This window comes from Arachis ipaensis, chromosome B2, assembly GCF_059453495.1.
Source record: "Arachis ipaensis isolate K30076 ecotype BB chromosome B2, ASM5945349v1, whole genome shotgun sequence".
Lineage (NCBI taxonomy): Eukaryota > Viridiplantae > Streptophyta > Magnoliopsida > Fabales > Fabaceae > Arachis > Arachis ipaensis.
In genome coordinates this window covers 91,218,082-91,290,170 of record NC_142437.1, presented here as the reverse complement: position 1 = coordinate 91,290,170, position 72,089 = coordinate 91,218,082, and the positions used below count along the sequence as shown (strand labels likewise).

The 72,089-nt window shown below is 35.7% G+C and overlaps 3 protein-coding genes and 1 non-coding gene across 5 annotated transcripts; 2 read left to right on the top strand and 2 right to left on the bottom strand.

Moving 5' to 3' along the window:
* Positions 1-6,980: 6,980 nt before the first annotated feature.
* Positions 6,981-14,669, bottom strand: LOC107625461 (1-acyl-sn-glycerol-3-phosphate acyltransferase 2-like). 2 transcript variants are annotated; one of them, XM_016328103.3, is made up of 12 exons: positions 14,271-14,669; positions 13,398-13,520; positions 11,957-11,996; positions 11,711-11,784; positions 11,416-11,475; positions 10,324-10,401; positions 10,046-10,204; positions 9,593-9,718; positions 9,287-9,379; positions 8,932-9,018; positions 8,068-8,296; positions 6,981-7,336 (listed from the first exon to the last, which is right to left on the bottom strand). In XM_016328103.3, the coding sequence occupies exons 1-12, from the start codon at positions 14,349-14,351 to the stop codon at positions 7,323-7,325; spliced, it is 1,164 nt and encodes a 387-aa protein (XP_016183589.1). In that variant the 5' UTR covers positions 14,352-14,669; the 3' UTR covers positions 6,981-7,322. The 2 variants fall into 2 exon arrangements, with proteins under 2 accessions (XP_016183589.1, XP_016183588.1); XM_016328102.3 differs by lacking the exon at positions 6,981-7,336 and having other exon boundaries at positions 7,756-8,296.
* A 10,265-nt stretch (positions 14,670-24,934) lies between these two features.
* LOC107625462 (germin-like protein subfamily 1 member 13) lies at positions 24,935-26,244 on the bottom strand. The gene is made up of 2 exons (XM_016328105.2): positions 26,042-26,244; positions 24,935-25,667 (listed from the first exon to the last, which is right to left on the bottom strand). Exons 1-2 carry the CDS (start codon positions 26,160-26,162, stop codon positions 25,114-25,116), a joined length of 675 nt encoding a protein of 224 aa, XP_016183591.1. The 5' UTR covers positions 26,163-26,244; the 3' UTR covers positions 24,935-25,113.
* A 7,495-nt stretch (positions 26,245-33,739) lies between these two features.
* On the top strand, positions 33,740-62,663 carry LOC148574829 (uncharacterized). Its single transcript, XM_088505965.1, has 8 exons — positions 33,740-33,826; positions 33,913-34,798; positions 35,030-35,193; positions 58,437-58,615; positions 58,933-59,151; positions 60,548-61,278; positions 62,315-62,386; positions 62,512-62,663. Exons 1-8 carry the CDS (start codon positions 33,740-33,742, stop codon positions 62,661-62,663), a joined length of 2,490 nt encoding a protein of 829 aa, XP_088362091.1.
* Positions 52,226-52,333, top strand: LOC148574830 (small nucleolar RNA R71). Its single transcript, XR_015905587.1, has one exon. It is a non-coding gene; the product is annotated as a small nucleolar RNA R71 (small nucleolar RNA).
* Positions 62,664-72,089: the final 9,426 nt, after the last annotated feature.

The window sequence follows — 72,089 nt, the reverse complement described above, 5'->3', positions numbered from 1 at the left end:
AAATTTAAACACACACTTTTACTCGTTTTTAATTATAGAACTCTAAAACTCCATTGAGGTTTGGAGCACAACATCAGGTCCCTCATAGGAGTTAAAGGTGCATATTATTTCAATTAAAACAAATGTTAGAAATAAAAGACTAAACTGGAGAAAGGATTTGTGTATTATTGAGTATATTCAAGTTGTCTATTCAAGTTGTCTCGAATGATACAATATGAAAGGGTATTTATAGGTACTAAGAGAATCGTAATAATAAAGACATAATCTCCTATAATAAATATTCAGATATACTAAATAATACTAATTGATCCTAATTATATTCTGACATCCCCCCTCAAACTCAAGTGACAACTTGAGTTTGAAACTTATTTAAAACAACGAAATAAAGAGAAAAAACATAAACTGATAAAATGGATGCAGACGAAACTACCGGAAGGAAGCGCAGATGGAACTGCCGCTAGTCTGAAGGAAGCGCAGACGGAACTGCCGCTTGTCTGAAGGAAGCGCAGATGGAACTGCCGCTATCTGAAGGAAGTGCAGATGGAACTGCTGGAAAGAAACGCAGCCACAAGGAAACACAGACGAAATGCAGACGGAACTGTCACGAGAAAACGCAGACGGAACTGCCACGAGAGAATACAAACAGAACTGCCACAAGAGAACGCAGATGGAACTGCCACGAGAGAACGCAGATGGAACTGCCACGAGGGAACGCAGACGGAACTGCCACAAGTGAACGCAGACGGAACTGCCGAAAGAGAGCGAAAACTATATGATTTCTTCATGAGAATAAGTAAGCAGCGGATGACAATGGTGTTTGATCATTCGACTCGAAAAAATACAAGACAGAGAAAATAGGCTAGTCGGTGAGGTGAAAAAGCATCAAAGGAGTGACAAAAGGAAAAGATGAATGGCATAGAAAAAAAATGCAAAAACTACGGTGATTTCACCTCAAGGAAAACAACCTATCCTCTTCAAGGAGGATACCATGGCTCTGATACCATGTTAGAAACAAGAGACTAAACTGGAGAAATGATTTGTGTATTATTGAGTATATTCAAGTTGTCTATTCAAGTTGTCTCGAATGATACAATATGAAAGGGTATTTATAGGTACTAAGAGAATCGTAATAATAAAGACGTAATCTCCTATAATAAATATTCAGATATACTAAATAATACTAATTGATCCGAATTGATCCTAATTATATTCTGACAACAAATTTGAACAATCTAGCAATTATTTATCAAAGAACATGATCATTAAGGAATAACTAATCATATTAATACAATCATACTAATAACAATAACTAATCATTGAACAATCAAAAGCTATAGAATAGTTCAGTTATTTCACTTAAAAGGAAAAGTGGTAGTTCTTTTACATATCAACTTTTCATTTAAGAGACTTGCTATACATACAAGTTTTTTGGCATACAAATCTATACAAATCAGCTCAAGCCTAACAAAAACAACTCTCAATTTAAAGAGCGTGTAAACACGCGCTTCCTCAACTTTGAATAGCGCAAAATGAGAAACAGTTCTTTTTCAACGTTTGTATTCAACGTTCATCCTCATGCTCCTTCTCCTCCTTCTTCTTTGCATTCCTTTTCATTTTTCTTTGCATTCATTCTTCTTCTTTTTCACATTTTCATCCTCATCGTGGTTCTTTTTATTGTTGTTATTGTTGCTGCATTTTTTTCCTCCTCCTCTTTCTGTTGATTTTGTAACATTATGTATTTTTTTTCTTTGTTTGATTTTTTCTCCCAAGAAGAATTATAAGAAAATGAAATAAGAAGATGAAGAAGAAGAAGCAGTAGAAGATGAGAAGGAGGAAGAGGAAGAGTTTTGAATTATGCAGAACTTATCAGAATAAAAATACACCCAAATATCTTCGTGTTACATCCAAATTTGTTGTAAATACAGAAAAATATTTCCTCTAATGCTGCATTTTTTTTTCTTCTTCTTTTTTCCTTATTTCTTTCTTTCTTTTAGTTAAATGAATGTAAGTTCATCCTCTTCCAAGTAATTTTGCAGCATTATATGTTTCTTCTTCTTATTTGTTTGATTTTTTTGTTTTCATTCTTGTTAAGAGAGTAAAACAAGAAGAAACTTGAAAAGGTAAAACAAAAAAGAAAAGATGAATAAGAAAAAAGAAAAAAAAGATGGTGATGACGATAAAAAAAAAAGAAGAAGCAATAGAAGATGAGGAGGAGGAAGAGGAAGAGTTTTGAATTATGCAGAACTTGTCAGAATAAAAATACATCCAAATATCTTTGTGTTACACCCAAATATCTTCGTGTTACACCCAAATTTTGCCGCAAATACAGAAAAATATTTCCTCTAATGCTGCATTTTTTCTTCTTCTTTTTTTCTTATTTCTTTTTTTTCTTTTAGTTAAATGAATGTAAGTTCATCCTCTTCCAAGTAATTTTACAGCATTATGTGTTTCTTCTTCTTCTTTGTTTGATTTTTTTGTTTTTATTCTTGTTAAGAGAGTAAAACAAGAAGAAACTTGAGAAGGTAAAACAAAAAAAGAAAAGATGAATAAGAAAAAAAAGAAGAAGATGGTGATGATAAAAAAAGAAGCAGTAGAAGATGAGGAGGAAGAAGAGGAGGAGGAAGAGTTTTGAATTATGCAGAACTTATCATAATAAAAATACACCCAAATATCTCCGTGTTACACCCAAATTTGCTGCAAATACAGAAAAATATTTCCTCTAATGCTACATTTTTTTCTTCTGAATTGAACCACACCCGAGCAACTTGATTGGATTCAAAACAATAAAAGGAAGAGAAGAAATTCCAATGAAAAAAGAAGGAGGAAGAGGAAGAGGTAGTGTTGATGACGACGATAACTGTAAGAACCAAGACTAATTAATCTTCTAATTAAATAATTAAAATTGCCCAAAAATAGGATCCAAAAATTTAGGATGAGAATTAGAGGGTTTAAATATGATTTTTGGACTCAGTAGATTTTACTGAGAAAAACCGCGAATCGGCAGCCGAACCGGTCGAACCGATTTAAGTCTGTCCGATACTGTGTGAGAAAAATTAAAAACAGTAGAAAACCTTAGGAAAATATTTAAATTCGAAAACTGGGCGTTAATTTTAAAGGTTTGACCCAAAGTTGAGCCAAACGGGCTAAAAACGCCAACGGGTTGGACCGGACCCAAGTTGAGCCCAAGTCCAACATATATAAGTTCATTAAATGAACCCATCAGCACTTAGCAAACTTAAACACAACACCCACACCAGCTGAAAGCAAAAGAGGGAGAAGAGAGAAGAAACACTATTCATCATCATCTTCTCAAGCTCATAACTTGAGCTACGGAGCTCCGATCGTCGCACCGTTTGCGGCCATACGATCCTTGCGAAGAGCTCTACAAAACCCAGCCAAGAAACTGGTAAGAAAATCACGAAATCCCTCTCAGTTATTCCTTCCAAAATTTTGAAAATTTGGGACTTTGTGTTGAGTGAAATTTTGTGATTTTGGGTATTTAGGTACACTCTAGCACTTGGTTACTAGTGGGTTTTGCCCCAATCATCATTTATTAAGGTGAGCATACTTGATCTCTTGTGGTTTTGTGTATATATGAAACCCTAGGTTTGATTTATGGAATTTATGTAATTTCTAGCTTGAATTGGTGTTGTGTGGAGTATATTGGTGACTTAAATTGCTTGAAAGTGGACTTGGTGGCTGGACTTGTTGATCTTGGTTGAGAATTTGGTGAATTGAAGCTTGTTGGAGTTCAATTTTGGGATTTTGGTACATATTGAGAATCGGCCAAGGTATGGTTTCGGTTTCTTCTATGTAATATATAATATTTCTAGACACTTAGACTAGTGACTCATAGGATAGGATTGAATTAAATTGGTGGTTGGAATTGTTGTATTATGATGTATGATGAATTGATGATTTGGGTTGTTGATGAATTGCAATGTTGGTGTTGATAGCATGATATTGGAGATTGAGATTGAAATTGATTATAATGATTGTTGGTAAGGGTAAAATGATATTTGATTAATGTGTTGGTTGAGACATGAATGTATTATTATGTATTTGATAATGGGAATTGGTGATTGTATAAGGTGGAGTGGTGAATTGAGGTATGAAAAATGTGAAATTGATGTGTTTTGGGAGTTTGATGAGATTGTGGTTTAGTTTTGGTTGTGAAATTGGAAAATTTAGAATTTGTGAACTTTTGGTAAAACTGAAATTTTGATGAACTTCAATGAATCATATCTTGAGCTATTGTGCTTGAAATTCAATGTATTTTATATCAAATGAAAGATAATTGAACAAGCTTTAAAATAGTTTAAATTTTGTGGAAATCTGAAATTGGTAAAAGAAGATATGATTATTGAAAGTTTGGTGTCAAAATCTGAAATTCTGCAATGGTGCAGAATTTTGTGATTTCTGGTTTGTGTGCGCACGCACACCCCTGTGAGTTTTTAAACCTGTGCGCACGCACAGCCTTGTGCGTATGCATACACAGGGGAAGGCTTACTGATGGGAGAACTAGCACGCTCTGTGCTTACATATAACCAACGAAGTTCTGCAAGTTGTGCGCACGTACAACCCTGTGCGCACACACACGTTGGAAGGTGCATTCTGTTGAGGGAGTTCGCACGCCTTGTGCGAGCGAACAGAATTGAAAAATTTAACACCTGTGCATACACACACCTCTATACGTACACACACTTTTGAAAATCCTCCTGGGCGTGCGCACGCACACCCCTGTGCGAACGCACATGCCCTGTTTTTCAACTAAATTCTTGTTTTTAACTGTTTCACCTTCCCAACAAGCTTGTAACCTTCTCTGACACCATTTTAAGACTCTTTGGCTTATTTTCGGGTATCAAAACATGGGAAAGATCCTAGGAGATTTAATTTGGTATTACATTGAAAAGTTAGAGAATGGAGGCTTATGTTTCTAGTGTATTGAGGATGGCTTTGGTGGAGTGAGAAGGAAGAATGGCATATGAATTGAGAAACCGATGAGCTAATGAGTTCGGAATGGAAATATTGAATTGGCAGTGGTTGAGATGAGTCGAGGACTCGGAATAGAATGATGGATCCATGATATACTGAAAAATATTTTCTGAAAACTATTGAATTATTGTTTTATACTGAGATTATTGAGACGCTATGCGCCCGGCAGGGACGGTAGTTGGATCCCGCCTGTCGAGGTAGCGGCGGCGGCGTAAGGGCGGTGGTTCGTTCCGCTTGCATTGAGATGTGAGGTCCGTGGCAATAGTATCCCGCTCGAATCCCTTCGGATCACTAGAGTGTGCAAGCACAAAATCCTAGACGGTGTTCCGAGCACCATATCTTGGGGGTTCCCAATTATGATTCCGAAGGGCGACATCTCCATGGAGATGTGTCGGGTTGGTAGTTGAACCGACAATGTGATATCATAGCCAGTAGGACATACATTCATCATGTGCATCTTCTATCTGTTTGTATGCTTTGCCGACTTGAAATTGCTTGCCTAATTGTATAACATGCTTACTTGCCTATTTGAATTACTTGATATATATGTCTATACTTGTGTTTTACTTGCATTGATATTAATTATGTTTTCTACTGGGATTAAGGAGGCTCAGAAGGCGGTGGTGATGGGATCGCATGGAGGATAGGTTGGTGAAGGCTGTGGGACAGCGGAGAACTGTTAGATTAGAAAATTCTTTAAGTTAGATTACCCCTTTTTAAATATGTTAAGGTTGTTATGCTTTATTGTTCAAGTTATGTTTTAAGATGAATCTTGTGATGGATATGAAGTTATAGGATTGCCTCTGGCGTCCCGGAGTCTTATATCTTACATCACTGGGCACTGTTACTATATTGAGAACCTCCGGTTCTCATACCATATTCTGTTGTTGTTTTTCAGATGCAGGACGCAACTCACCTCGGTGAGTTGTTTCGATGGAGATAGAGCGGAGGATCCTGGATATATTTTGGAATCTTTTTGCTTATTTTGTTCATATCTCTCATATTTTGTTTTTACTTTTGCCTAGAGGCTTACGTTAAGAGAAAAATTTGTATAAGCTATTTTTAATTGTCAGGATTCTGTATTGTCTGTATATAGCTAGCCGGCTTAAACTTCGCGAGCCGTGGTTAGATCTTCATACTATTATACTCTTATATTTTCTAGAATATCTTACTTCTTCTATATATATATATTATGTGTATGAGATTAGAACTGTCATAACCTTTGATTAACATTTGCTTTACGACGCGAGATAAGGTTTAGGGTAATTAGGGTGTTACAATAACAAAACAGAAAAATAACGAAGAAGAAGAACGCACAGTAACAACAAGAAGAAGAAGAATGTGCAGTAACGGCATGAAGCGCGTGAATATAAATGACTTGTATGGAAAAAACGCTTATATGTGGAGAATAATTCTTCATTTAGTTATGCATGGGACTATTAAGATCCAATAGTTAGAAAAAAGGCTAATAATAGGATGTTCTACTCCACAACACAAAATTGCTCCAAACACCACAAAAAGTTACTGGAATAGCGACTGATTTAGCGACAGATGTATGTGATTGTTAAAACCTTAGTCGCTAAATTTAAAAATATTGATCAATTTCAGCCACTAACTGTTGACGACCGATTTTGTTGACCAATTTTCAACCAAAGCTACCAAACTAATATCAAACGATTTTTTAGTAACTTAAAAAATAAGTCGCAAAATGACGACCAACTCTTTAGTTGCAAAATGACGTCTAACGTTTCAATCGCGAAATTAGTCGCTAATTGGAAATCGATTTTTCAAATGTTAAATTTGTCTTTAACGGTAAAAGAAAACTCCTATTTTCGTTCTTAATAGCGACTACCTTTATGATGGCTAAATTGGTCGCAATGATTTCGATCACTAACAATAATTTCCTAAATTATTAATTTTTACTAAATTTCACATATACTATTCTTAAAGCGTAATTTACATATATAATTAAAATTCAACAAAATATAAAAACGATTAAATAGATTAATTAATTCACATAAATTCTAAAACATTCACAATGTCTACATATATAGTAAGCAAAAGTAATATTTATATAACTATTCACATCATTTAAATGTCTTAATTACTAACTAGTATTATGCTACAATAAATACAATCACTCTTCAGACGATTGTTTACCATCATCATCCTCTCCTGCATTTGTTTCTTCTCACTCTAATTGAGAAATTGAAATTTCAAAATTCAACTTTTTCCTCATCTGTTCCAGCAATCGGTTATTGAAATCAAATTCTTTTGCTGTCTTCTCCAACCTAGTTGTCAAGGCATTGAAATGCTTTGTGGTTGCATCAACTAAGAAGACCTGTAGACAGTATCATCATTTTGCATTAGTAGTGCTGTGCTGCTACTTAGATAAAGGCTAGTAATTGTTTGAATGATTGGAAATAGTGCAAAACAGAAGCTACAGTGAGATAGTAAATGATTTGAGTCAAACACAGTCACTGATATGGTAATACATAGCTACATATTTGTGTAATTTTTTTTTTTTAAAGGAAGGGATTGAGAGTATATATCTGATGGAGTCACAGAGAAGAAGATTTCGAGACTAGGAGTTTGTGAGGGCGTGTTACAAAATTACTTTTGAATTTTGGGTCTCAAATTGGACAAGTATTGCTAATAGATATATCTTTGAGCAACTAATATAAATTCAAGATCTTTACAACTATAGCTGTTCAAGAAATGGTTATTCATGTAGTGTTAGTAAAAATTAATAATATTTAAGATTTGAAAATGTACAACTACCTGATATTAAAAAGGTGATACAAAGTGTATAATTTATCTACTCCACCCTATTGTTTGTACATATTTAACCCGATTAATAATAAAATAAGTAATCCATATGCATACATCATACAACAAAGAAGAATTGAATACATACCCTAGGTGGATTTTGGTAGCACAAAAGATAAAAAGGAACGAAGAATCTAAATACACGAAAATGCAAATAAAGTTCATCAAAATGGTACTCAAAAGAATTCCAGTGTAATGAATTAATTTAGCAAACAAGTAACTTCATCTAGTCTTGTTTGTTACCCCTAGTCTCTGCTTGTAACTGTTCTCCTCTATTTGTTTTTATAGGGACAACTTTTGCTGGTGTTGAATGCTCAGATTGTGAGAACCGAATCAAAATTTGCATTAGGATAGTAACAACTCCCAAAGCAGCCATTGAAATTGTGAGACCTTTCCATGACATTAGTAGTGGAAAAAAGAGAACGAACTTCACAAATCCCACAAAAAGCAAAATATACCATGATATAACAACCTACACCAAAAGTTAAACTTGATTAGCAAAAAAACTCATTAGAAAACATGGTTCTGAGAAGCGGACCTAACCGGCCAGATCAACCGGATAAATTGGGAACTAGTTACCAAACTGGTTTGGTTAAGACAAAAATCGATTGGCAACGAACCAAAAAAATCGATCAAAAAACCAGTTAACTCGTCAAACTGACTTATTTTAGCAGTTAACCAATTTAAAATAATAAACTACAAAAAAAATCAATTTTTTCTAAAAGACATATATTTTATGCAATATATTATTTTATTTTATTCGATTCAACTCCGATTGAACCTCGTTGAACTTTTAAACCTTTGAATCTTTAATTCTACCGGTTTAATGACCAGTTCGGTTTTTAGAACATTGTTAGAGAACATAGAAGCCATGGAGGGGAAGGAAAAATTGGGAAGAGCTTGAAAAATAAATTGGATCACAAACAAACACTTACGGGGCAGAATTGAGTTTTTTGCTTTTGAGAATTTTGAAGAAAAATCTGCCAACTTATACTTTTCAAGATGCATTGTAGTTTTGCTCTAAAATTATTTTACTCCATACAATGAGATACAAGAAAAAGAAGATAAAAAAATGCAAAAGTCATACATATTGAGAGAGTATCTCACCAATAGAGACTTGATCGGTTTACCAGCATCATGAGATTCTTTGTCACTAAATTTATCTTCATATTTATGTTTGTCTAACAATGCATCCTGGTGTGCGCAATGGAGAAAAGACGGTGAGGGAAAAAGAATATAAAATAATTAAAAAAAGTCATAAAATGAAAATCTATAGACACAAAGCAAAACAATATATCAAAAAACTTTTGCAAAGGGTGTGTATGCACAAACTTCAGAAAAAATAAACTATTTACTCCTAATTGAATAAGAAAATCATGAAATACAAGGAACTTTTTGAAAGTATGCCTAGCAGATTCTTTATAATATACATAGAAATTATAAGATATCAAATTGAACCCACCTTAGCCACAAATACATCTCGACACCATTGAGCAACACCTTCATCATCCTTGGGTAATTCATTCATCAAATGTCGTTTAATATGAACATGCACCTAAAAAGGTAACAAGACTAGGCTTTTAATTGAGCAGGGCATTGGATACAAAAGATATTATTGAGTTATTGGCAATTCAAACAAAGGATCAGGATTTAGTTCCCTAACTTATAATTGGATGAGAGAAGCTTTTTCATTTGAGTAAAAGCCAGAAAAAGAAGGGATCAAGTCAATGGTGCAGTTGTTTCTAAATCTTGATTTTGATTGGCTTACCACTGAAGGTTCTCCCTTGAAGATTCTTAGCAATGTCGGAGGAGGTGAATTCTTAGGAATAGCTAGAGTTACATCATAAATGGCAGGAACAAAAGAACGCATATTGCTCACTGCTGAAACAAATCCCTGTAAAACAACATTGAATGTGTTATAATATAACATCCGAAGAAAAAAAGGGAAGCACCTCCAGCACAAAAATGCCTGATTGGCGCTTTCTTCACAGAATGTGTGTTTCGCTTAGGCGCCTTCCAGTCAGCATGCGAAAAAAAAAAAATACGAGGTGCCACTTGGCAAAACGATGGCACCTCAGTAAATAATTTGAAAAGGGAGACATTTTGGCAAAAAGTTTTAAAAATGGTGATATATTAGAACAAAATAACCCCTAAAAATCATGAAAAGAAAAAAAAAAAAAATACAAGATGCAAAAGAAAAAGGGAAAACAAGTGATTTCACCTTAGTTCTTGGAATCAAAACGTTTCTAGGAACAGGCAATCCAGTTGTGGTTGCATATTCCTGAGCAGCTAAAAGTTTGGCCTGTGTAAATCTTGTTCCTTCTACAAAGAGAGCCAACCAAAAGGGAAGAGGGTAATCCTGAAGTCGTTGTATGCCTGACTGAATTACAATATAACAAGCTCAACATAAGATGATCATAAAAAGAGAACAAGAAAACATTGAAAGACAAGAATATCTAATTTTGTGAGCATAAAGCATATATTTTAAGTAATTCATACCTTCAATGTGTTTTCATCTTTGGCCCAACTTCTCTCTAGAAAAAGATATTCAGCAAACCACATTGACCAACCAATCACCTTCATATATTTAATTTTCCGGTAGATTAACCATGGTAACAAATAGGGAAAATCATAACATGATATTATTCTAAAACGCTAACAATTGACAACAAGGAAAACATACATAAAATGTTGATGGTGTGCTACAATGAATTATATCTCACAAAAGGTTAAGTCGTTAAATAATGGTATATGGATGACTGTAATATCTACATGCACATTCTCATACATGAGTTACCATTTTCAAATTATGTTGAAATTTGATTTTAAATGGATGAGTGAGGAAACGAGGGGTTGAACTCTAAAACTAATTGGTCATATTGGGATTTGACATTATGTCACATCAAGCTAGACATTATGCAAATGTAGTTCATGCATGATAACAAAAATATAGAGTTAGTACTCATATTGGTCTCTAAAGTTATATTCGCACTTCAATCTGGTTTCCAAAGTTTCGGTTAACTCAATTTAGCCCCTCAACATAGAATTCGTGACTCACATTGGTCCCTAACCTTATTTTCGTCACAGAACAATTAATGATGTGCTGAGATGAACTTAAAACTGACACACTAAACTTCTTAATAGGTATTTAATGTGGTAATTGAAATTTCTTTTACCTCACTTTTCTCCCTCGAAACCTTTAAAACCTTAACCCTAATTTCACATAAGGGTTTTAAAGACTTAAACAGAAAATTGAAGTAACAATTTTAATTGCTACATCAGATAGCCATTAGGAAGTCTACCATGGCAGCCATCAATCTATCTCAATACGTCGTTAATAGTTCTATGAAGAAATCAGCCACAGGGACTAACGTAAGTCACGGATACCAAGTTAGGGACCAAATTGAGTAAATTAAACTTTGGGGACTAGATTGAGGTGCAAGTGTAACTTTAGAAACCAATTTGAGTATTAACTCAAAAAATATACCTGATCAGGTAAAAATAGATCATTTCATGAATTATCAATCCTTATAGTAGCTTGCCTCTTTTTTTAATTATTATTTCAAAGTCACAAGTCTAAATGAATCATACCGGAAGAAACTTTGATGACTTCTTCATCACAGCAAGGGCACTGCCAAGGCATCCAGATCGCTGTTGTATGTTCAATAATAAATAGTGATTCAAGCACAAATAAAATGTCAGTCATAAAATATATAAAGGATATGATATTTCACTATAAAGTATCACAAATGTAAAAATTGGGTTTAGATGTGCCTCTTTTTGTCCTAAGCAAGTCATGCTTAAACGTGTGAACATGTTAATGTGCTTGCAATGCTTGCATTGAAGATGTGAAAAACCCAAAAGTCATACTAAATAAGAAAATCACCTGAGCTAATATCCATCCAACAAGCCAATCAATATCACTTCTGTGATTGCATATGACAAGTGCATGCTCTTTACCTTGAAAATCATGACAAAAACAGAGGATGAGATTTTACTCCAGGAAATTTTGGCCCTTCAAAACAACCTTCTTTTACTTTCTAAAACAAACTCAACCATGCACACTAGAAGAAGAAAGAGGAAGAAAAGTTGAAATGGATTACACACCAAATGCATGGTACAAGAAACTTACCCATCTTGTTTATGATTTCTTGATCTGTGAATATTTGGAGCTGAAATAAGAAAGATCCAAATGAAAAAATTGATCATGCTAAATGCAAAATAGGAAATTTTAAACTGTGGTGAAATTCATGATGTTCAATATAAGATAACATCATATTTTTATCATTGTTGAAGGATGTGAAAAGTAAAATAGAGAGAGGCATTATGGTGATTTGGTGAATAAAAACCAACATAAACAATTATCTATTGAAAGGAGCAAGCAACAAAAGGAGCACTTTCAAGAATAGACTAATTCCTAGTCTTTTAGGTGCTCGATGCAGCAAATGATTTGAGAAAAGAACCATTAGCTTCAATTATGACTAAAAGTTTACCTAAGCATAAAATGTTTTCCTTTGACAAGGATAAGTCCCATTACATAATAAAGCAAACTCTCTCAATATTTTCGTATATGTGAAAACAAGTCTATCAAAGAGAGAAAGAACAATGAAAATCTCCGTGCTCTATTATTTGGCAGAATAAAGTAGAAACATTTAGTCTCTCACCAAATTTTTTTACTCCCTTCAAATCTTTTGTTATTGGTTAGACAACGTAGATTGAAGGAGAATAAAATCTGTCTAAAGTGAAGCAGAAAAGTAACTACAAAATGATAAAAATAGTGAAAAATAAAATAATTCATCTTCACTTTCTCTAACTACATGGATCACTGTTCTATAGTAGTAGTGTATGACATTAGAGTATTTTTTTTATATATAGACAAAAGAACATGTAATGTCTTTTTCTGAAATACCTACATTAATAGGAACCCAACATCTTTTGCAACAATTTCAAATCCATAACGGCATTGACAGTATAGAAACAGGCTACTGTAATTAAACAAATGATCATAATTTTTATTTCTGACCATTATTGTTACTGTAATCATGTAAAGAAACTGGCAAAATTGGATATTTTACATGATAAATTAAACACATCCTACAACATCCTCAACCTATGACACTCAGTTTTAATCAAACCTTATTTTCACAATTCTATTTAGCATCTTTTTAGTAGTAGGAAAAACCATAAGACCAGCTTTATATCTTAAGTAAGCAATTTCTAATGAAAATGTATGGTATAATTTTACATCATAACATAAAGGACTAGAATCTCAGAAATTTTGTAAAAAAAGATGTTCGTTGTAAGTCACAAATGCACAATATATCTAAATCTAATCTTACTAACTCTCATTCTTGGAAAAATGTATAGTTGACTATCAAGTTCAAAGGTTCTTAACTTCTTATAAGCTTACAAAAGCGAAGTAACATATTTCAATAAAAACTTAAAAATCCAATTTTACCTCATACAATCAAGATACTCCTGGCAAAATGTAAAAGAAAACTTTGAACTAGCAAATAATAATACCAAAAAAAAAAAAAAAACCATATCGGAGGAAAGGGAAGTTGATTTAATACCTTAACTCCTGCCCACCAATCAAATAGCCATACAAGTTCTAGCCACAACAATTCTAGTGCTACCCTACTGATTCTTCTGTACAAACTCTTGGATATTGGTCGTACAAGGCAATAACATATTGTCTGAGGCCAAATAAACAAAATCAAGAGGCTATATAATTAATTAATTAATTAAAGTAATCCAAGACATCTCATACAATTCTTGCTGCACAATTTAATCAGTTGCATTAAACCAAAAGTGATTCTCTCTTATCAAAGAAAGTTGAAAATAGTAGTTATCAACTTATTATTAACTTTCTTCGTTACGCAATGATTTATGCAATTGCTAGAAACAATCAAGCAGTTTCTTTCTCAGATTTTCAAAACTAATAAGCTTAAGTTATAATAATAATAATAATAATAATAATAATAATAATTTGTTCTATCAACAATTAAAAATCAATTAAAGTATACCAAATTTTCAGGCATAAGCATACGTTAAAAATGAAAAAACGCAACAACTTGATCGAGTGTATATGACAACAACATATCAAATCAAATAAGCAGTCTAATTTTCTCCTTTATCACAAACAACATTAAAAAATGGAATAGTTATATTTTTTTCCCCTTTTATTTTAAACTCAACGAAATGTGGATGAATAATTAACAAAAAGATCCTCCCAATTGAAAACCCTATTATTTAGATTATCAAAGAAGAAACACACACAAAAAGAAAGTATCTTTTTCCCTCTACATCGTTATTGTTTTTCCAGCAACAACAAATTGAAAAAAAAAAAGAAATATATATCAAACAATATCAAAATTTACAATTTTATTATTATTGTTTTGGGAAAAGAAAATTAAGGAGGAATAAGAATCAAAGAAAAGAGTTACCTGAATGAGATTAACGATGAGACCGGTGGTGAAGAATAATATTCCCACAGGAACAATAGCAACTACGGCTGGGACAGGCATAATAACCACAAAACATAGAACACAAAAATGCTGATTGAATTTGATTTAATGAATTTAATTTCAGAGAAATCCTATTTGGTATTGTGTATTCCTCATGAGTGTATTCTTGTTTCTATTCTTCCTCCTCTTTGTTTTTTCTAGCTTCTGTGTGCATGCAAAATTTTAATACATTAAATAAAATAAAATAATTTTTAATTTTATTTTTTAACCTCAACCTTAGCCAACCTCAAAACGTGGTTTGCCAAAATTTAAAGGAGACATCAAATACACGCCCCATGATCATACCAGTGGCTAGAAAAAATAGTCACTGTTTTGAGTGTTTTCACAATAATAAACTAAGGTTACAAGATTAGGAGCATGTCTGGGAAATTGAAAGTATTTTTTTTATTCAAGTTATTTTTCAAAGATTACCTATTTTTATTAGTCTCTAAAAATTTTAAACATGGATATTTTAGTCTTTAAAAAAAATTAATATACAGATCAATTCTTAAATTTTACTTCGATAGATAAATCAGTCTTCAAATTATTATTTTCAAAAATTCTAAGTGTCCAAGTGTTTTTATTGGAAAAAGTATAAAGAGACAATGAGTTTAGTCTTTGGCATACAATATGTACAATAGAAATAAAAAGGAAATTAAAATCAGATGATAATTAATTTAATTAATTTTTAATAATTTTTTATTTTAAATTCAAACAAAAATAAATATTTCAAACAGGAGCAGTTACGTATCTCCCTCTCTCCGCATGTGAGGTTAGTGCTTCGGACATTCTTCTCCCCCATTCTCTTCCCATCTCGCCAGGCCGTCGCTGCTAAGAACACCATCCGCCACTCAGAGCATCAGCCGAGGCCACCCTGCCCACCGCGAACGTCCAAGCACCACCTTCGCGCATGTTGCGTCATTCACCAGCTCTCTTACGCGCCGGCCGTGCAGTCCCCCAGCCCTCTCCGTTGGCGTATCGGATCCCTCCTGTCCTTTCTTTCTTCCCCGTCGCTGCGGCCATGTCCGGTTACCACGCAACCAGCAACCGTTCAACGTTGCACTTCCTGGATCTCGCCGCAGTCGCAACCGATCACCGCTGAACCCCTGTTGGCACACCGTGGTAGCAAATCTGAGAATAGGAAGTCCCTCTCTTCTCCTCACGCAAGCACGATGGGTGATGAAAAGTTTGCTACACTATCGTCAATAATCTTTGATGATTATATTCCTTCAAATGACAATTGTGCTTTACAACTCCCACAAGAGACCAACTAGATAAAAAGTAAAAGTCTTTTTTTATACATATGTTCATTACAGTAAGTCGGCGGATAGTTATTTTTATGCCTAATGCAGATGGTTATTTATGTAAGTACAATTAAAATAATCTAAATGTTCAATATAGTAGATATGCATATGGTTGTTTTAATGAGCATTTAGATGATTATTTTATTAGATTTGGTTAAAGCATAAAGACTAAACATTTTGAGGGGTGATCAGTTTTATATGTAATCAGGTTATTTTAATTGGGGGTAAGGGATTCATGGTATTGTTAGGGCTGGAGGAGGTCACGACACTGTTGGGACTGTGGGACTGTGGGGGTCATATTGTTAAAATTTGAAATTTGAAATTGGGGAATTTAAAATTTGATGTAAAATAACTGAATGAGAGTTTTTGAATTTAGGATAATTTGTAGAATGATTTTCACTATTTATTTTTATTGGGCTAAATAATCAGCCTATTGTACATATTATCAAGATTCTCCATTGTCCCCCTAGTAGAGTTCCATTCATTAACCAAGTTAACCAAGTTATTAAAATTTAAATTTCAGTCCTCCTCCTCCTCCTCCTCCTCCTCCTCCTCCTCCTCCTCCTCCTCCTCCTCCTCCTCCTCCTCCTCCTCGTTGGCACAATAAATCTGCCGCCACTACTACTACCATTGTCGTCGTTGCTGCCGCTGCCACTATTGTCTTCTTCTTCCTTCTTTAACGTCTTGTTGTTGTTGTTCTTCTTCTTCTGCTTCGTCATCTTGTCTTTTTGTTATTGTTGTTGTTTAATTTCTTTTTCTTTGTGAATTAGATGTATCTTTTTTACTGAGTGAAATTTAAAAGGTATGAATACTTTTTATATTGTTTTTCTATAATCAATATTTGTGTGCTATATGTGTAAACTTGTGTGCTATGTTGAACAAAAATGTGTTATGATTAAATATTTGTGTGCTGTAATAAACTAAAATTTGTTTAATAATTTTTGACAAATTTGTGTGAATTATCAGGCTATTAGTTTCGATTACTTGTGTTGTTTTTCTATACTCGATATTTATGTGCTATTGTATGTATTTTTGTTTTTTTTCTTGATTATGATTATTTATGATGATCTTAATTTTTTTTAGTTGAGTTGTTTAAAAAATGGCAGATGAAAAATGGCAGGGCAGTAGGACCTGATAATATCCCGATTGAGGTTTGGAAGGGTCTTGGAGGAAAAGGCATCAACTGGTTAACCAAGCTTTTTAATGAGATTTTAAGGTCAAAGAAGATGCCTGATGAGTGGAGAAAGAGTACCTTGGTACCTATCTACAAGAATAAGGGGGATATACAAAGTTGCGGAAACTATAGAGGGATTAAGCTTATGAGTCATACTATGAAGTTATGGGAAAGGGTGATAGAACGGAGGTTGAGAAAAGAGACACAAGTAACAGAGAACCAATTTGGATTTATGCCAGGTAGATCTACCACTGAAGCAATATACCTATTAAGAAGGATGATGGAGAGGTATCGTAGTAATAAAAGGGATCTACACATGGTGTTTATTGATTTGGAAAAAGCGTATGATAGGGTACCAAGGGAGGTCTTATGGAAGGTTTTAGAAAAGAGGAGAGTAAGGATCGCATATATTCGGGCAATTAAAGACATGTATGATGGGGCCACAACTAGTGTGAAGACTCAAGGTGGTGTGACAGAGGAATTCCCTATTGGTATAGGATTACACCAGGGATCATCCTTAAGTCCATACCTTTTCACATTAGTCTTGGAAGTACTCACAGAGCACATCCAAGAGCCTGTGCCATGGTGCATGCTTTTTGCCGATGATATCGTCCTTATGGGAGAGTCAAGAGAAGACCTAAATAAGAAGTTGGAGTTATGGAGAGAAGCTCTAAAAGTGTATGGTCTGCACATAAGCCGTAGCAAGACGGAATATATGGAATGTAAGTTCAGTTTGAGAAGGGAAAACTCCAATATAGAGGTGAAGATTGGAGAAAACATCCTGAGAAAAGTTAAAAGTTTTAAGTATCTTGGGTGCATCATACAGGATAATGGAGAGATTGAACAGGATGTAAATCATAGGATCCAAGCAGGTTGGTCAAAATGGCGGAGTGCATCTAGTTTTATATGCGACAAAAAAGTGCCTTTAAAACTTAAAGGTAAATTCTATCGCACCGCTATAAGACCAGCTATGCTGTATGGTACGGAGTGTTGGGCGGCTAAAGGGGAGCACGAACATAAGTTGAGTGTGGCAGAGATGAAGATGTTGAGATGGATGAGTGGTCATACGCGATTGGATAAAATAAGGAATGAAGATATAAGGGAGAGAGTTGGAGTAGCACCCATTGTGGAAAAGATGGTTGAATCGCGTCTCAGGTGGTTTGGACATGTGGGAAGAAGACCGATAGAACATCCAGTCAGGAGGGTGGATGAGATGGAAGATGGACAAAGGGCGAAAGGCAGAGGAAGACCTAAGAAGACCATCCATGAGGTGGTCAAACGAGATCTACATGTAAACGGTCTCTCTGTAGACATGATACATGACAGAGCACAATGGCGTCGTTTGATTCATGTAGCCGACCCCACTTAGTGGGACAAGGCTTTGTTGTTGTTTGTTTGTTTGTTTAGTTGTTTAAAAAATTAGTGTTATTGTATGATTCTGATTTTTATGCTATATATGTTAATTTGTGTGCTATGCTAAACAAAAATGTGTGCTGTGCTTAAATATTTGTGTGTTATGATAAACCAAAATTTATTTAATGATATCTGTCAAATTAGTATGAGCTACCAAGCTGCTTCAATTACTTGTGTGCTACGAAAATGAAGGAGTGTGTGTTGTTTCACTTTATTTAATTTACACATGTGATGTGGTATGGTGTAATAGAACTCAATAAAAGAATATACACATAAATTTTGGTGGAGCAAAATTTGTATACTGTGCTTCAAAAATTTGTGTGTTATGATTAAAAAATTTGTGTATTATGTGCAAAAATTTGTGTGCTATATCAATAAGTTTGTGTTACATTCTAATTTTCATGTGCGATACTTAAAAAATTTGTGTGTTATGCTTCGAAATTTGTGTACTCTCCAACAAAAATTTGTGTGCTACAAAAGGTGTAAAAAAGCTTGTACATGTAGTGCAAACTCTTTGAATTATGCGCTAATGGAGCACTGGAGCGCGTATCATGTAAGACCCATAAATTTTGGAAAATTTGTTATTATGAGCCAATTTCAAATTTATTTATTTATTAGAGATTTTATTTTCAGAAATTATTTCATTGAAAATAATTAAAGCAGATTTTGATAATTAAAATATAAATTTTACTTAATTTCATTATTATTGAATAATTTTCTATACTTAAATTATAAAATTTAGCAGTTGTAAAAGAATAAGAATTTTATATGATTTAGTTTAAATAATTGAGATTTTAGAATTTAATATTTTAATTTCATAAAAATAAATTATATCATCTCTAATTTTAAATTAAGATACTTGATTAAAATCTAATTAACAAATTGATAATTAAGTAATATTTTTTTAAAGTAATTTCAAGGGATTAAATTAGATTTTGAAGTAATAAAATATACCCTAATTTGATTAAAATTACCAAATCCTAATTAACTCAAATATTCCCAAATTGAACCCTAACCTTCCTAATACTAACAGCACTGCCACCAACCCCCCGCCCCCCCCCCCCCCAAAAACCCTCGGCTGCTCACCCCTTTCACCAAAACAAAACAAAAAGATAAAAGAAAAAAAAAAGAAGAGGGAGAACGGAGAAGGGACAGAGAGGAGAGGGGGAAACTGAGAAGAAAAAGTGGGAAGAGAAGAAGAATGCGCTGGCGCGCGGAGGGTCTTGCTGTTGCCGTCACCGCTAGTCTAGCCGTGTGCGAGAGAGAGAAGGTTCGCAGATGAAAGGTGCAGCGGAACGAAAGAGGACCCAGGCCCTGTCGTCACCGTTCACAGGGGCCACAAGCCGCGTCGTTGTCGCTGAGGAAGGAAGGAGCAGGTGCTTCCGCCACCATCGTCGCCGGCGATGTCGCAAATAGGAGAGAGATCGGGCAGAGGGAGAACGATTCGCACCGCCAGCTGCGTCCGTGGGAGGAATCGCCGCCGTTCGTGTCTCCTGTCGCTGTCAGCTTCGCGCCAAGCTCCCATGGCTGTTGCCGCCGAAGCCTTCACCGTCCTTGCCGCTGAAGCTGGTCACCGGAAGAGAGGAGATGACGGTGGTGGGAGTTACCATTACTATTCTATCTCTTCTCATTGAAGGATGCTGGAAAATGCAGTTGCAGTTGCAGGAGGACGCTCTTACCATTCCAAACCCCATCTGGTTCTAGTTTTGGTACTGGCCCGATTTGTTTAGGCTGGTTTCGGTTCTTCTGAGTGCTGGAATTGCCGCCGCCGCTCCATTTCCATGGGTCCCCTAATTACAGTAAGCTATTCCTCGTTCCGAACATCCATAATCGTCATTCTGTTATAAGTTGCTGAGGAATTTATGGTGGTATTTGTTATATAACTGAGTTTCGGTTATTATATGTGCGATTAGAGTTGCTGTGCTTGCCGGGAGTTGTCACTGAAGCTGTTGGGCCCGCCGTGGTTGCACCCAGGTTGCTGCTGCGTCGCCGGAGACCACAGCTAAAGCCTCTGTCTTCTTGGGTTTCTATTGCCGTGAGTTACTTAGTTATACGTCGTCGTCGAAACCAGGCCAGATTTACTGTGATGTTACTGCCGCTAGGACGGATGCTCGGGTTTGATTTCTATTTTTTTTCTGTCGTTGGGAGCAGACACCAGAGCTGTTCTTAATGATTCGGTTCCAGCTACTGTAATTGCAATTTGTAATAATGCGATTACTATAAGAGGCATCAGAGTTGTTGCTGTCCTCGGGGTTAACGTTATTGCTATTGGCATGAATTAAAAGGAAAGGGAATTATCACGATAAGTTACGCGGACTCAGCTAACTGAGGTAGGTGTTTTTATTAAAATCTATTTTTACATTACAGAGTTGTGATAAATAGATATTGATGCAAAAAGATATACTTCTGTGATTATATTTGTCTTGTGGACGTGATGGTTTGTTGGATTGGATTATTGGGTGCTTGATTGCGTGAGTGGTGTATAGTTGTTGATAAAAACCGGTTTGAAATGTTATTTACTTGATTATTATGAAAGATGGATTTTCTTGATTTTGGAGTTTACTTGGTAATATAAATGAATCGATTTTGGAAATAATTTGAGATATGAAAATAAATTGATTCTGGAAACGGTTTGATTTTGAGTTGGTCTGATTTTTATAAATGATTTAATATTTGAGCTGATTTGATTTTAAAAAGAGTTTTATTGTTGGAACTGGTTTGATTTGAAAATAATTTGATATTGGAACTAGTTCAACTCGGGAAAAATGATTGAGATTTGGAATTGGTTGATTTGAGAAATGATTGGATGGGATCCGAAAAGGGTGGCAGTGTCTGAGTTTTAGAGGAGATGTTGCCGAAATTTTATAAAATTAGAAGTTTTATTTGAAGTAGTTATTTTAAAAAGGTTTAATTTTAAGCATTATATGGTTTAAGATTACTTTATTTATCAAAGGAAGAGTTATGTTTTGGATTGGAAATTGTTAGCGAATGGAATGGAAAGAAGGATGATGAGGATTTTTTGTGAAATATGATTTTGAATGAAATTGAAAATTTGAAATGAAATATGGATTGATGAATGATGATGATGTTGAGAATGACTTAGACATTGATGAATGTTGAATGAATTATTTATATGGCTTATGAAATTGAATTATCTGAGACACGAGTTTTCCTGAAAAAAGTGTCGTGACTTGCCACTACGTGTACCAGGTAGAGAACTCGATACTCTGTTGACCCTACGACGTAAGTGTAACCGGGCACTATATAAATTTCCGGGAATGTTACCCCCATTGAGCAATATTGATTATTTGAGAAAAAGCTATGCATAGACTCTTGGGGATGCACGTCGGGGGACAGTCTAAGGACAATTCAAACTTGTCGGGCTGGCTGGATAACCGACAGATGAGCCTCATCAGCCATAGGACAGGCATGCATCATATGCATTTGTATGCTTTGCTTGGGTTTGAACTTGTTTTTGTTTGCCTAATTGCTAAACTGTTCTTAACTGCTACTTGAACTATTTGCTGTAACTGCTACCTAAACCTGTGCTTTCCTTGTCTGTCTTGCCTGTGTTTGTCCTGGCATGCTACACTTGAGAATGAACTTTGGTGCTGAATTAATGATTATGTTGTTTGATTGCGTGGTTGGTTTTTGATTGAGATTTTCTTATAAGAAAGGAAATGTTTCGGATTTCTGAAAGAATAAATATTATTTCTCTGAAAAGGTTTTGAACGATTATCTATTGGTTTTTAAAAAAGATTCATAAGATAATGATAATTACTAAGCTTGAAAACAATTTTCTTATTAAATATCTTCTTATGACTACTTTGAAACTCCGAGGTGAGACCGTGTGGTTAGGTTTTCACCCCCTACAGCTTTACCTTTTCAGGAACCGAATGAAGAAGCATTAAGAAGAGTTATACTGCGTTTGGTTTATATGTTGTTGTATTAATTAGATTATTTTCTTCCCTCGTCTTTGTTATTACAATTTTGTAAGAGGGATATGAGTTGTATGTTATATATATATTATATTATATTATAAGATATTATGTAAGAAGTCTTGTATATGAATCTATGCCTGCTTATTTTTTTTTAAAATAAAGTATTTACTTCCGGTTTTCAAAGAAATCAACGATATGGTGTTGAGTCATAGACTCCTATTTTAATATTAAGTATATAAAGTAGTCGTAATATTTCTTACTATCAGAGTGGCGCAGCAGGAAGCGTGACATTCTGGTAGTGAGGATGTTACATATCACGCGTTTCATTTTGAGAGTGATTTTTATTGTAGTTGGGCCAATTTGGTTGGATTAGGTTGCCAAAAAAACTTGAATATGTAGCATTACTCTTTATTTTTTGGCAGAGTAATTACTCAAATCAGTCCTTAAGGTAGCGTTTGGTGGAGAGATAGAGACGGAAAGACTGAGACTGAGAGACAGAGACTAAGAGACAGAGATTGAAATAAATTTCAGTATTCTGTTTGGTGCAAAATGGGAGACAGGAATTGAAACAAAAATGGAACTCTAATTTAATTTGCACAAAGGGTAAAATTGGAAATAATTAATTGAAATAAAAGTATTTTAGGTATAAAATGTTATTAAAGTTTTAGTCTCCATCTCTAAAAATTTCAGTCCCCTCTGTCCCTACTTTTTGGAGGTACTAAAATACTGAAATTTTAGAGACAGAGACAGAAATTTTAGTACCAGTCTCTGAACTAACAAACACGATACTGAGTCTCAGTCTCTCAGTCTCTGTCTCAGTACCTCAAAACAAACGCTACCTAAAGGTTTTAAAAGTTGACATTTTAGTCTCCAAAAAAAATTAATACACAGATCAATTCTCAACGTTTTTCTCTATCAAACATAACAGTTCCCCATCCATTTTATTTTTACTATATGTCAACCTTTATTATTATTAATTTAACTTTATGCATGTGGACGAAGACACTAACATATTAATATACTCTTTTCGTTAGAAACAAGTAAGATGAATAATGATATTTTGAAATACAAATTAAAATATTTTCTTTTAATACAAATATATTTTTTAAAATAAGATATTTTTTATTATATTAAATACAAAAATATCAAATTATTTTAACTTTAAATTTTTTGTAAAATAATTTTTAATAATTTTATTATTATTATTATTATTATTATTATTATTGATTGACTGACTGACTGAATATATATATATATATATATAAAATAAATTTATCATTTCTGATATTTAATTTTATTTTTTTTATATGTATAGAACATTGGTGTCAAACACTAAAGTTGTATTTAGAATGAAAATTGAGGCGGAGAGATAGAAATTGGAAGACTGAGATTAAATTAAGCTTTTATATTATGTTTAGTGTAAAATATATAGGATTGGGCTATGTCTTAGTATCCTATTTGATTCAAAATAAATATGAAGATGAAATAAGAATATTTATTAAAATATCTGTAGTTATTAAAGAAAATATTGAAGTTTTAGTCTCCGTTCTTACAAAATTTTAGTCCTTTATGTTCTCACTTTCTACAGGTACTAAAGAGACTGAAATTTCGTATCTGAGATTAAAATTTGAGTGCATTTCCATCCCGGCGCATGATAATTTTTTCAAAGGACTACGAGGCCCCGATAAAAAATATTATTTTCGGTACTTATTGATATTTAATTTTGTGAGACTGGGTAACTCATCTGTCAATGATCTCTCTTTAGAATATATTCTCCATTTAATTTTTATAAGTAAAAATAATTTAAAAATCATTAATATTTTTTAGTTTTATATAATAAATTTAGCTAATGTATTTAAAAAAGGTAATAAAAAAGAACTAAACAACTTTGATAATTATTCTTAAAAGACAATAAAATTCCCAATAAAAAAATTTATCAATCCTAATTAGTTTTTAATTGATAAATTAACAGTTTAACATTCCATGTAGGCTTATTTCGTTAATACAGAAAAAAATAAAATATTAACAGGACTAATCATCAGTCTCATAAAACTAAAGATTAGAAATAAAAAATGATATATTTTTTTGTTGAGAATTTCATTATCTTTCAAAATAATTGTCCCGACAGAAACAGTTTAAAACTTTTCTCTAAAAATTTTAGTTTCAATTTTTAACTATCAAATATAATATTAAGTCTTTGACCCAATTTCAATCTCTAAAAAACAAACACAACTTATTTTCTTAAGAATTACCTAGACGAATATGTTGAAGGTGACCGAAATAGAAGAGTCCAGGAAGGTGAGGCGGTTAAATGTGGCTGATCCAACGGTGGGTGATACCAGCATAGGAGAATTTCGACGCTCAATGTCTTTAATGAGGTAGCAAATTTTATGTGTATGCGTAATGAGGTAGCAAATTTCTTTGGGTTGATACCAGGACTCAGTTAGGTAAAGGTTAAAGTTCGAATTAGGAATGATAACACAATCCATACTCACAGATATTCAATACATCTTTATCCAATCATGAGAAGTAATTATCCAATTCGACGTGGGTACTTGAACAAATGGACAGGATTGGATTTTGAATGTGTCTGTCTAATATTGTATATTCATTTTTAACATTATGTGACTTTTTATTTTTTAATTTAATATATGTTTGGATAGTATTTATACTTTAAAATTTAATTTTGTATACTCCAAAATATTACTAACAATATCTAAAAAAAATTAAAATAAAAGTATAAGTGTTTCTTGTTGCCAAAAACACCCAATATTATATCAAACCAAGCAATATTATTAATACCCCCATTCTAATACAACAAATAACGTGGTACATATAAATTAACCGTCATGCATTTTATTTATTATTATGGATGAATAATTGCATGAGGTGCAAGTAATAAATTAATCATGGTATAAACTGAAGATCTGCATCTTCTTTCTCCGTCCCAACTAGTTGTTATCATACCAGAATTGCTTTTGAAGATAATCGATTGTGTTTTTGTCTATTTGAAAGGCTTTGGCTAAAACTTCATCAGATATTGGTGGAGTAGATCCAAAAACAGCATTGGCAATAGTGATAACTCCTGCATTTTGACTGCTTAGAGCAGCAATAGCAACAGCATTGCCATAACCAACATTCAATTGGAAGTGAGGAAGCCCGATTGGAAACACAAACACGTCACCCTTATTTAGCACTTTGGTGAAAAGACGGTTCTGTCCATTGTTTTGGTTAGAGGTGACAAATCCAACATGAAGAGTGCCTTCAATAACAATAAGAATCTCTGTGCCTCTCGGGTGAATGTGAGGAGGGTTTAATCCTCTGGGTGCAAAGTCTATACGAGCTAAGGATATGCCTAGTGTGTTGAGTCCGAATAATTCATTAACGCTAACTGGAGTAACTTTTGAACCAAGTTTATTGCTAGTGTTTCCAGCATCAACGTGTTTAAAGAAATCTTCAGCTACCACAAGCATAGGATCTTTGCAAAATTTTCCATTTACAAAAACTGCAATTCAAAAAAAAAATGTTTTAGTAAAAAATAAGGCAACTAAATGATATTTGATGTGAATGAAACTTGATATTCAAGTAACAAAATCTAGAGTAAATACTCTTTTCAGTCATTGATCATTTACTCGAATTGTTCTTTTACAATTCGAAAATTTTTAATCAACTCCAAATCGTCTAAGTAATTGGTCTAAGTGTCCCCTATGTTAGAAGTCACTTAGTCTAATAACAAAAGTTGCTTAGACCAATTATTTTGATGTTTGAATATCAGTTAGAAACTTCAAATTATGGAAGAATGCTTTGTCTTTGGAACAAATAATGAGGCAAGAACATTTATTTTGAAATTTATATAAGGAGTGTGCTTTTTATACATACCAGCAGATTTGGTATCATTAACTGCCACACAAAAGTCTTGGAGAGGGCTGGGATCATAGGCAGAGGCAAAAGATGATGCCAAAGCCAGAAAGGCAACAATGAAGTGTGCAATTATTGTCATCTTGTCTCTCGTAATTAAAATCAAGTCTTCTCTCTTAATTGTTGTGTTGTATATATATATATATATATGATGCTTGTATGTGAATGTTGAAATTTATTACATGGGACGCATTGTATTTATAGGGAGGATCCGTTGACATGGTTTTTCCCTTTAATTAATTAATTAATCTTTTCAGGGATTAGTTCTCTAATTAATGTATGAACCATTCTTCAACAACTATATGCATGCTAGTTCAAATGAATTAGTAATGTATTACCTCGTCTAATCACAGTGTTGCCTGAAATATTAGTTTTATAATGGGAACAATACGCCTTATGATTAAATGTTCAGAGTTGGTAGCCTTAAGAGTTATGACTCAGTACACGGTGGTTAAAATTTAATCCATACTCTTACGTCTAATACCATATATGAAATATTCTTAAATTATTTTATTGATTTTTATAATTTTATTAAATTTATAATTAAATTTTATATTTTTTTAAGTTTTTAAATCATTTTAGATTTTTTAATTAGATTTCTGCTGTAAAAAAAATATTTGTATTAATAGAATATTTTATTAATTTAAATATTTTTATCACGATAAAATTTAATTAAAAAATTTAAAAATTTAATTTATAACAAAATATAATAAATTAATTATAAATTTAATAAAATTATAAATACAGTAATTAAACCTAAAATATTTCTCCTTTTTCAACCTTATGTTTTTGAAGTTGCGTGTGGACAAGTTGATAATTTTTTCATCTTTGACCATGTCTAAACCTGAAATATTCTCTTATAAATCCATAATAGTGTTGAGTTTTGTGCCTAATCATTAAACTTCTTTTTTGGGATAACCGGTACTTAGATTAATATATTCCAATGTTTGACACAGTGTTCTTTTTCTCATATACACATAGGGTGAGTTTTAGCCTGGGCGGCCTGGCTGAATATAGTCTGACATAAATTTCTGATTCGTGTCCTGTTTTATCCGTATTTTTGTTTTAATCTATTGAAGTTATTGATATTGCAAAATTGCCTTAAATTTGAAGATAATTTCTTAAATATAACCACGGAGTTAATATGGACCGAAAATCAGTTAATGAGTGTGGACAGTTTGATAATAAACACTTAAACAGTGATGACATTGTGATAGGGTATGATTAAAAAACATCTATTAATTCCTTTGATCTTGTTTTTGGCTATGGCTTCCGCGAACATGAACGGTGTGGCGCCATTTCTGAGCAAGACGTACGACATGGTGGATGACTCGTCCACTGACTCGGTTGTTTCGTGGAGCAATAACAACAACAATTTTGTCGTCTGGAACGTTCCCAAATTCGCAAGCTGAATCTTGCCCAAATACTTCAAGATTAAAAAAAAGAAGGTAGGACAAAAAAGAAAAGAGAACAATTAAGGAACAAAAGCATATCAGCTAAAAATCAGCAAAAATGTGTTTGGGTTCCATGAAAAATCGGGTTTTGGTTTGTCTCCGTGATCTCAGGAGCAGTTTTCAAACATATTATTTAAAAAGTGATTTTAATTAAACGGTTTTGTTTACTTTTTGGCTGGTTACATTTTGATTCTATATACTTTTCTAAAAGAAAAAGGGTTAACCACAAAAAATGTACCCAAATTTTACTATTGACAAAAATGTCTTTAAATAATTTAAAAACACAGCAAAAATACCTAACAATAAATATATATTTTTAAAAAATACTTTAGAGATTGAATTTTGATGCAATTTTTTGCAAGCATGATTATAAAATTGAGATATTATTATCCTTAAAATTTGGTAATTTTTCGTTAAGTATATATTTTTCTTATAATTTTTTTGTTAACAACCAATAATACTTTTAAAAAATTATAAAAAAACATATATACTTAACAAAAAATCACCAAATTTTAAGAACAATAATATCTCATTTGTTTAATCATTCTTACAAAAAATCGCATCAAAGTTCAATCTCTAATGTATTTTTGGAGAAATACATATTTAATGTTAGTTTTTTTGCAAGATTATCTAACATTAAATATGTATTTCTCAAAAAATACATTAGAGATTGAATTTTGATACGATTTTTATGAAGCATGATTAAAAAAATGAGATATTATTATCCTTAAAATTTGGTGATTTTTTGTTAAGTATATAATTTTTTTGTAATTTTTTATTAACAACCAATAATACTTTTAAAAAATCACAAAAAATACATACTCGGCAAAAAATTACCAAATTTTAAGAATAATAATATCTCATTTTTCTAATCATTCTTACAAAAAATTGCATCAAAATTCAATCTCTAAGATAATTTTTGAAAATACATACTTACTGTTGGGTATTTTTGTTGCATTTTTAAATTATTTAAAGGTATTTTTGTCGATAGTAAAATTCGGGTGTATTTTTGTCAGCGTTTGAATAATTCAGGAGCATTTTTGGTAGTTAACCCAAAGAAAAAATAAAAAAAAAAAGAAGTAAAGGCCACTCATTATTCATCAATGGCCTCTTGATTCGGCGCTGCCATGCTAATTTCTTTCTCCGGAAGAGCCGCGGTCATCCCCCAGCAAGTCTTCCGTCTTCACTGGATGTCGTTGTCATGGGGTTGCGTCGCCATCGTTGAAATCGGTTATCTGCATCTTCATTGGAGTGCGACGCCTGCTCCTCTCTTAAAAGTTTGAATCTTCATCGGAGACACCACCTGAATATTCAATAGATTCAGGGGCTAGAAACTTCGAAGATGGTTCCACACGAATGAAGAGTTTTGATGACGAGAAGATTGATTGCTGGTTCAGTGCCGCTGAGGAGGATGAGGACGAGCAGGTGAGGGGCGACCGTAGGTGAAGCCGTTGTCGATCACAATTCACAACTCCGCCCAAGAGGAGAAGGATACGCAAGTTTGAATGTCGGGTCGGGTTTGGGGTTGAGGTTATTGTTTGTTTCAGGTTTCCTTTTTTTTTCACTTGTAAATGCATTCCTTTTGAAATTCTAAATGGGTTAGAGTTTTAACGGGTCAGAAGTTGAATAAATGTGAATAAAAATTATTATCCAACGACTAATGGGTTAACAGTTACTAGCCTACAAATGAGAATAAGCCCCAACCCAAATTAGGTTGCTTAAAAAAGTCCATCCACAAAAAATTATTTCCATATTTAACTTCACATATCCATATTTTCAATAATTACATACGAACCCAAACATGGGAAATGAATCACCATATTTAACTTCACATATCTATATTTTCAGTAATTACATACGAACCCAAATATGGGGAATGAATCACTATTTCACTAAAAACTTCTTCAACAATTAGCTGGTTGATAGGATATGTACTATGTGGCAGGTTTCAAAAAAATTGTAACACGCGTCACCAACAACTTGTGACACCACTTCAATCCGTACAAGGCGTATACGGAGCCTGATTCAGCGAGGCCCAGGCTAAAACTCATCATATAGTACTACATTTTTTTTTGTGAGCTATAGCCTGCACCTGTCAAGATGAGGAGAAGAATGCACCTGTTACTTTTGACCGAGATCAATGTCTTCTTGTCCAATTTTTTATAATTTTTAAAAGGATCATTTGATTAGTCTTAAATTATTTAATGGCCTATAATAAAAATAATATTTTTATAATTGTCTCGTTTTAGACAGAGCCTTACTAGCCAATGATTCAATGTGTTTGCTTCCTATAATAAAAATTAAAAATAAAAAATATTTAAGACAAAATAAAAACTAAAAACTAAAATTACAAAAATTAAAAACATTGAAAATTAAAAAGTAAAAACTTTAAAACCAATCCACTACCAACATGGATCGGATTCCAAACCGCAACCTCAATTTATTAAAGGCAAGATGTGAGAATAAAAAATATCTAATGAAAACAATTTTTAAAATAATAAAAAAATTAATAGTTTAAAAAATTATTTCATTTTATATAAGTAGTTTCAGGTAACTTATAGGTGGAGTATTTTTTTTAATTAATCCCTTTAATTTAAGATTTTTTTTAGAAATAAAATAAAAAAAATTATATTTTCTCAAACACCATTTTCGAACTTTAATTCTCTAAATACGATTTTTTTTTGTTTAAAGCAAGTTCGCCGCACCCCCGGCGAACTCTATAAAAATTATAGAGTTCGTCGTATCCCCGGGGAACTCTCTTTCAAATATTTTAAACCCATGTTTTTAATCTATTTAAACAAGTATGACTTCTTCAAGGATTTTTTTAATTTAAATTAAAAAAAAGTCATATTTAACCTTGGCAACTATTATCATCGTAGATACACTGGAATAATCCATAATTAACAAGGATTTTTTTAATTATAAGTCGTATTTTTTGAAAAAGTAATTAGACCTCCAAAAAGATCTCCTGGCTTGGAATTTTTTCCCTTACTCCGGTAGATCCAAGTCGGATTGGAAATTTTTTTTGTACATGATAACTGGTAAGGGGCAGATAAACCCGACTCAAACTCACAAAGATTTAGTAACAAACAAATCATGAGACTAATGTTTCCATCATTTTTCTCAACTAACTCAATTAAAAACGGAAGTACTGAAAAAGTCGAACTTATAGACCTGCAAGCTCCAAGCTGTTACTATGCTACTAGTTTTGAAGACTCTGCTGCGTCTTCGGCCACCGTCTTCAGTTTGGGGATTTTTTTTTTGTATAAATTTTGACATAAGTTTGGGCTTACCAAATTGTATATTAGAATAACTTTTATCATAAAATTATAGACTTAAAATATTACGATATTGGTACATGAGAAGTCCGAATACAATACACCAAAAAAAAAAGATTGAAAATTTTGGCATAACAAAATTGTATATTGACAAAGTAGTTCAATTTGGTTAAAATTAATAATTTAAAAAAAAAAAAAATCAATACAACTGTTTTAGGGTCATAAAGTAGACCACACTTTATCACTTTATGAAAATAATGAAAATAAAGTAACACGTATCAATAATGTACACTAATCAACAATGCAAAAAGTATAGAGTGCATTTTTCTCCTCATCTTATGCAGGTTATAACTCAATTTTTTTTTTGGGTTATAAATGGCACTACGTTTTTTCCTTTTTTCTTTATGGGTGACATGAAACAGTACTTATTTTCGTCTTGATCCATTCATTGAATAGGATTCCCGTTCAATCTTGTTTATTAGATTTCAGTTCAGTCTGATAATCTAATACACTTTGTTTCTTTAATAATTTGTTTGACAGCATATCACATCTGATGAAGTTTCTTTTCCCCTCTTTCTTATGGGTCATTTGTGATGGAGTGCATTTTTTTAAAATTAAAAAATTAGTTGACATGATTTTCATCATCATCGTATATATATATTTGGAAACGTTTCAGGTGTGTTAGGGTACGAAACTGGAATTTCAGAACTCCAAATGCTCCATACGATCAAATTGGAACTTTGTTTTTTTTATTGGGATGGTAATGGTATTTTTTTTGAAATGTAGACTATTAAAGTGTTATTTTTAAATGTGGAATTATTTAATGAGAGAAGTAAAGATTAGACCGTCCGATTTGTTAGAGGTATAAAAATCAAACTATTCGATCTGTAAAGATACAAAAATTGCACCGTATGATTTGTGAAAGTGACAGAAATCAGACTGTCTAATTTATAAAGATACATAAATCGGACCGTTCAATTTGGGTTAAAAAAATTAAAAAAATTAAGGCACACAAATCGAACCCTCCAATTTGTGTACTTTCTACAATCTTAAAAAATACAAAAAATTACAATATTAAGATATATTACTACTTTTACTTTTACACTTAAAAAAAAGCCTTATTGTATGTAATTTTTTGTCTTTTAGCAGTTGACTCTGAATGATCAATGCACCCCTACATCTAAAATGGAAAATATTATTTTAGAGAATTTGTAAATTAGAAAAAAAGATTGGAGTATATCTCACTTTTTCGTGTTGGAGCAGCCATGAGAAAGTCGTTAGATTCTATTCGTTAGTTCAAGTGTTCAAGCAGTTATGATCAAAGGATTTGGTCCTCTTAATTTTGAGTTTTATTTTAGAGGATAAAATGTGATCTCTCACTATTTATTTTATAAATGAAATTAAAAAAATATAAAAAAAATCATTTAAAAATAAAAAATTACACTTTATTCTCTAAAATAAAAATTTAAAATTTAAAAGATACAAGTTTATAATGAAATGAGTTTTATGTGTCTTGGTACAAAATAAAAACCTAAAAAAGCTTGAGATAATTGCAAAACATATTTTTTTTTATTAGGGAATATAACCAACTTGACAAAATTTAAAGTGTGATGCAAGTGAGATAATTGAAATGCTAGCTTCATCGGCATAAGATCTACGAGACTAAATCCCATCAAATAAAGATCACTGCATTATTTTAAAACAAGATTAAAAGACAGTAATTCTTCCCATTATTTATTAAATAACAAAACATGAAAACTTGTAAACTAAATTTCATTTGGTTTAAAATTATTAAATTCAGTAGATGAACAACGAAATAGAAGCGCAAAACAATATTATCAAATTTATAAAAAAAATAATGAGAATGAACATTCCTTTAAGTCTAATTTTAGTAACATATTTTAATTTTTAGTTAATAAAAAATTCAATATCAACGTGAAATCATATGTTTGTTAGGATTTGGTTGAATTAGTCCCACATTGTTTAGGATAGCAAATGGAGTGGGTGGCCTAGGCTATAAATATGAGGCTAAGTTCTCCATTTGTTTTTGCACCAGTCAGAAACACTTTAAGCTTGTATCTGATTTTTCTTTTCCTCTGTACTCTTTGATTAGAGAGTGTTATGAGGTGTAGTTAGATATTTGCTTTGAGAGAGTGTGGGTGTACTGGGGTGCCGGTAAGAAAAAGAAGTCTATGTGTTATAACAATTTTCAACAGAGAAATAAAATAGACACAATCACAACAATGTTAACATGAACAGAGAATTATTTTTCGGTGAAACCACACCAACTTTAAATATTAGTGTATTAGTCGGCGATAACATGTCGATTGATTCAATCTTTTAGTTATCACATGCAAATAAAAACTATAGCAAATGATCTTAATTTGGATTACAAATAGAATAATTTTCAGAGACAATCACTGTAGTTTTGATTGAGGCGATAATAATAGTTCTCGTTTAATCAACACACATCTTTTTTGAGTTTTTGGTACCTATTGTTTTGACTAATTCAACTATACAGAAACACAAAAAAATAATCATCACAATTATCATTTGGAGTTTTTATGCCCATGCTTTACAAGTAATATATTCATCGTTTCATTAATATGATTTTTAATCCTATATGCTTAATTTAATCCTATGATGAATTTTATACATATTTAATCTTCATTCATAATTAGTCATTGATTTTTTTTAAACATAATTTTAAATGAGTGGTCCTAAATGATGAACATATATACTAATGTCAACTATCAATTGAATATAGTAAATGATAGGTGTGCTATTTAATTAATCAATTACAAATAGTAAATAATTTAGGGAAGGCTATGTATTTTATCATTATTGTAAATAGCATTTTAATTTTTTTTTATTATCAGATTGTAAATCACAATGTTATGATTTTATGAGATATAGAAAAATACGGAATGAGCGAAGGAGAGAGTGGGAGCGAGGGTTTGATGGTGAAACACAAAGAGGATGATGACAAAGCCGTCGAAAAAAATAAGGGAAAGGTGTGAGTGGGTGTGCATCAGGTGATAAGGAGGGTTATTTTCGGGATGATTGTCACAAGGTTTCTAAGGTCTCTTTTCGAGATAAGGTCATTGGTGTAGCAAATTCGAAGGCCTTTGCACTCGTCGAATTTTTATCAGGGGATGGTATTGCGACGGTAGTTAGCAAGCAGGGTGATTCTCAGCTACCGTGTGTAAGCTTTACGAAAGAGGCGAAGACATGTTTGGCCGAACCTTACAGAGAAACATTAGTGATCAAGGTACTGGACCGGAAATATAGTTACACAGCTCTTTTTCATAAACTGAGGGTATTATGGCACATCAAAGGAGGTTTCAATTTGCTAGATGTGGGTTTCGGGTATTTTCTGGTGAAATTTGATGCCACTGAGGATCGTAAAAAGGTCATGTTTGGTGGTCCTTGGTTGATCGAGGGCCACTACGTTGTGGTAAAACCATGGGATGTTGATTTTCGTCCTAATGAGCAATCTTTCGATTCTACGCTAGTCTGGATTCGGGTCTCTGGTCTCCTTATCTGGTGCTATCAAGAGCAGGCAATGCTACGTATTGCAGCTATGATAGGAGTCCTGATAAAAGTTGATTTGGCCACCAAACTGGAAGAGAGGGAAAGATATGCCCGTGCCTGTATTCAAGTAAATCTGGGATTGCCGGTGATAAAAAATATTATTGTTGAGGGTGTCGCTTACAATATGGAGTATGAAAGTTTAACTTTACTTTTTGAAGCTTGCGCAAGATATGGTCATGATAAGTCCCAATGTTTAGAAAGGATTTCCATCGAAGATAAAAGGAATGAGTCTGGGCAGGGAAAGGAGAAGGGCAGTGCTTCGTTGGATCCAGGAATTCAAATTCAAAATGTAATCAAAACGGAAGTTAGTGATGAGGCCGATATTGTAGGCGAGGATGGTTGCAATAATTTGCATGCTAAGCTTGATTGTGATTCTTTGCATGAAACCGGGGGTGATTTAACCATAGGACCAGCACTAATTGCATGAAGGAAAGTAGAGAGGGAAATGTGGGCTGGGAGAAAGTCCAAAGGAAAGGAAAAGCAAAAGGCCACAAACCAACTTTAAAGGCCCAAGGAACAAAACATTCTAACACAGGTTTCAGACGGTCAAAAAAAGGCCAAATCTTCAGTTTTCACGTCAATCTAGAGGGCATGAAGAGCGGGTTGGGCGGGATGTACTGCAGCGTGCACCATCTTCCCTTCAGACGCTGATGACACGAGGACCAACTATAAGGAAACGTCCGTGGCCGGCATCGTTGCAAACCTCGCCGATATTGGAGGTGCGGTGGGGGAAGTTCCAGTGCTTGAGGGTCAACCCGAGATTCCATTAGTTATGGGAGTGGCGCTGGTGCACGAAATTGTGATCTCTAAAACGGTGCCAAAAACTTGGTACGCACGAATGTAATCTCAACTCTTTTTCACAACTCCGCACAACTAACCAGCAAGTGCGCTGGGTCATCCAAGTAATACCTTACGTGAGTAAGGGTCTATCCCACGGAGATTGTCGGCTTGAAACAAGCTATGGTCATCCTTGTAAATCTCAGTCAGGCAGATTTAAATGGTTATGAGGTTTTGATAATTAAAATATAAATAAAATATAAAATAAGATAGAGATACTTATGTAATTCATTGGTGGGAATTTCAGATAAGCGTCTGGAGATGCTTTGTTGCTTCTGAACTTCTGCTTTCCTACTGCCTCCTTCCAACCATGCGTTACCTCCTTCCATGGCAAGCTGTATGATCCTCTCGGATGAAAACAAATCCATATGCGCTGTCACCGCACGGCTAATCATCTGTCGGTTCCCGCTAGCGTCGGAATAGAACCATTGTTCTTTTGCACACTGTCACTTGTGCCCCACATTCACAAGTTTGAAACTCGTCACAGTCATCCCTTCCCAGATCCTACTCGGAATACCACAGACAAGGTTTAGACTTTCCGGATCCCGGATCCTACTCGGAATACCACAGACAAGGTTTAGACTTTCCGGATACCAGGAATGGATGCCAATAATTCTAGCCTATACCACGAAGGTTCCAATCTTAGATTAGAAACCCAAGAGAATATACTCCAGCTGTCGTCCAATGGCTACGTTGAACATCATGTAGATCGCTTTGTGGTTGTCAGGCACGCGACCTTGGCTAAGCGAGTAACGAAGATTGGGTGATTGTCACGGGTCACCCCTTCATTCTGACTTAGCTGAATTAAGTACGAGAGTATATCTTAGAGAAGAAGTAGGCGTGAATTGAATAGAAAAATAATAGTAATTGCATTAATTCATGAAGGACAGCAGAGCTCCACACCTTAATCTATGGGGTGTAGAAACTCCACCAGAGAAAATACATAAGTGAAAAAGGTCTAGACATGGCCGTGAGACCAGCCTCCAAATGTGTACAATAGTCAAAATAGGAACATCAGATCAAAAGATGTAAAATAAATCTCTAAAAGTAGTTTTTATACTAAACTAGTAACTAGGGTTTACAGAAAATGAGTAACTAAGTGCAGATAGTGCAGAAATCTACTTCCGGAGCCCACTTGGTGTGTGCTTGGGCTGAGTATTGAAGCTTTTTCGTTCATAGGCTGTTCCTGGAGTTAAAAGCCAGCTTTGGTGCCAGTTTGGGCGTTTAACTCCAATTCTGGTGCCAGTTTGGGCGTTTTACGCTAAGATGTTTTAGGATGACTTTGAACGCCAGTTTGGGCCATCAAATCTCGTGCAAAGTATGGACTATTATATATTTCTGAAAAACTCAGGATGGCTAATTTCCAATGCAATTGAGAGCGCACCAATTGAGCTTCTATAGCTCCAGAAAATCCACTTCGAGTACAGGGAGGTCAGAATCCAACAGCATCTGCAGTCCTTTTTCAGCATCTGAATCAGATTTTTGATCAGGTCCCTCAATTCCAGCCAAAAAATACCTGAAATCACAGAAAAATACACAAACTCATAGTAAAGTCCAGAAATATGATTTTTGAATAAAAACTAATAAAAATATAATAAAAAGTAACTAAAACATACTAAAAACTATGTAAAAACAATGCCAAAAAGGGTATAAATTATCCGCTCATCACAATACCAAACTTAAATTGTTACTTGTCTCCAAGCAACTAAAAATAAAATAGGATAAAAAGAAGAGAATATACAATGAATTCCAAACTTATCAATGAAGATTAGCTTCAATTAGATGAGCGGGGCTTGTAGCCTTTTTGCCTCTAAACAGTTTTGGCATCTCACTTTATCCTTTGAAGTTCAGAATGATTGGCTTCTATAGGAACTCAGAATTCAGATAGTGTTATTGATTCTCCTATTTCAGTATGTTGATTCTTGAACACAGCTACTTTATGAGTCTTGGCCGTGACCCTAAGCATTTTGTTTTCCAGTATTACCACCGGATACATAAATGCCACAGACACATAACTGGGTGAACCTTTTTAGATTGTGACTCAGCTTTGCTAGAGTCCCCAGTTAGAGGTGTCCAGAGCTCTTAAGCACACTCTTTTTGCTTTGGACCATGACTTTAACCGCTCAGTCTCAAGCTTTTCACTTGACACCTTCACGCCACAAGCACATGGTTAGGGACAGCTTGGTTTAGCCGCTTAGGCCAGGATTTTATTCCTATGGGCCCTCCTATCCATTAATACTCAAAGCTTTGGATCCTTTTTACCCTTGCCTTTTGGTTTAAAGGGCTATTGGCTTTTTCTGCTTGCTTTTTCTTTTTCTTTCTCTTTTCTTTTTTTTTGCCACTTTTTTTCTGCAAACTTTTCATTGCTTTTTCTTGCTTCAAGAATCAATTTTATGATTTTTCAGATTATCAATAACATTTCTCCTTTTTCTTTATTCTTTCAAGAGCCAACAATTTTAACTTTCATAAATAACAAATTCAAAAATATGCACTGTTCAAGCATTCATTCAGAAAATAAAAGGTATTGTCACCACATAAAAAATAATTAAACTAATTTCAAGATAGAATTTGAAACCATGTACTTCTTGTTCTTTTGTAATTAAAAACATTTTTTATTTAAGAAAGGTGATGGATTCATAGGACATTCATAGCTTTAAGACATAAACACTAGGACACTAATGATAATGTAATAAAGACACAAACATAAATAAGACATAAAGTATAATAAACGAAAAACAGAAATAAAGAGAAAAAAAATTAAAGAACAGGTCCACCTTAGTGATGGTGACTAGTTCTTCCTCTTGAAGATTTTATGGAGTGCTTTAGCTCCTCAATGTCTCTTCCTTGCCTTTGTTGCTCCTCCCTCATGGCTCTTTGGTCTTCTCTAATTTCATGGAGGAGAATGTAATGCTCTTGGTGCTCCATCCTTAGTTGTCCCATGTTAGAACTCAATTCTCCTAAGGAGATGTTGATTTGCTCCCAATAGTTTTGTGGAGGAAAATGCATCCCTTGAGGCATCTCAGGGATTTCATGATGAGGAATTTCCTCATGTTCTTGTTGAGGTCCGTGAGTGGGCTCTCTTGTTTGCTCCATCCTTTTCTTAGTGATGGGCTTGTCCTCTTCAATGAGGGTGTCTTCCTCTATGACAATTCCGGTTGAATTGCATAGGTGACAAATGAGATGAAGGAAGGCTAACCTTGCCAAAGTGGAGGGCTTGTCCGCCACCTTGTAGAGTTCTAGGGATATGATCTCATGAACTTCTACTTCCTCTCCATTCATGATGCTATGGATCATGATAGCCCCGTCTATTGTAACTTCAGATCGGTTGCTAGTAGGAATTATAGAGCGTTGGATGAACTCCAACCATCCCCTAGCCACAGGCTTGAGGTCAAGCCTCCTTAGTTGAACCGGCTTGCCTCTTGTATCTCTCTTCCATTGAGCGCCTTTGATAAACCACTATTTTATGGTTTATCTTGTGCTCAATTGAGTGGATTTTATCAATCTTTCATACACTTATTCATATGATTTGCATGAGTTTACATTTTCCTTTCTGATTTTGTGCTATGATTGAAAACATGCTTCTTTGGTCTTAATTTTGATATGTTTAATCTTCTCTTATTACCATTCGATGCCTTGATATGTGTGATAAGTGTTTTCAGAGATTACAGGGCAGGAATGGCTTAGAGGATGGAAAGGAAGCATGCAAAAGTGGAAGGAATACAAGAAGTTGAAGGAACTGCAAAGCTGTCAGCCTGACCCTCTCGCACTAAAACGACCATAACTTGAGCTACAGAGGTCCAAATGACGCGGTTCTAGTTGCGTTGGAAAGCTAACATCCGGGGCTTCACAACGATATGTAATTTGCTATAGCTGTCCTGAATCCAGGTGACGCAAACGCGTGGATCACGCGGACGCGTGACCTGGCAGAAACGCAATCCATGCAAACGTGTGGACGACGCTTCCGCATCATTTTCCCGCGACCTGTACATACCATAATATGCTGGGGACGATTTCTGAGCTGTTTTTGACCCAGTTTTTGGCCCAGAAAACACAGATTAGAGGCTATAAAGTGGGAGAATGCATCCGTTCAATAAGATGTCTTCCATTATTCACTTTTCATAATCTAGATGTAGTTTTTAGAGAGAGAGGTTCTCTCCTCTCTCTTAGGATTTAGGATTTTAGGATTTCTATTAGTTTAGTTCAATTCATCTTCAGTCACAGGTTCAATATTCCTTTTACTTTATATTTCTCTTTTACTTTCAGATACTTTAATGCTTTTATCTGTTAATTACTTATGTTGCCAAATTGGCTTATGAACCATTCATGTTAGGATTTTCTTTATTTAATATAAACTGAGGTAATTCAGATTTATGATTCTTATTTAGCTTTTTATATTCTTGGCTTTAATTGATTAATTGGAGACTCTTGAGTTATCAAACTCATCGTGATTGGTAATTGTTATTTTTGCTAATTGAATTGAATTCCGATAACTCTAGTCCTTTCTTAGGAGTTGGCTAGGACTTGAGGATCAAACTAATTAGTCCACTTGACTTTCCTTTGCTTTAGTAAAGGTTAACTAAGTGGGATTAAAACTCAATTCTCATCACCATCGATAAGGATAACTAGGATAGGACTTCCAAATTTTCATACCTTGCCAAGAGTTTTATTAGTTATTAATTTATTAATTCCTGCAATTTATTTCCCTTGTTCAAACCTTTTAAAACCCAAAAACACTGTTTTCCATAACCAATAATAAATCATACCTCCCTGCAATTCCTTGAGAAGACGATCCGAGGTTTCAATACTTCGGTTTATAAATTTATTTAGGTTTTGTTACTTGTGACAACCAAACTTTTGTACGAAAGGATTTTCTGTTGGTTTAGAAGCTATACTTACAACGCGATCATATATTTGTGAATTTCTTTACCGACAGGAAATCCTCTCGTCAACCTTCTACACAAATGTCCCTAACGACTTGTACAACCTTTGATCAAAGTTGACCCTTCTAGTGAAAGGGTGAGGATCTCCTTGCATCATTGGCAAGTTGAATGCTAACCTCACATTTTCCGGACTAAAATCCAAGTAATTCCCCTGAACCATTGTGAGCCAATTCTTTGGGTTCGGGTTCACACTTTGGTCATGGTTCTTAGTGATCCATGCATTAGCATAGAACTCTTGAACCATTAAAATCCCGACTTGTTGAATGGGATTGGTGAGGATTTCCCAACCTTTTCTTTGAAATTCCTGTCGGATCTCCGGATATTTACTCTTTTGAGCTTAAAGGGAACCTCGGGGATCACCTTTTTCTTGGCCATAACTTCATAGAAGTGGTCTTGATGGACCTTTGAGATGAATCTCTCCATCTTCTATGACTCGGAGGTGGAAGCAATTGCCTTCCCTTTCCTCTTTCTAGAGGTTTCTCCGGCCTTTGGTGCCATTAGTGGTTATGAAAAAATAAAAAGCTTTAGCTTTTCCCACATCAAACTTAGAAGATTTGCTCGTCCTCGAGCAAAAGAAGAAAGAAATGAGTAGAAGAAGAAGAAATGGAGGAGATGGAGGGAGGTGAGTGGTTCGGCCAAGAGGGAGAGAAGTGTGTATGTTGTGTGAAGATGAAGGTGGTAAGGAGGGGTATTTATAGTGTAAGAGAGAGAGGGATTTCAGTCATATGGGGTTGGGTTTGGGAGGGAAATGGTTTGAATTTGAATGGTGAGGTAGGTGGGGTTTAATGATAGATGGATGTGAGTGGTGAAGAGGGTATGGGAAAGAGGGTAGGATTTGATAGGTGAAGGGTATTTGGGGAAGAGTTTTTGATGGGATTGGTCAATGGTGTTTGGGAAAGAGTGTTATGGAAAGGTGTGAAGAGGAGAGAAGAAGAGGTGGGGTAGATGGGGATTCTGTGGGGTCCATAGATCCTGAGGTGTCAAGAATTTTGAGTCCCTGCACCAATCTGGCGTTCAAATGCCCATTCTGTGCCAATTTTGGCATTTAACGCCAGCTCTACTACCTTTCCTGGCGTTAAACGCCACTCTGCTGCCCATTTCTGGTGTTAAACGCCAGCCAGATGCCCATTTCTGGCGTTAAACGCCAGCCAGCCCTTTCTGGCGTTAAACGCCCAGAGTGCTGCCCATTCTGGCGTTTAACACCTAGAATGCTGTCAGGCTGGGCGTTAAACACCCATTCTGCTATCCTTACTGGCGTTTAAACACCAGTAAGCCTGTCCTCCAGGGTGTGCTATTTTTAATGCTGTTTTCATTTTATTTTTGATTTTTCAGTTGTTTTTGTGACTTTACATGATCATCAACCTAAGGAAAACATAAAATAACAATGGAAAATAAATAAATATAATTAAATACCATTGGGTTGCCTCCCAACAAGCACTTCTTTAATGTCAATAGCTTGACAGTGAGCTCTTAGAGAGCTTCACAGAGACTCAGAGCTTAATGGTGTTGGCCTCCCAACACCAAACTTAGAAGTTGAGTGTGGGGGCTCTGTTTGACTTTGTATTGAGAGAAGCTTTTCATGCTTCCTCTCCATGGTTACAGAAGAAGATTCTTGAGCCTTAAACATAAGGTAGTCCTCATTCAATTGAAGGACTAACTCTCCTATGTCCACATCAATCACAGCTCTTGCTGTGGCTAGGAAGGGTCTTCCAAGGATGATGGATTCATCTTCATCCTTCCCAGTGTCTAGGATTATGAAGTTAGCAGGGATGTACAGACCTTCAACCTTCACTAAGATATCCTCTACAAGTCCATAAGCCTGTTTCCCTTAATTGTCTGCCATCTCTAGTGAGATTCTTGCAGCTTGTACCTCAAAGATCCCTAATTTCTCCATTACAGAGAGGGGCATGAGGTTTATACTTGACCCAAGGTCACACAGAGCCTTCTTAAAGGTCATAGTGCCTATGGTACAAGGTATTAAGAACTTTCCAGGATCCTGTTTCTTCTGAGGTAATTTCAGTTGAACCAGATCACTTAGTTCATTGATGAGCAATGGAGGTTCATCCTCCCAAGTCTCATTACCAAATAACTTGGCATTCAACTTCATGATTGCTCCTAGATATTGAGCAACTTGTTCTTCAATAATATCTTCATCCTCTTCAGAGGAAGAATACTCATCAGAGCTCATGAATGGCAACAGTAAGTTTAGTGGAATCTCTATGGTCTCTATATGAGCCTCAGATTCCTTTGGTTCCTAACTAGGGAATTCCTTGGAGGTCAGTTAAAGTCCATTGAGGTCTTCCTCATTGGGAATCACTGCCTTTTCTTCCTCCATGCATTCGGCCATGTTGGTTATGTTTATGGCCTTGCACTCTCTTTTTGGATTCTCTTCTGTATTGCTTGGGAGAGTACTGGGAGGGAGTTCAGTAACTCTTTTACTCAACTGACCCACTTGTGCCTCCAAATTTCTAATGGAGGACCTTACTTTAGTCATGAAACTGTGAGTGGTCTTAGATAGATCAAAGATTATGGTTGCTAAGTCAGAGTGGCTCTGCTTAGAATTCTCTGTCTGTTGCTCAGAAGATGATGGAAAAGGCTTGCTATTGCCAAACCTATTTCTCCCACCATTTTTATTGAAGCCTTGGTTAGGCTTCTGCTGATCCTTCCATGAGAAATTAGGATGATTCCTCCATGAAGGATTATAGGTGTTTCCATAGGATTTTCCCATGTAATTCACCTCTTCCATTCCAGGATTCTCAGGGTCATAAGCTTCTTTAGTACTCACGAATGCAGCTTGTATTCCAATCAGATTCTGAGAAATCATATTGACTTGCTGAGTCAATATTTTATTTTGAGCCAATATGGCATTCAGAGTATCAATTTCAAGAACTCCTTTCTTATGAGTTGTCCCATTATTCACAGGATTCCTTTCAGAAGTGTACATGAAATGGTTATTTGCAACCATTTCAATGAGTTTCTGGGCTTCTGCAGTCATCTTCTTCAGATGAAGAGATCCACCAGTAGAGTGATCCAATGACATCTTGGACAATTCAGACAGACCATCATGGAATATACATATGATGCTCTATTCTAAAAACATGTCAGAAGGACACCTGGCCTTCTGATCAATTGTTTGTATCTTTCCCAAGCTTCATAGAGGGATTCACCTTCCTTCTGTTTGAAGGTTTGGACTTTCACTCTAAGCTTGCTCAGCTTTTGAGGTGGAAAGAATTTGGCCAAGAAAGCATTGACCAACTTTTTCCAAGAGTTTAGGCTATCTTTAGGTTGTGAGTCCAACCATGTCCTAGCTCTGTCTCTTACAGCAAAGGGAAAAAGCATAAGTCTGTAGACCTCAGGATTAACTCCATTGGTCTTAACAGTGTCATAGATTTGCAAGAATTCAGCTAAAAACTGATGAGGATCTTCCAATGGAAGTCCATGAAACTTGCAATTCTGCTGCATTAGAGAAACTAATTGAGGCTTAAGCTCAAAGTTGTTTGCTCCAATTGCAGGAATTGAGATGCTCCTTCCACAGAAGTCAGAAGAGGGTGCAATAAAGTCACAAAGCATCTTCTTTGCATCTCCACCATTGTTGGGTTCGGCCATCTCCTCTTCTTTTTCAAAAAATTCTATCAGGTCCTCTTTAGAGTGTTGTGCTTTAGCTTCTCTTAGCTTTTTCTTTAGAGTCCTTTCAGGTTCCAGATCAGCTTCAACAAGAATGTTCTTATCCTTGCTCCTGTTCATACGAAAAAGAAGAGAACAGAAAAGAATAGGAATCCTCTATGTCACAGTATAGTATAGAGATTCCTTTATGTGAGTAGAAGAATAGAAGAGTAGAATGAAGAATGGAGAAGATGAAGAATTCGAACACAGAGAGGGAGAGGGTTCAAATTTTTAAGAAGAAGAGAGGTGTTAGTAAATAAATAAATAAATAGAAGAGATGAGAGAGAGGAGAATTCGAAATTTAAATTAAAATAAAAGAAAAATATTTTTGTTTTTATTTTAATTATTGATTAGTATTCAAAAATTAAGAGAAGAAATAAAATAAAATTTGAAAACTGAATGAATTAATTAAATAAAAAGGGATTTTTGAAAAAGTTGTTAGTGATTTTCGAAAATTGGAGAGAGAAAAGTAGTTAGGTGGTTTTGAAAAAGATATGATTGAAATAGAAAACTTTAAAAATCAAACAGAAAGTCAAGTAGTTAATTGAAAAATATTTGAAAATCAATTTAGAAAAGATAAGAAGTTATAAAAGAATTTGAAATTAAGTTTTGAAAAAGATATGATTGAAAATCATTTTGAAAAAGATTTGAAAAGAAAATTAAAAGGATTTGATTTTGAAAATTAAAGTTGATTACTTGACTAACAAGAAACTAAAAGATATGATTTTAGAGTTTAAAGATTGAACCTTTCTTAATAGGCAAGTAACAAATTGAAAAATTTTTTTGAATCTAAATATTAAATGTTAGTAGTGAATTCGAAAATATGAGATAAAAATAAGAAAAGGATTTTGAAAATTAATTTTGAAATTTTCGAAATTTTTAAAAAAAATTGAAAAAGATTTGATTTTTGAAAAAATTTTGAAAAGATAGAATTTTTAAATTGAAAATTTTGACTTGACTATTAAGTAATAACTAAATTTTAAAACTTTATGACTAAATCAAATCAAATTTTCGAAAATTATGAGTGAAATAAGGGAAAAATATTTTTTTTTGATTTTTGAATTTTTAGTGAGGAGAGAGACAAACACAAAAATGAAACAAAACATAAAAATTTAAGATCAAAATAAAAAATGCATGCAAGAACACTTTGAATGTCAAGATGAACACCAAGAACACTTTGAAGATCATGATGAACATCAAAAACATGTTTTTGAAAATTTTTAAGAAAAAAAACATGCAAGACACCAAACTTAAAAATGTTTATTCTATAGATACTAATAATTCAAAAATGCCTATGAGAAACAAGGAAAGACACCAAACAAGAAAATTTAAAGATCAAATAGGGAAAATCATCAAGAACAACTTGAAGATTATGAAGAACTCAATGCATGTATTTTTTGAAAAATAAAAGAAAATTCAAAAGATGCAATTGACACCAAACTTAAAATTTGACACTAGACTCAAACAAGAAACATAATTTTTTTTTGTTTTATGATTTTATAAAATTTTTTGTAATTTTCGAAAATTATTTTGGAAAAAGAAAAATAAGGATTCCAAAATTTTTAATAAGAATTCCAGGAATCATGCAATGTTAGTATAAAGCTTCGGTCCAAAAATTTAGACATGGCTTAATAGCCAGCCAAACTTTATGTGAAAGCTTCGGTCCAAAAATTTAGACATGGCCAATGGCCAGCCAAGCTTCAGCAGAACATTACATACAACAGCTAAATTGATGAGAAAGACAAAGAAGCTCTTTGGTATGCGAAATTGCTACTCAGGTTGTGAATTGTTGTTCGAAATTGATTCCCTGGCAATGGCACCAAAAACGGATGCACAGAACCATGATCTAAACATATCTTCACAACTTCGCATAACTAACCAGCAAGTGCACTGGGTCGTCCAAGTAATACCTTACGTGAGTAAGGGTCGAATCCCACGGAGATTGTTGGTATGAAGCAGGCTATGGTCACCTTGTAAATCTCAGTCAGGCAGATATAAATTGATAATGGTGTTTTCGAATAATAATTAAATAAACGTAGAATAAAGGATAAAAATACTTATGTAAATCATTAGTGAGAATTTCAGATAAGCGAATGGAGATGCTTTCGTTCCTCTGAACCTCTGCTTTCCTGCTATCTTCATCCAATCAGTCTTACTCCTTTCCATGGCTGGCTTTATGTGATTCATCACCACTATCAATGGCTACTTTCGGTCATCTCTCGGGAAAATGATCCAATGCCCTGTCACGGAACGGCTAATCGCTGGAGGCATCACCCTTGTCAATGGCTTCATCTTATCCTCTCAGTGAAAATGGTCAACGCACCCTGTCACGGCACGGCTATTCATCTGTCGGTTCTCGATCATGCTGGAATAGGATTTACTATCCTTTTGCGTCTGTTACTAACGCCCAGCAATCGCGAGTTTGGAGCTCGTCACAGTCATTCATTCATTGAATCCTACTCGGAATACCACAGACAAGGTTTAGACTTTCCGGATTCTCTTGAATGCCGCCATCATTCTAGCTTACACCACGAAGATTCTGATTAAGAGATCTAAGAGATACTCATTCAGTCGAAGGTAGAACGGAAGTGGTTGTCAGACACGCGTTCATAGGGAATGATGATGATTGTCACGTTCATCACATTCAGGTTGAAGAGCGAATGAATATCTTAGAAGCGAAATAAAATGAATTGAATAGAAAACAGTAGTACTTTGCATTAATTTTTGAGGAACAGCAGAGCTCCACACCTTAATCTATGGAGTGTAGAAACTCTACCGTTGAAAATACATAAGTGAAAGTCCAGGCATGGCCGAGAGTCCAGCCCTCAACGTGATCTAAGATAGCATACAACTGATCAAAGATACCTGATACAATAGTAAAAGGTCCTATTAATAAACTAGCTACTAGGGTTTACAAAAGTAAGTAATTGATGCATAAATCCACTTCCGGGGCCCACTTGGTGTGTGCTTGGGCTGAGATTTGAGTGTTGCATGTGTAGAGGTCCTTCTTGGAGTTGAACGCCAGCTTTTGTGCCAGTTTGGGCGTTCAACTCTGGTTTTGGCTCCTTTTCTGGCGCTGGACGCCAGGTTTGGGTAGAAAGCTGGTGTTGAACGCCAGTTTGCGTCATCTATTCTTGGCCAAAGTATGGACTATTATATATTTCTGGAAAGCCCTGGATGTCTACTTTTCAACGCAATTGGAAGCGCGGCATTTCGAGTTATGTAGCTCCAGAAAATCCACTTTGAGTGCAGGGAGGTCAGAATCCAACAGCATCAGCAGTCCTTCTTCAACCTCTGAATCTGATTTCTGCTCAAGTCCCTCAATTTCAGCCAGAAAATACCTGAAATCACAGAAAAACACACAAAATCATAGTAAAGTCCAGAAATGTGAATTTAACATAAAAACTAATGAAAACATCCCTAAAAGTAACTAGATCCTACTAAAAACATACTAAAAACAATGTCAAAAAGCGTATAAATTATCCGCTCATCACAACACCAAACTTAAATTGTTGCTTGTCCCCAAGAAACTGAAAATCAAATAGGATTAAAAGAAGAGAATATACTATAAATTCCAAACTATCAATGAAACAGAGCTTCTATCATATGAGCGGGACTTATAGCTTTTTGCCTCTTGAATAGTTTTGGCATCTCACTTTATCCATTGAGGTTCAGAATGATTGGCATCTATAGGAACTCAGAGTTCAGATAGTGTTATTGATTCTCCTAGTTCAGTATGATGATTCTTGAACACAGCTTCTTGATGAGTCTTGGCTGTGGCCCTAAGCACTTTGTTTTCCAGTATTACCACCGGATACATAAATGCCACAGACACATAATTGGGTGAACCTTTTCAGATTGTGACTCAGCTTTGCTAAAGTCCCCAATTAGAGGTGTCCAGGGTTCTTAAGCACACTCTTTTTTTTTGCTTTGGACCTTGACTTTAACCGCTCAGTCTCAAGTTTTCACTTGACACCTACACGCCACAAGCACATGGTTAGGGACAACTTGGTTTAGCCGCTTAGACCAGGATTTTATTCCTTTAGGCCCTCCTATCCACTGATGCTCAAAGCCTTGGGATCCTTTTTATTTGCCCTTGCCTTTTGGTTTTAAGGGTTATTGGCTTTTTGCTCTTGCCTCTTGGTTTTAAGAGCTTTTGGCTTTTTCTGCTTGCTTTTTCTTTCTATTTTTTTTTCTATTTTTTTTCGCCCTTTTTTTTTTCTGCAAGCTTTGTTCTTTGCTGCTTTTTCTTGCTTCAAGAATCATTTTTATGATTTTTTAGATTATAAAATAACATGTTTCCTAGTCATCATTCTTTCAAGAGCCAACATATTTAACATTCTCAAACAACAACTTCAAAAGACATATGCACTGTTCAAGCATTCATTCAGAAAACAAGAAGCATTGTCACCACATCAATATAATTAAACTAAGTTCAAGGATAAATTCGAAACTCATGTACTTCTTGTTCTTTTGAATTAAAACATTTTTTCATTTAAGAGAGGTGATGGATTCATAGGACATTCATAACTTTAAGACAAAGTTGCTAACTACTAATGATCATGTAATGAAGACACAAACATAGATAAGCACATAACATAGAAAACGAAAAACAGAAGAAATAAGAGCAAGGAATGAATCCACCTTAGTGATGGTGGCGTTTCCTCCTTGAGGAACCAATGATGTCCTTGAGCTCTTCTATGTCTCTTCCTTGTCTTTATTGCTCCTCCCTCATTGCTTTTTGATCTTCTCTTATTTCATGGAGCATGATGGAGTGCTCTTGATGTTCCACCCTTAGTTGTCCCATATTGGAACTCAATTCTCCTAGGGAGGTGTTGATTTGCTCCCAATAGTTTTGTGGAGGAAAGTGCATTTGAGGCATCTCCGGAATCTCATGGTGATGAGCTTCATACGCCTCTTGAGCTCCATGAATGGGCTCTCTTGCTTGCTCCATCTTTTTCTTAGTGATAGGCTTGTCCTCTTTGATGAGGATATCTCCCTCTATGTCAATCCCAGCCGAATTACATAGGTGGCAAATGAGGTGAGGAAAGGCTAACCTTGCCATAGTGGAGGACTTGTCAGCCACCTTGTAGAGTTCTTGAGGTATAATCTCATGAACTTCCACCTCTTCTCCAATCATGATGCTATGGATCATGATGGCCCGGTCTATAGTAACTTCAGACCGGTTGCTAGTGGGAATGATTGAGCATTGAATGAACTCCAACCATCCTCTAGCTACAGGCTTGAGGTCCAATCTTCTTAGTTGAACCGGCTTGCCTTTGGAGTCAATCTTCCATTGAGCTCCTTCTACACATATGTCCATAAGGACTTGGTCCAACCTTTGATCAAAGTTGACTTTCCTTGTGTAGGGGCGTGCGTTCTCTTCCATGTTTGGCAAGTTGAACGCCAACCTCACATTTTCCGGACTAAAATCCAAGTATTTCCCCCGAACCATTGTAACATAGTTCTTTGGATCCGGGTTCTTACTTTGATCATGGTTCTTGGTGATCCATGCATTAGCATAGAACTCTTGAACCATTAGGATGCCGACTTGTTGGATGGGATTTGTTAGAATTTCCCAACCTCTTTTTTGAATTTCATGTCGGATCTCCGGATACTCATTTTTTTTGAGTTTGAAAGGGACCTCAGGGATCACCTTCTTCTTGGCCACAACATCATAGAAGTGGTCTTGATGGGCTTTGGAGATGAACCTTTCCATCTCCCATGACTCGGATGTGGAAGCTTTTGTCTTCCCTTTCCCCTTTCTAGAGGATTCTCCGATCTTAGGTGCCATCAATGGTAATGGAAAAATAAAAAGCTTATGCTTTTACCACACCAAACTTAGAATTTTGCTCGCCCTCGAGCAATAGAAGAAAGAATAGATGAAGAAGAAGAAGAATTGGAGGAGAGGGAGAAGGTGATGTGTTTCGGCCAAGAAGGGTGTAGAGGGGTGTGTTGTGTGAATTTGATGAAGAATGGAGGGCTTTATATAGGGAAGGGAAGGGGGAAAAGGTTTCGGCCATATGGGTGGGTTTGGGTGGGAAATTGGTTTTGAATTTTGAAGGTAGGTGGGGTTTATGAGGTAGGTTTATGGGGAAGAGTGGATGGATGTGAGTGGTGAAGAGGTGATGGGGAAGAGAGATTGAGGTGATTGGTGAAGAGTTTTGGGGAAGAGTGTTTATGGGGTTTTGTGAAAGAGGGGTGAGAAGAAGTGAGTGGAGGTAGGTGGGGATCCTGTGGGGTCCACAGATCCTGAGGTGTCAAGGATTTACATCCCTGCACCCATTAGGCATGTAAAATGCCCTTGCACACAACTCTGGGCGTTCAGCGCCAGGTTGGTGCCCATTTTGGGCGTTCAACGCCCATTTGTTGCCATTTCTGGCGTTGAACGCCAGAACCATGCTTGTTCTGGACGTTCATCGCCAGAATGCTGCCCATTTTGGGCGTTCAGCGCCAGAACCATGCTCTGTTCTGGCGTTGAACGCCAGGCAGATGCTCCTCCAGGGTGTGATTTTTCTTCTGCTGTTTTTGATTTCGTTTTTAATTTTTATATTTATTTTGTGACTCCTCATGATCATGAACCTATAAAGACATATAACTAAGAAAAATATAGTTAGATAAATAAAAATTGGGTTGCCTCCCAACAAGCGCTTCTTTAATGTCAATAGCTTGACAGTGGGCTCTCATGGAGCCTCACAGATGTTCAGAGCATTGTTGAAACTCTCCAACACCAAACTTAGAGTTTGGATATGGGAGTTCAACACCAAACTTAGAGTTTGGTTGTGGCCTCCCAACACTAAACTTAGAGTTTGACTGTGGGGGCTTGGGTTGACTCTGCTTTGAGAGAAGCTTTTCTTGCTTCCTCTCCATGGTTGCAGAGGGAGATCCTTGAGTTTTAAACACAAGGGAGTCCTCATTCCATTGAAGGACTAGTTCACCTCTGTCAACATCAATCACAGCTCTTGCTGTGGCCAGGAAAGGTCTTCCTAGGATGATGGATTCATCATCTTTCTTTCCAGTATCCAGGACTATGAAATCAGCAGGGATGTAAAGGTCTTCAACCTTTACTAACACGTCCTCTACTTGTCCATATGCCTGTTTTCTTGAATTGTCTGCCATCTCTAATGAGATTTTAGCAGCTTGCACCCCATAGATTCCCAGTTTCTCTATTACAGAGAGGGGCATGAGGTTTATTCCTGAACCAAGGTCACATAGAGCCTTAAAGATCATGGTGCCTATGGTACAAGGTATTATGAACTTTCCAGGATCCTGTCTCTTCTGAGGCAATGTCAGTTGATCCAGATCACTTAGTTCATTGATGAACAAGGGAGGTTCATCTTCCCAAGTATCAATGCCAAATAATTTGGCATTTAGCTTCATGATTGCACCAAGAAACTTGGCAGTTTGCTCTTCGGTAACATCCTCATTCTCTTTAGAAGAGGAATACTCATCAGAGCTCATGAAGGGCATAAGGAGGTTCAATGGAATCTCTATGGTCTCTAGATGAGTCTCAGATTCCTTTGGTTCCTCAGAGGGAAGCTCCTTATCGATCACTGGACGTCCCAGGAGGTCTTCCTCCTTGGGATTCACGTCCTCTCCTTCCCTTACTGGTTCGGCCATGATGCTTATGTCAATGGCCTTGCACTCTCCTTTTGGATTCTCTTCTGTATTACTTGGGAGAGTACTAGGAGGGATTTCAGTGATCCTTTTACGCAGCTGGCCCACTTGTGCTTCCAGATTTCTAATGGAAGACCTTGTTTCATTCATGAAACTTACAGTGGCCTTAGATAGATCAGAGACTAAGTTTGCTAAATTAGAAGTATTTTGTTCAGAGTTCTCTGTCTGTTGCTAAGTGGATGATGGAAAAGGTTTATTATTGTTAAACCTGTTTCTTCCACCATTATTAAAGCCTTGTTGAGGCTTTTGATCCTTCCATGAAAAATTTGGATGATTTCTCCATGATGAGTTATAGGTGTTTCCATAAGGTTCACCTAAGTAATTCACCTCTGCTATTGCAGGGTTCTCAGGATCATAAGCTTCTTCTTCATAAGAAGCCTCTTGAGTACTGTTGGATGCAGCTTGCATTCCATTCAGACTCCGAGAAATCATATTGACTTGCTGAGTCAATATTTTATTCTGAGCCAATATGGCATTCAGAGTATCAACTTCAAGAACTCCCTTCTTCATAGGCGTCCCATTACTCACAGGATTCCTCTCAGAAGTGTACATGAACTGGTTATTAGCAACCATGTCAATGAGTTCTTGAGCTTCTGCAGGCGTTTTCTTTAGGTGAATGGATCCACCTGCAGAAGTGTCCAGTGACATCTTTGATAGCTCAGATAAACCATCATAAAATATATCCAGGATGGTCCATTCTGAAAGCATGTCAGAAGGACACTTTTTGGTCAACTGTTTGTATCTTTCCCAAGCTTCATAGAGGGATTCACCTTCTTTTTGTTTGAAAGTTTGAACATCCACTCTAAGCTTGCTCAGCTTTTGAGGAGGAAAGAACTTGGCTAAGAAAGCCGTGACCAGCTTATCCCAAGAGTTCAGGCTATCTTTAGGTTGAGAGTCCAACCATATTCTAGCTCTGTCTCTTACAGCAAAAGGGAAAAGCATGAGCCTGTAGACTTCAGGATCTACTCCATTAGTCTTAACAGTATCACATATCTGCAAGAATTCAGTTAAGAACTGAAAATGATCTTCAGATGGAAGTCCATGAAACTTGCAGTTCTGCTGCATCAGAGAAACTAATTGAGGTTTCAGCTCAAAGTTGTTTGCTCCAATGGCAGGAATGGAGATGCTTCTTCCATGTAAATTGGAATTAGGTGCAGTAAAGTCACCAAGCATCTTCCTTACATTATTATTATTTTCGGCTGCCATCTCCTCTTCCTGTTCGAAAATTTCTGACAGGTGCTTGCTAGTTGTTGTAATTCAGTTTCTCTTAGTTTTCTCTTCAGAGTCCTTTCAGGTTCTGGATCTGCTTCAACAAGAATATTCTTGTCCTTGCTCCTGCTCATATGACAAAGAAGAGAGCACAGAAAAATAATAATAATAGAGATCCCCTTTTTTTTTTTTGAGTAAGGGAGAGATGTTAGTAGATGAATAAACAAATAGAAGGAGATGAGAGAGAAGAAAATTTTTGAAAATTATTTTTGAAAAAGGAGTTAGTGATTTTCGAAAATAGTTTTTGAAAAAGGTTAGTAATTTTCGAAAATTAAAATTAAAAATTGAAATAATTAGTTAATTAAAAAGAAATTTTGAAAAAGAGGAAAGATATTTTCGAAAATTAGAGAGAGAAAGTTAGTTAGGTAGTTTTGAAAAAGATAAGAAACAAACAAAAAGTTAGTTAGTTAGTTGAAACAAATTTTGAAAATCAATTTTGAAAAGATAAGAAGTTAGGAAGTTAGAAAAGATATTTTTGAAATCAAATTTTTGAAAAAGATAAGATAAGAAGATATTTTTGAAAAGATATGATAGAAATTAGTTTTTGAAAAAGATTTGAATTTTTAAAATCACAATTAATGACTTGATTCACAAGAAATCACAAGATATGATTCTAGAACTTAAAGTTTGAATCTTTCTTAACAAGTAAGTAACAAACTTAAAATTTTTGAATCAAAACATTAATTGATTATGTTATTTTCGAAAATTTGATATAAAAATAAGAAAAAGATTTTTGAAAAATATTTTTGGAATTTTCGAAAATAACTAAGAAATTTGAAAATGATTTGATTTTTGAAAAAGATTTTGAAAAAGGTGAGATTTTTAAATTGAAAATTTGATTTGACTCATAAAAAAAAACTTGATTTTAAAAATTTTTGAAAAAGTCAACTCAAATTTTCGAATTTGATGAGGAGAAAAAGGGAAAAATACTTTTTTAATTTTTGAATTTTTTTTATGAGAGAGAGAAACAAGAAAAATGATGCAATGCATGAAATTTATGGATCAAAACAATGAATGCATGCAAGAATGCTATGAATGTCAAGATGAACACCAAGAACACTATGAAGATCATGATGAACATCAAGAACACCTTTTTGAAAAATTTTTAATGCAAAAAAAAACATGCAAGACACCAAACTTAGAATTCTTTAATGCTTAGACACTAAGAATTCAAAAATGCATATGAAAAACAAGAAAAGACACAAAACAAGAAAACATCAAGATCAAACAAGAAGACTTACCAAGAACAACTTGAAGATCATGAAGAACACTATGAATGCATGAAATTTTCGAAAAAATGCCAGATGCACATGCAATTGACACCAAACTTATAACATGACACATGACTCAAACAAGAAACAGAAAAATATTTTTGATTTTTATGATTTTCTAATTTTTTTTTTTGGATTTTTCGAAAATTAATTGAAAAAGGAAAATAAGGATTCCAAAATTTTTAATATGAATTCCAGGAATCTTGCATTCTTAGTCTAAAGCTTCAGTCCAGGAATTAGACATGGCTCACTAGCCAGCCAAGCTTTCAATGAAAGCTCCGGTCCAAAACACTAGACATGGCCAATGGCCAGCCAAGCTTCAGCAAACATAGATACCTCTCATGTATACAACAGCTGATATGTCATCCAACTTCATATACTTATGAGTGGAAGCCTCAGTCCAAAAGAATTTAGACATGGCTTTACAGCCAGCCAGGCTTCACATGCTTCATGAAACACTAGAATTCATTCTTTAAAAATTTTGAATAAATTTTTTTTTTCGAAAACACAAGAAAAAATTTTTGAAAGAATTTTGAAAAATTTTGAAAATAAAACAAAAAGAAAATTACCTAATCTGAGCAACAAGATGAACCGTTAGTTGTCCAAACTCAAACAATCCCTGGCAACGGCGCCAAAAACTTGGTATGCGAAATTGCTACTCAGGTTGTGAATTGTTGTTCGAAATTGATTCCCTGGCAATGGCACCAAAAACGGATGCACAGAACCATGGTCTAAACATATCTTCACAACTTCGCATAACTAACCAGCAAGTGCACTGGGTCGTCCAAGTAATACCTTACGTGAGTAAGGGTCGAATCCCACGGAGATTGTTGGTATGAAGCAGGCTATGGTCACCTTGTAAATCTCAGTCAGGCAGATATAAATTGATAATGGTGTTTTCGAATAATAATTAAATAAACGTAGAATAAAGGATAAAAATACTTATGTAAATCATTAGTGAGAATTTCAGATAAGCGAATGGAGATGCTTTCGTTCCTCTGAACCTCTGCTTTCCTGCTATCTTCATCCAATCAGTCTTACTCCTTTCCATGGCTGGCTTTATGTGATTCATCACCACTGTCAATGGCTACTTTCGGTCATCTCTCGGGAAAATGATCCAATGCCCTGTCACGGCACGGCTAATCGTCTGGAGGCATCACCCTTGTCAATGGCTTCATCTTATCCTCTCAGTGAAAATGGTCAACGCACCCTGTCACGGCACGACTATTCATCTGTCGGTTCTCGATCATGCTGGAATAGGATTTACTATCCTTTTGCGTCTGTCACTAACGCCCAGCAATCGCGAGTTTGGAGCTCGTCACAGTCATTCATTCATTGAATCCTACTCGGAATACCACAGACAAGGTTTAGACTTTCTGGATTCTCTTGAATGCCACCATCATTCTAGCTTACACCACGAAGATTCTGATTAAGAGATCTAAGAGATACTCATTCAGTCGAAGGTAGAACGGAAGTGGTTGTCAGACACGCGTTCATAGGGAATGATGATGATTGTCACGTTCATCACATTCAGGTTGAAGAGCGAATGAATATCTTAGAAGCGAAATAAAATGAATTGAATAGAAAACAGTAGTACTTTGCATTAATTTTTGAGGAACAGCAGAGCTCCACACCTTAATCTATGGAGTGTAGAAACTCTACCGTTGAAAATACATAAGTGAAAGTCCAGGCATGGCCGAGAGGCCAGCCCTCAACGTGATCTAAGATAGCATACAACTGATCAAAGATACCTGATACAATAGTAAAAGGTCCTATTTATAATAAACTAGCTACTAGGGTTTACAAAAGTATGTAATTGATGCATAAATCCACTTCCGGGGTCCACTTGGTGTGTGCTTGGGCTGAGCTTTAAGTGTTGCACGTGTAGAGGTCCTTCTTGGAGTTGAACGCCAGCTTTTGTGCCAGTTTGGGTGTTCAACTCTGGTTTTGGCTCCTTTTCTGGCGCTGGACGCCAGGTTTGGGTAGAAATCTGGCGTTGAACACCAATTTGTGTCATCTATTCTTGACCAAAGTATGGACTATTATATATTACTGGAAAGCCCTGGATGTCTACTTTCCAGCACAATTAGAAGCGCGCCATTTTGAGTTCTGTAACTCCAGAAAATCCACTTTGAGTGCAGGGAGGTCAGAATCCAACAGCATCAGCAGTCCTTCTTCAACCTCTGAATCTGATTTCTGCTCAAGTCCCTCAATTTCAGCCAGAAAATACCTGAAATCACAGAAAAACACACAAACTCATAGTAAAGTCCAGAAATGTGAATTTAACATAAAAACTAATGAAAACATCCCTAAAAGTAACTAGATCCTACTAAAAACATACTAAAAACAATGTCAAAAAGCGTATAAATTATCCGCTCATCACTCTTCTAAGGATAAGTGAAACCTCGGTCCAAAAGATTCGACATGGCTTAACAGCCAGCCAGGATTCAACATATCTCATGAGACTCTAGAATTCATTCTTAAAAATTCTGAAGAACAAGATAAAATATAATTTTTTTTTGAAATTTTTTCGAAAATAATGAGAATAAAAACAAAAATCTTAAAAATAAAATAAAATTACCTAATCTGAGCAACAAGATGAACCGTCAGTTGTCCAAACTCGAACAATTTCCGGCAACGGTGCCAAAAACTTGGTGCACGAAATTGTGATCTCTAAAACGGTGCCAAAAACTTGGTACGCACGAATGTAATCTCAACTCTTTTTCACAACTCCGCACAACTAACCAGCAAGTGCACTGGGTCGTCCAAGTAATACCTTACGTGAGTAAGGGTCGATCCCACGAAGATTGTCGGCTTGAAGCAAGCTATGGTCATCCTTGTAAATCTCAGTCAGGCAGATTTAAATGGTTATGAGGTTTTGATATTTAAAATATAAATAAAATATAAAATAAGATAGAGATACTTATGTAATTCATTGGTGGGAATTTCAGATAAGCGTCTGGAGATGCTTTGTTGCTTCTGAACTTCTGCTTTCCTATTGCCTCCTTCCAACCATGCGTTACCTCCTTCCATGGCAAGCTGTATGATCCTCTCGGATGAAAACAAATCCATATGCACTGTCACCGCACGGCTAATCATCTGTCGGTTCCCGCTAGCGTCGGAATAGAACCATTGTTCTTTTGCACACTGTCACTTGTGCCCCACATTCGCAAGTTTGAAGCTCGTCACAGTCACCCCTTCCCAGATCCTACTCAGAATACCACAGACAAGGTTTAGACTTTCCGGATCCCGGATCCTACTCGGAATACCACAGACAAGGTTTAGACTTTTCGGATCCCAGGAATGGCTGCCAATAATTCTAGCCTATACCATGAAGGTTCCAATCTTAGATTAGAAACCCAAGAGAATATACTCCAGCTGTCGTCCAATGACTACGTTGAACATCATGTAGATCGCTTTGTGGTTGTCAGGCACGCGACCTTGGCTAAGCGAGTATCGAAGATTAGGTGATTGTCACGGGTCACCCCTTCATTCTGACTTAACTGAATTAAGTACGAGAGTATATCTTGGAGAAGAAGTAGGCATGAATTGAATAGAAAAATAGTAGTAATTACATTAATTCATGAAGGACAGCAGAGCTCCACACCTTAATCTATGGGGTGTAGAAACTCCACCGTAGAAAATACATAAGTGAAAAAGGTCTAGGCATGGCCGTGAGGCCAGCCTCCAAACATTTACAATAGTCAAAATAGGAACATCAGATCAAAATATGTAAAATAAATCTCTAAAAGTAGTTTTTATACTAAACTAGTAACTAGGGTTTACAGAAAATGAGTAACTAAGTGCAGATAGTGTAGAAATCCACGTCCGGGGCCCAATTGGTGTGTGCTTGGGCTGAGTATTGAAGCTTTTTCGTTCATAGGCTGTTCCTGGAGTTTAACGACAGCTTTGGTGCCAGTTTGGGCGTTTAACTCCAATTCTGGTGCCAGTTTGGGCGTTTTACGCCAATATGTTTTAGGCTGACTTTGAACGCCAGTTTGGGCCATCAAATCTCGAGCAAAGTATAGACTATTATATATTTCTGAAAAGCTCAGGATATCTAATTTCCAACGCAATTGAGAGTGCGCCAATTGGGGTTTTGTTGCTCCAGAAAATCCACTTCGAGTGCAGGGAGGTCAGAATCCAACAGCATCTGTAGTCCCTTTTCAGTCTCTGAATCAGATTTTTGTTCAGGTCCCTCAATTTCAGCCAGAAAATACATGAAATCATAGAAAAACACACAAACGCATAGTAAAGTCTAGAAATATGATTTTTGAATAAAAACTAATAAAAATATAATAAAAAGTAACTAAAACATACTAAAAACTATGTAAAAACAATGCCAAAAAGGGTATAAATTATCCGCTCATCAGGCGCTGCCGCCGCTGGTTCCTATTAATGAGGGTCGAAAAGATGACATTGCAACAACGTTCCACAAGGAAGGGACATATGGTGGTCCTGAGGGGGCTGCGACGCTGATTGCTACTGCAAGTGTGTCTCGGAGAACCATGTCTCATCAACGAATCAAAAGGAAGTTAAATCTTCCAATGAGGTTGGTGGTGCAAGTTAATTTTCACCAATTTTAATACTCTCTTGTTTTTTTTATGGATAGTTTAAATATTTTAGTTTAGAATATTAGGGGTGCTTCTAATAAGTTAACCCGAGTGAATTGTAAAGAACTTGTTAGAAAATTTAAACCTGCTTTTTTATTGTGGTTGAGACTCATGTTCCCTTTCAACATTTGAAACTGTTCTTGGAAAGACTTGGATACTATCCTATTGGTATAGAAGAGGCGGTAGGATATAAGGGTGGTATATGATTCCTTTCTTCTCTGCAAGGTACTTGCTGCAAATTGGTTGGTACTTGCAGTCAATGTGTGACGATCGAAGTTCAGTTTGAGAGTGTGGTTTGGAGGTGTAGTGCTATTTATGGTAGCCCTCAACATCAAACCAGAAGTCTGCTTTGGGATTATCTGGTAGCTCATTTGGTGACTTTTCAAGGGCCTTGGATTGCCCTCGGCGATTTTAGTGAAGTCTTATTCTCTCATGAAGCTAAGGGTTGCCATTTTTCGAGTCGACATGCGGATCAGTTTGCCAGTTTTCTAGGAGATAGTACTTTGTTTGATTTGAATACTATAGGGAGACGTTTTTCTTGGTACAGGAGGGTGAAAAATAGTATTGAGGTGGCAAAAAAACATGACTGGGTTTGTATTAATACTGGATGGCTATCTCTTTTTCCTGAGGTCTATGTATAAATTTTGACTAGACTGTAGTCTGATCACTGTCCTATCTTGGTGCGTTGTAAAGGGCCACCGCAGCAAAAAAAGAACAGACCATTTCATTTTATGGTGGCGTGGGCAACTCATCCTGATTACAGAGATATTGTGAAACAGTCTTGGTGGTCTGGCTTTTGAAGGATGCAAAGCAAGCTCTCGGAGGTACAGAGAAATTCTCTTGAATTTAATTCTAAAGTGTTCGGTAATATTTTTGTTAGGAAATATAAACTTGAGTGACAAATTAATTATCTTCAGTAGTGTTTGGAAGAGAGGGAAGACTATTACATGTGTCAAAGGGAGCAACAGTTGATTGAGGATTATAATAACACTCTTGTGCAAGAGAAACTACTTTGGTTTAAAAAATCCAGAGAACAGTGGTGAAATTTGGGGACAGAAATACTAGCTTCTTCCATGTTCAGACTCTTGTATGAAGGAAGAAGAATAAGATTCATGGTCTTTTTCTCAAGAACGGCGTGTGGGAGACTGACCCAGAAATTCTTAGTCGGAAAGCTGAATCTTTTTTCAGGAGCTTATTCTGTCAGTTGGAGAATGTTAATTTAGGGTGTCTGGATGAAGTTCCACTTCCTTCTTTGAATGAGGAAGCCTGCTGTAATCTTATTGCACCTGTGACTATGGAGGAAGTTAAGGCAGTTATTTTTAGCATGAATTCCTTTAAGGCTCCGGGTTTGGATGGATTTCAAGCTCACTTCTTCAAGGAATACTAGGAGATTATTGGGTCTGATATTTGGAATATGGTTAGGGAAGCTTTTTCAGGGGGTACTATTTATTCGAGGATGATGGAGACTCTTTTGGTTCTAATTTCCAAGGTGGAGTCGCCGGTATCAATGAAGGATTTTAGACCTATTAGTCTCTGTAATGTGATCTACAAGGTCATCACTAAAGTCCTGGTCAACAGACTCTGGCCTCATCTCTCATATGTTGTTGGCCCTCTCCAAGGGGATTTATCCCAGGAAGGGGAGCTCCAGACAATATCATTATAGCACAGGAAGTTCTTCATTTAATGAAAAAGACTAAGTTGAATAAAGGAACTTTGGCGTTTAAGATTGACTTGGAGAAAGCATATGATAGAGTTGATTGGAGGTTTCTGAATCAGACACTCGTGAAATTCAGTTTTCCTATCCCTACAGTCAAAGTAATCATGAGCTGTGTCACTTCATCCTTATTGTCTATTCTCTGAAATGGTGATAGATTGGATAGTTTTAATCCTCGTCGAGGTCTTCGGCAAGGTGATCCTATGTCACCATATCTTTTCATGTTGTGTATGGAGAGATTGTCCTGCTTGATTAGCCATCAAGTTGATATGGGCCGGTGGAAGCCAGTTGCTATCTCTAGAGGGGGTCTGAGAATATCATATCTCATGTTTGCCGATGATTTGTTTCTCTTCTGCAAAGTGGAGAAAAGTCAAGTCCAAAATGTGATGGCAGGATTGGAAAGTTTCTGTAAAGTTTTTGGGATGAAGATTAATTTGGAGAAATCTAAAACGTTATGTTCCCGTAATGTTTCCACAACAAGAAAAGAAATCTTTACTAGGGTGTCATCCGTTAGATTTGTCCAAAACTTAGGCAAATATCTTGGGATTACTCTTAGTCATGCTAGGGTGACCCGAGCATCTTTCAATGAGGTTTTGGATAAAATCCGGAGAAGGATAGGCAGTTGGAAAGGACGTTTACTCAACAGGGCGGGTAGGCTCTGTTTGATCAATTCGGTTGTGGCTGCTATTCTTACATACCGCATGCAAGTCTCTTTATTTCCCAAAGGAATAACAAACTCTATAGCATCCATGATGAGGACTTTTCTCTGGAAAGGCCATGCCAATGGTCGAGGGCTAAATCTTGTTAACTGGAAGGTGTTGGTCACCCCTAAGAAGTTTGGTGGTCTGGGAATTAGAGATCTGTTTTGTGCTAATATTTCTCTTCTTGGTAAGCTAGTTTGGCAACTCTTTCATGACTCTCACAAGCTTTGGGTTCAGATGCCGGCAGATAAATACCATTGTTTTTTGAGTGACGAATTCAGCCACTTGGTGTCTAAAGGATCTATTGTTTAGAGGAGTCTGTGTAAAACTTGGGATATTCTGAAGAATGGGTTTGAATGGTGCATTGGAGATTTGGATCAGAATTTTTGGTATTCTAAATGGAGGAAAGAGGGGAATCTTTATAATGAGATGGATTATGTTCACATTTCTTATTCGAATTTTCAGATTTTAGATCTTTGGTCGACTGGAAAGTGGCAGCTTGAGAAGGCTTATTCTCCTCTTGACCAAGTTTTGCTTGACAACATTCTCTCTTACTATTCGGATGTGTAAGAGGGCTCAGTGGTAGGCTGGACTTGGTATGCGGGAATGTCTAAGGTTTATGATGCTCGCAATGGCTACCTTTGGCTCTACAAGAAGGTGTTTGGATGGGAGGAGAGAGGGAATTAGTTTTGGCTTTAGCGTCAGCTTGTTCCAAAAAAGATCAAATTCTTGGCCTGGCTTTGTCTTAGAGAGGCACTGCCCACTGCTATTTTTTGTTTCAGGAGAGGCTTGACTTTTTCAAATAGTTTTCCCAGTTGCTTGAGTTGCCAGGAAATAGTTTCTCACTATATTCGGGATTGCCCAAAAGCCAAGCTTGTTTGGCAGTCTCTGGAGATTTCCTATTAGTCTCTGGATTTAAAGAAATGGTTCTTAATCCACAGTAAAGAGCATCCTTTTAAATTCTTTTCTGGTCTTTGGTGGATTTGGAGAGTTAGAAATAATGAGATTTTTAATCATTAGCAGCCTTGGACACCCTTTAAAGTGGCTCGTATGGCGTTAGCCTTGGAGAAAGAGCTTCAGAATATTTTTTAATTACAACGAGTTTCTATTCCTTCTATGATTAGTTGCTCTTGGGTTCCCCCTTCGTTGGGTGCTTTTAAGATCAATTGTGATGCTAGTTATCCTGGTTCTGGTGATTGAATTGGTTTTGCCTGTGTTAGCAGGGACTGGAAGGGAAACTGGCAAGGTGGCTGCTTGGGAACAATTGAGAGCTGCAATATTGTTCAAGGATAGTTGTTTGTTATTTGGAGATGATTTCTATTAGTTTGAGACTTAGGGCAAAGAGATGTGGTTTGTGAAACAGATTGCCTGGAGGCTTACAATATTGTTACCAATTCTCATGACACTGGTGGTTGTGTAGATTCCTTGGTACTTAAAGTCATCAATATCATGGCTTGGAAGTCGCATGTTGATTTTCGCTTGATCTTGAGAGATGCAAACACCGTAGCAGACACCATGACAAAGACGGCGATGAGATCACACTCTCCGCATGTCGAGCTTTCAATGCCTTAAAAGGAGTTTGAGTTGAATATTCAACAAGACCGTCCTACATCTTTTTAATCTTTGAGAACTTTGTTTTTTTTTTTTTACTTTTCTTTTCTGTTTGTTTGGTTTTCTTGTTCAATCACAAAAAAAAAAAAGATTGTAAATCACAAATAAAATTATTAAAAAAATAAAAAATACAAATCAAATATTAAAGTGTAACCTTTTTCTAAATATTTACATATTAATCACACGTTCTTTTGTGATTATTAAGTGTCTTTAGTATATATATCTATTCTTGATATTTTGTTTATTTTTTATTTATATAATTTTGTGGAAATAATTAGAAAAATCAAGGCAAATTTTTTTTATTTTTACATCTTATTGCCTTCATTAAATTCTAAAAAGATAACAATACAAAAATTTAATATTAAAAGTCCAAACACTTCTACAAATCCAAACTTATTTTAAAGTAGTCAAATTTTGGTTGCATTTTCACATTTTTTCATAACCTTAGAAGTAAAAAATAATATTAAAAGATAAAAATACAATTAAAAAAACAAATATTTTTCTAGCTATTTATTATTGCAGTTTATTTGATTTTTTTTTTTTACTTTTTTTCTTCTAAAGTATTTATAAAAAATGAGAAATAAAATAATAACGGCAACGATTAATTAAATGGTATATATCCATTATCTACTATTCCTAATAATAGCATGCCCACAATCTACTATTCTTAATTGACAATTGCAGTTAGCAAGTCTACCTTCTATTTACCACTCATTCAAAATTACATAGACAAAAAGTAAAATGCTATAACTCGTAGCAGTTTAAATAGAAAAGCAATTGTCCACGCATGTAAGCAAATCTCAATACATAATTTTAAAAATTTAAATTCAATTATTTTTAAACTAATAAAATTCAAAATTTAATAATTTCACAAAATAAATTATTTATAATTTATCATTAAAAGTCACCATCACATCACAAAATTAAAGTATTCTGTCTATAAAATCACCTAAATTGCAAGAAATTTAAACATTCCACTCATTTAGGTGTTTTCATGACAAAAATAATATCAAACACAAACATGAAGAGCTACCATGAGCAATAAATAAACATGAGTTTCATAACTTAAACAAGCATCAAGAGAACCCAAAGTGCATTATTCTTGAACAATTTGCTTAAACAAAGAGTGGTTCAAACTATATGGTAACTACAACATATAATTCAAACTCAAAGCATCACAGAGGCATTTAATCGAACACCTAGCACGCAATGTACAAATTCAGCACAAACAAACAAACTTCAGCTGCAATGCTTACCCATTCAACAACTTCCACACTTAATACAACCAAACACAATAATAAATAGAAGTAACCAAGCTTATATCAGCAATCAAAGCATCAGCCAACCAAAAAATTTCCAATTCTCAAAACTTGCAAGAAACCTAGAATCTACAAATTGAATTACCTTATTCCAACAACCTAGAATCCACTAATGGAAAGAGGATGGAACAGAGGCTCAGCTTCGACTCTGAGAGATAGAAAGTCGCGGATTGAGGGGAAGATGGTGGAGGAAAAGATTTGAAAAACAGAACAAGAACCTTGAACTCAAATCTGTCCAATTCAATGATTCATACAGTTTTGTCACCGGATAAACAAAATTAATTGAAAGAAGAAAAAGATGAAAGTACTGACTACTGAGTACTCACCGCGAGAATCCAGACCAATATATCAATTCATAGTTCATGCAATTCATATGGCATTCAACATAATTAAATTCAGCAATTCATCTAGTTAATTCAACAGAGCAGAATTGAAAAAATTGAACCTACATCAACAGAGCAGAATTCTAAAATTCAACATATATCAAATTTATTCAACATTACAGAATGATTAATCATATAATAAACAAAATAAAAAATTAAAAAACAGAAAAATAAAAGAACAGAAGCCCAGAACAAAAATGAAAATAGAAAGAACAGAAGAAGAGCCAGAAGCCCAGAACTAACCGCAAGAGAAGTAGAGAACAAAAGGCCAGAGCCAGACGACCTCTCTTCGATGACGGTGACAATAACAAGGCGACGACCTGCGACGGTGAGGCAAAGACCCGCGACAGTGAGGCGATGACCCGCGACAGTGGCGCTTGGCTCCGGCGGTGGCGGTTATCCTTCGTAGGCAGAAGCTCGAGTCTCGAAGAGATTAGGGTTGGGAGTGAGAGGGAGGTGACCAGGTCCAGGAGTATTCTTCGAATAGATTAGGGTTTTAGGGTTGGAAAGAGGTTGCAATGCGTTCTTTAGCCTTCTTTTCTTTTTTTTTTTTAAAGCCAAACGACGCCGTTTCGTTACCTGTGGGGGAGAACCAGTGCCTACTGAAATTCGACCGGTTCGTCCGGTTAACCACCGCTTCGGTCAGTTTTTTGCCGTTTTTTGCAGGACGGTTTTGTAGGTGGACCGGACCGGTTAGGTGACCGGTTTTTGGTTGAACCGACCGGTCCAGTCCAGTTTTCAGAACATTGATTTTCTCAATAATTGATTTAATAATGTAATTTGCTAATTTTTCTAATGCACATCTAATTTGTTGAATTTTCGTCTTTATTTAACTACACTCCATGGTAAGCTTTATGCGATACAAAAGCAATCTTACTTCCCCATTATTTTCTTACATATGCAATGCCTTCAAATACACAAACCCCAATCTCTTTCAAAAAAGAATACCCATTAACCCCGAAGCCCAAATAGCCACCTATAAATTTTTCTCTTTGTTTTAGAAAGACTTTGCCTTGCCTACTCACAACAGCAAACTAACATAAGGAAGACCTGTAAACCCCGCAAAATTAGTGAATAATTAATCAATAAATTAATTTTTAATAAAAAAAATTAGAAATATAAATTTTATAGTAAAATAAGATACAACTAATTAAAACAAGAATTTTGACACTAATTTCAAAGAATTTAGCCCAAAACTTGGCCGAACCAGGAGAATTGGACCCAAAATAGGCCAAAGACCCAATTCAACTCAACCACTTAATTAAACACAGCTTCTTTTCTTCCCTTCATCCTCATTCAAGCTAAAAGCTCAGCAAGAAAGGGGGAAGAACACCTTGAGTTCACAAACCCTTGGCATTAATTCAAATTTACGTAACTTATGATCCGGAGCTCCGATCGTCGCATCTTTTGCGGCCATGCGACCACAACGTCGAGCTCTACAAAGCTCAGTCAATAATTAGGTAAGAAAACCACTTCTGTGTTTCAATTTCTTCCTTACCAATTTTGAAAATTATGAGCAATTATGTTAAAAATTGTTTAATTCCGGTGTTTAGGCTCGAATTAGCTTAAGGAGAACCTTCAATCTTGCTTCTTTGGTGCTTGTGTAAGGTGAGAATCCTAGAACCCTAACTAATTCATTGATTAAGTGTTTTGGGTATTGAATTTTGGGTATGTGTTTGTGATAAATGTGTTAGGTGTATGTATATATGTGATATGAGTCAATTGGATATGTTTGAAGTTTAGTTGGAAGCTTGGAGTGAGATCTAGTTGCTGAATTTTGGTGATTGAGGCTTTCAGTTTTGCCTTGTGGGTTGCCTTTGGGTTATACGAGGAAATCGGCCAAGGTATGGTTTTGGTTTCTCGTATTTAATATGTAAGATTTTGTGAAAACTTTGGCTAGATGACTATAGGCTAGGTGTGAATGTATGAATGCATTAAATATTTAGTACCTTGATAATAATTGTTGAAATCGGTTGATTATTAGCTTGATAATTGATGTTGGTGATGGAATATAATGCTATATGATGAATTAGTGATAATTGACAAGGTATTAAGAAATAAACATGTATATGTGATGAATGATGATGATCTTGTTGGTCAGTTGAGTAATTTGTGTATGAGATTGTATATATAGGGGTATAATTGATTGAGGTAGGATGTGGAGATTTTGGCATTTTAAAACGTGTGTTACTATGCTGAATATATGTCTAGTTAGGTTGGATTTGAGTTTGGTTTTTAATGAAAATTGACGTTTGAGGTTTTTGTGTGAATTGGATTTTGGGCTAAACTTCGGTGAGCCATAAGTCAGCTTCCGAACCCCCAAATTATTTCAAATATATTTTATATGAAAATTTGGTTAGTGAAGTTTACGCCGTTTGAAGAACAGATGAAAAATATTTTAAAACGAGAAAGTTATGTGCGTCGGAAGTTTGGTATGTAAAACTGAAATTCTGTAGACTTAGCCATTTCTGATCAAACTGCACTGTATGCGTATGCGTACCCCTCATTCGCAAAAGGTCATTTTTGTCCAGTGTACATGCGTACGCGGAGGAAGGTATGCGTACACGAGATGGGCTAAACTGCACTCCCACGCGTACGCGTGGCCGACGTGTACGTGTGGCCCCTATTTTAGCAAATGTGGATTTTGTGTTTTAATGCCTAATTTCAAACCTCTAAACATCTATTTTCATTCCTTTGATCTTAGATCTTGTTAGAAAGCCTAGTAATGAGATGAAGTTAGGAGTACGTGATAACTTGGAGATGAAAAAAGTTTGAAGAGTGATGATTTAGGTATGAGGAGGTAGGGTGCCTATATGTATATATATATATATATATATATATATATATACATATAAAGAAAGGAATGAATGTTACATCTGAGTACTCTTTCTCAAAAGTGCGACCCCCAAGAGATGGTGGAAGGCGAGGATGCCCTTCCTTGTTTCTCCTGGTATTGTAAAATTGCCCCTAGCGAGATAGTGGGAGGCTAGGATCCACTCTTTTGTTCCTCTTGGGCATATGAGAACATACCTCCTGGGTAGACGCAAGGGTTGTGGTTTCGCCCCACTTGCTCCAGGTTGGTTAGTATAGAGGCTTCCTGGGTAGACGCAAGGGTTGTGGCTTCGCCCCACTTACTCCGGGTTATGATGAGTTATGTGTAAAAATGCAATTTTATGATGTACAAGTGATATTATGGCCATAATGAATGATTATGAAATGTTTATGAATGAATATGAAATGATTATCTGAGATACGAGTATCCCTAGGTAAAGTACCGTAGCTTGCCACCACGTGTTCCAGGTTGAGACTTGATACTCTGTTGACCCTACGACGTAAGAGGTGACCGGGCACTTATAAATTCCTGGGAAGGTTAACCCCCATTGAGCAATTTTATATATATGAGAAAAAGCTATGCATATACTCTTGGGGATGCGCATCGGGGGACAGTCCAGGATTTAGCAGTCGGACTTGTCGGATTGGCTTGATAACCGACAGATGAGACTCATCAGCTATAGGATAGGCATGCATCATATGCAGATTTTTGAATTGCTTGCTTGTGCATCAATTGGGATTGCGTAAGTGATTATAATAAGTTATTTGTTATATTTGCTATCTGTATTACTTGTATTCTACCTGTGTTTGCCATTGTCTGTTTGCTTGTCTTTGTAATTTCACTGGAGATGGAGGAATGGAGGAAAGGCAGAGAGAATTAGGGTTCTAGTTAAGTTTTAGTTAGATTTAAGGAATTGGTTAAGTTTAGAAAGCCTTAGAGAACCACCCTAATTCATGGTTCCTGTTTTAGTTCTTTAAGTTTTATAATCTGAGCGTCGGCTTTCTAGGATTGCCTCTGGCATTCCCAGGACCTTATATTTTATGTACGTGGCACCTTTACCATGCTGAGAATCCCTGGTTCTCATCCCATACAATATTTGTGTTTTTCAGATGCAGGTCGAGAGGCACATTGCTAGGCATCTGGAGTTCTGCAGCGAAGTGGATTTCAGGGCTTTATTTTGATGTATAGTTTATGTATGACCATATGTATAGAAATCTCCTGATAACTTATGTTATTTTGCACCTTCTAGAGGTTTACGGAGAACCATGATTTATTATATATGTATTTTGGGTTTTGGGTTAAATATATATGTATGTAAATATTCTCTGGCCAGCCTTAGCTTCGCAGGCTGAGTTAGGAGCTTGTTATTTTGTACCTTGACCCTCTAATCTTGTGTTTTGTATATATATGTTTACGATCTCTAGTTTTCGTCGTACGCAAGCAATTCTTAATCTTGAGTTTTACGCTTTTAATTTTACGATTTTGTTTTACCCATTTTTCAAGGCTCCTCATATAATATATCTTTTCCAATATTATTTTATATATATTTTATTTTAGAGGTCATAATACCACACCACTTCTGTTTTACGAAGTAAGTGTAAAGCTCTGTGTGGTAGGGTGTTACATTATGGTATCAGAGCAGTTTGTTCCTGTAGAGCTTGAGGGACGGACTGACTATGGTTTTGGGCATACTCTGAGTGTCTATACATGCTGATTAGCATATTTAACTGATATATATGGCATGAATGCTCATGAGCATGCATTTGGGACTTTGAATCACTAGACTTGTGATATTGAGACTGATCACCTTGATATCACTTATTTGGTGTGAACAGGAACCAAATGACGTCTCATGGACGTGGTCATGGGCGTAATCAAGGTTGAGGACGGAGAGGTAAAGAGGTAACCATACTGGTAGGTAGTTTGACCGATTTCATGACCGCGATAACGAGTGCTGCTGCTACCATTGGTGTTGTTGCCGCTGTGACCAGCCAGGCAATAGGTAGGATGGATACACAAGCTAGAATTGGCAATGAAGGTGGTAATAAATATGATGGTGGAAATAATGTTCCGAGTATAGTGGTACCAATGGGTTATCCGGAGCAAGTGAACATGGGACTAGCAACGAGAGAAAGCTCAAGGAGGACCGAGGTGGCAATGAGTGATTGTCGGAAATCTTTCACAAAGAAAAAGAGAAAGAAGATTACACCTAGGAGCCAAAGTTTTAAAAAAGGTCGTTATGTCACTTCACATTCTGAGCGCCAGAACAATGACCGAAGGAACGACAACCGTCAAGGATAGGATTTAGAAGAGCATACTAGTACTCAACCGGAAGACTTGAAGTGTCCGAGATGCAAAAAGTATCATGCAAACAGACCATGCAGGGCCGAGCTAGGCGTATGTTACCAGTGCGAGAAGCCAGGGCATATATCTCGGGATTGTCCACACAGGAAAGGTCGGGATATAGCTGAATCTGATTCTCAGACCCGAGGTAATTGTGAACTAGTAGTTGAATTTTTAACTACCCTGCATAACATTATTATGTGACAATTATTCGTGACACATGACAAGTTTTGATAATCATAAAGTCCAAGTAGATAGTTAGTCGGAGACTATCAGTTGTTGAGACAGAGCGATATTTAGTTAACTTAGAGGAGTGGCTAGGCTTTTAAAGGTTAAAAATCAGGGTGACGCAGTGGAAGCAGGGTGGATTGTACCTAAGGAATCAGAAGTGTTGAGAGCTACGTAGAGTTATTGTTCGAAACCCAATGACGGTAAACTGTGGGAGGAGGAATGGAATGGATTTAACCTATAGCTACAATTGTTTAAGAGGCGAGTGGAGATGAGGCCAAATCCCTATTATAAGAGAGTTTTCAAGGAAATTCTTGAAGGTATCAGAAAACCTATCTCCGAGAGAAAGTTAGTTTGTGATAGACTTAGTGCCGGAAGCCGGATTAACTTCGATTGCACCACAAGCGAAGGCACCATTATAATCGATAGAATTTAGGATCGAGTTGAAGGGAGTATTAAAAGAGAGAATCGTCCAACTAAGTGGTTCCTTGTGAGAAGCATCGGTTATGCTAGTGAAGAAGGAAGAGAACGGCAAGAGACTTTATGCGAGAGGGAGTGTGCCAATGGATCTTCGTGATTCAACCTAATCTTTCTTTTCTTTTGAAACCTGCATTGAAACTCTATCTGGAGTTCTTCTTAAATGACTTGATCATCTTTCCAGTTTTACTCCTTACGCGCATGAATCTTGTTTCTTCCAGGATGAGCCCGAGCTTGTCCTACTATAATCATGTAATCCTTGGATCTTAGGAACTTGCTGTGAGTGGAGTTGCTCTCAGTCTTAAACCGAGTTCTTCAAAATCAGTTGAGAGTTCTTTGACTCTATACACTCTGTTCTTCTACCAAAGATCATTGCTTTGAACTCTTTGCTTGAGATGCACCTGGCCTCTTCTTGTGCATTCCATTATTTCGGTACAACTCTATTTGACCATATACAAGACTTTTATTCTGATTTTTCATGAACACCATTCGTATTGTTCATTCGTCTTTCGAGCTTAATGTCTTTTTGAAAATTAACTCGAGCCTATATTAGTGTCGCGTATGAATCCTAGCTGTAAGCAGTGAGACATTGATTCCTTAGAGTAAGACTTTTGGACGTGGAAGATGAAATATGTAAGTGTGTGTGCCATCAAGAGGAGTTTTGGAGTTTTAAATTCTTACTGACCGTAATGCCTATAATTAAGTTAACGCGCTAGAATGCACCGTTTGTATGGACACCCGAATGTGAAGAAAGTTTTTGAATCTCGAGAGAAAGATTAACCTTAGTGCCAGTACTCATGATACCCGAACTTAATTAGCTACTTGAAATTATTGTGATGCATTATCAGAGGGGTTTAGGATGCATGCAAATACAACATCGGGAAGTGGTGATGGACGCCTGAGCAGGAAGTCTCTGAGTATTGCTTGGATGACCAAAGAGAAAGAACTGTTAAGTAAGTTAAGGTCTTAAATTGGGTGTTGAGAAAGTGTATGGAGGTGTCAGATCAAATCAATTACAAATTACAAGAGATCGTAAGGTCGAGAACTTAGGGAGCGCAATAATGGTGATAAGGAGCTACTAAGGGTATTGAAGCTTGTTGAATCAAGAAGATACTAAGGAGAATTTTGTGTCAAAATCAGAAGTTGAGACGAAAAACTATTGTCCAAGCTCACAAGAGAGGATTTTTGAATTTACCTTAAAATTACTAAAATGTACCACGAATCAAAGAAGATATTTTGAGCGGCCAGAAATGAAGAATGAAGTGGCGATGCATGTGATTGCGTGTTTGATGCATGAGAAAGAAACGAGTGACCACCAGAAGTATTCCGGGATGCTGCAATCATTGAAGGTTCTACACTGAAAGTGAGGAAGGGTAGCTATTGATTTCGTAATAGATTGCCGAGGTCTAGGACAGAAGGTGATGCTATTAGGTAATCGTGGATTAAGTGACCAAGTCCATTCCGTCCATCGAAGTAAACTATTTACTAGAGATATTGATGAGACTACACATCAGAAAGAAGGTGCGGCTTCACGGTGCGTTAAACGCCTCTGTATTGATTGGAAACTAGAGCATCAAACAATTTAGTTCCTGAATTTGATAGCCGAGGCAACAGAGAAAAGCTAGGCAAATTTGAGTTAATATTCTCACTACGAAAAGCCGACAGAAGAGTTATGCGGACCTGAAAAGAAAACTTTTCAAGTTTGAAGAAGGAAGTCCTATATTTGTGAAGGTTACTTCAACAAGCTGGAATCGATGAGTAAATCAAGACTAATGGGTTGAAGCCGAAGTGTTTTAGGACCTGA

Bases quoted from the DNA above. Each gene is read 5' to 3' on its own strand.
- LOC107625461 (XM_016328102.3), bottom strand. From the start codon at position 14,351: ATGCCTGTCCCAGCCGTAGTTGCTATTGTTCCTGTGGGAATATTATTC. The intron at 11,476-11,710 runs GTGATTTTCTTA...AACATACAACAG, and splicing joins TTGGATGGATATTAGCTCAG to CGATCTGGATGCCTTGGCAG. The intron at 9,719-10,045 runs GTGAAATCACTT...GTTGTTTTACAG, and splicing joins TTTTGATTCCAAGAACTAAG to GGATTTGTTTCAGCAGTGAG.
- LOC107625462 (XM_016328105.2), bottom strand. From the start codon at position 26,162: ATGACAATAATTGCACACTTCATTGTTGCCTTTCTGGCTTTGGCATCA. The intron at 25,668-26,041 runs GTATGTATAAAA...TTTGAATTGCAG, and splicing joins TAATGATACCAAATCTGCTG to TTTTTGTAAATGGAAAATTT.
- LOC148574829 (XM_088505965.1), top strand. From the start codon at position 33,740: ATGAGCGAAGGAGAGAGTGGGAGCGAGGGTTTGATGGTGAAACACAAA. The intron at 35,194-58,436 runs GTGCACGAAATT...TCCGCTCATCAG, and splicing joins TAGTTATGGGAGTGGCGCTG to GCGCTGCCGCCGCTGGTTCC. The intron at 59,152-60,547 runs GTTTGCCAGTTT...AAATGGTGATAG, and splicing joins TCGAGTCGACATGCGGATCA to ATTGGATAGTTTTAATCCTC.